The sequence below is a fragment of the Plecotus auritus genome (genome assembly GCF_963455305.1).
Source record: "Plecotus auritus genome assembly, chromosome: 2".
Taxonomy (NCBI): Eukaryota; Metazoa; Chordata; class Mammalia; order Chiroptera; family Vespertilionidae; genus Plecotus; species Plecotus auritus.
Window position 1 is genome coordinate 17,315,837 of NC_137771.1, and position 61,761 is coordinate 17,377,597.

The 61,761-nt window shown below is 46.2% G+C and overlaps 1 protein-coding gene across 3 annotated transcripts; it reads left to right on the top strand.

Annotated features, from left to right (window-relative positions):
- The first annotated feature begins 1,004 nt into the window (after positions 1–1,004).
- WDTC1 (WD and tetratricopeptide repeats 1) lies at positions 1,005–54,677 on the top strand. Of its 3 annotated transcripts, XM_080657395.1 has the most exons (18): positions 1,005–1,302; positions 19,207–19,354; positions 21,946–22,029; positions 33,668–33,714; positions 34,157–34,268; positions 37,798–37,985; positions 40,746–40,928; positions 41,761–41,855; positions 42,231–42,346; positions 43,610–43,685; positions 44,308–44,416; positions 45,198–45,371; positions 48,423–48,658; positions 50,176–50,353; positions 51,270–51,462; positions 52,696–52,872; positions 53,587–53,648; positions 54,303–54,677. In XM_080657395.1, the coding sequence occupies exons 2-17, from the start codon at positions 19,307–19,309 to the stop codon at positions 53,605–53,607; spliced, it is 2,037 nt and encodes a 678-aa protein (XP_080513521.1). In that variant the 5' UTR covers positions 1,005–1,302; positions 19,207–19,306; the 3' UTR covers positions 53,608–53,648; positions 54,303–54,677. The 3 variants fall into 3 exon arrangements, 2 of the variants coding, with proteins under 2 accessions (XP_080513521.1, XP_080513520.1); XR_013960001.1 differs by lacking the exons at positions 53,587–53,648; positions 54,303–54,677 and having other exon boundaries at positions 1,081–1,302; positions 51,328–51,462; positions 52,696–52,834; XM_080657394.1 differs by lacking the exons at positions 53,587–53,648; positions 54,303–54,677 and having other exon boundaries at positions 1,081–1,302; positions 52,696–53,036.
- The last annotated feature ends 7,084 nt before the right edge of the window (positions 54,678–61,761 follow it).

Here is a 61,761-nt window from a genome sequence, read left to right on the forward strand (position 1 = left end):
TTATCCACAAAATGGCACCCCATGGGTGAGTGAGTAACAAGCTTCCATTCTCAGATGACACTGCCTTTTCTGACTTGAGGCTCCTTATGGGTGGGGCCTGGTCTCTGCCTTTAGAAGTTAAGCAGAATGCCCTCCTTGTCACCTTGGGAACTTCCTTAGAAAAGGAGAGAAAAAGGGCTCAAACTGCATCTCTTCATCAAAGGTGGGAACAGCAGTGCCTCCACCTGTCTCAAATGTATCTTATCTCTCGCATCAGCCTGAGGGTTCCCAAAGCGTGTGTGTGTGTGTGTGTGTGTGTGTGTGTGTGTGTGTGTGTGTGCTGGCTCCCCTCCAGGCCACTCCGTGTAGAACGGATTCGCTTTTATTCTCTTCCTTCAGACCCTGGAGACAGAGTGAGGAATGTCAACCTCCCAGAGCTGGAGGGAATATGCTGAGCCTGGCTCTGGGGAACCCTGAGGCCCTTGCCTGGGGGTCCCGCAAATCTGGGACTCTGAGGAAGTCAGGATGAGGCTCTTAGATTGTGTCGGGCTCTGGGGAACAAAGGGTTAGTGCGAGGTTTCTCCCAGAAGCGACGGGAGGGAGCGTTTTACGTGGATGTAGGGTGGGAGGTGCGTCTGCGTAACTAATGGCAACTGGGTGGGGTGGGTGGGGTGGGTGGGCCCAGGGGTGGGTGGGCCCACCCAGCAGCAGCTCTACGACAGAGGGAAAACTACGACTCCCAGGATGCTCCAGGGCTTAGTCCAGCTTTCCCGCCCGCCCACTGGCTGCCGGTCCGGCGAGCGGCAATGTGGATTGGTCGCGACCGTGCGGGGCTCCCCCACTAGCAGGTTAGTGGGCGCCGCCGGCAGCAGACGTTGACCGGGCGCGAGTGGAGGGGGAGCCCGGCTCGCCATTCTGGGAACGGCCGGGCGCTCTCTCCGTAGCGTAGCGGCCGGCTGTGAGGCGCCGGGCGGGGGCGGAGACTGCGTGGCGCAGGCGCGGTGCTGGGCTTCTCCTGGGTCCCCAGACAGCTGGAGGAGATAAACAGAGCAGGAGGAGGGAGGGGAGTGCGTGTGAGAGCGCGCGAGGGAGTGTGAGTGTGTGTGAGCGCGGGTGTGAGACGGTGCGCAGGGGCGGGCGGAGGCGCTGTCCGGCCCTGGCCAGGCGCCGGGCGGAGAGCATGGGAAGGGGCTAGAGCTGCCTGGGCCCACCAGCCCTCTCCCCGGGATCCGCGCCCCCCCTCCCGGGAGAGGGGCCGGGCCCCCCGACCGACATGGGCTCCTGAAGTTGCGCCGCCGCCGGTCCTGGGAAGAGGCCTGACAGGTACGGGGAGCCGCCGCTCCCTGCCCTCCGCGGGCGCAGAGGCGAGGACTGGCTCCGCAGCCCGGCACACGGGCCGCTCGCTCTGGGCCGGCCCCAGCGCTGCCGGCCCGGGGGCCTGAGCTCGCCCACCTCGGGGCTCCTGGGTGTCCCGAGAAGGGTTCAGGCCTCGCTGGGGCGGAGGGCAGAGTGGGCCGGGGGCGGGGTGGGCACGGAGGGCTGGCCGGGACATCGGGGGAAGGCTCTGGGAGTCCGGAGAGGCTCTGCCGTGGGAGAGGTGGAAGGCGTCCCATCACGGGACTTTTTGCGGAGTTTTTGTTTGACAACTGATCTGGCGCGGATTCTCAGGGAGGACGGGGCAGGTGGAAGTGCCGAGAGGGCAACATTTACCTGATCTATTCTCTTAGTTTCTTTCCTTTCTTTTCTTTCTGTTTCTCTCTCTCTCTCTCTCTCTCTCTCTCTCTCTCTCTCTCTCTCTCTCTCCCTCCCTCTCTCTCCTCTCTCTCCTCTCTCTCTCTCTCCCTCTCTCCCCCCCCCCCCCTCTCTCTCTCTCGTCGTGTGTTCGTGTCCAGGCTTCTGGCAGCCGCAGATGTCTTCAGTGACCCATCCTGGCACCGAACTGAACTCTGCCAAGGTTTTCCCACCAGGCGACTCTCTCGCCGGTACAAAGGGCCTTTACTTGGGACCGGACGGGCTATTCAGTGGTCACTTTTTTAAGTAAATAGGAAGTGTGGGGTAGAAGAGAGACTGTGAATCTGCAGGGTCCAATTCTTGTTACTGAAAACTGCAGTGGGACGCCCCTTTGCCAGCCAGGTTGCACTTGCTTAGTGCCTTCCTCTCCTCTGCGGGTGTACTAAGGGTCTCTAAAATGAGGTATGGGGACTTAGGATTAATGTCTGGCAGCCTCATTTGACTATTTCACCCCAAGTCCTTTTCTTCTGTGACTTTCTTTGGCTTCCTGAGGTAGTGGTGGAGCAACTTTAAAGTTTTCCCCTGCGTGTAGAAGCCTGGCAGGTTGGCTGTAGCTTCCTCATTCTTCCCAGGGATGGGGTAGATGATCAGGGTCAAGTGACAGTGAAGAGTTTCCTTTTAGCAAAGCCTGAAACAGATTTGAGAAGAAAACTATTCTGAGGGCATGTCTTGACTTAGAGACATTATGAAATCCCCACATAGGGCACAGGTATTCCCAGTGGCCTGCACTAAGCTTTTCTGTACCTTATAATCCTGAGTGGTCAGTCTCTGTTCACTAGGTGAAGGAACTACTTAAGGCTATTTCTGGTTTGCGTTCTGGCTTATTCTTCCTTGCAATTTTTATGTATTTATTTATTTATTTTACTCCTCACCTAAGCATGTTTTTCCTTGATTCTAGAGAGAGAGGGAGGGAGAGAGAGAAAGGAGAGAAACATTGATTAATTGCCTCCTGTATGCGCCCTGACCCAGGATGGAACCTGCAACCTGGGTATGTGCCCTGACTGGGAATCAAACCTGCGATTCTCCAGTGCACAGATCTATACTCTAACCAGTGGTCGGCAAACTCATTAGTCAACAGAGCCAAATATCACAGTACAACGATTGACATTTCTTTTGAGAGCCAAATTTTTTAAACTTAAACTTCTTCTAATGCCACTTCTTCAAAATAGACTCGCCCAGGCCGTGGTATTTTGTGGAAGAGCCACACTCAAGGGGCCGCAGTTTGCCGACCACGGCTCTAACCCAACCGAGCCACACCAGCCAGGGCTGTAATTTCTATATTTTTTAAGGGATTGAATTGAATCTTGGCTGTTGTTAGATCCTCTATAAGAGACTAAGGAGTAACTGTTAAGGTTCCTTTGGCTGAGTCTGAGACTAACAATGGATTTCTTCATTACAGATTATGGTATTTCATTGGCAGGCAGGAATTACCTTCTCTGCCATAGTTTGTGATCATGCTGCTTTAATAATTCTGGGGTCCTGCTATCCTTCCTTCTTTTGACCTATTTGGAGGCACTTATGTTCAAGTCACATCTCAATTTGTAGTAGCAGTTCTTTGGGTCAGCACTGCAGGATAATTGAACAACAATTCATATTTCTGCCTGGGACTCCTTCCCTTGGGATTACTAACAGAAAGAAAATATATGTAGATTATGGTGATGGTATTAACATTTACAGTTTGCCAGTTTTGAGTTTTAGAGTTATCACACAGCTGACAATTTTTCTAGCGGGAAGAAAGTCAGTATTGACTCCTAGGACATCCTGTGTAGTGTATTTTCACACACCTGAACTTCAGGATCTTAAAGGATATAACTAAAGGTCCCCACTAAACATGTGTGGATCTGGAGGGACCAACTATTGGGAAGATGCAGAACTGTTGCTCCTTTCTGAATTAGGAAATGTGGCCCACATGTGGCCCCTTGGTTTCAGAGAGGAAGTAATAGACAGCATGTAATATGGTGATATTACCTTTTCTTTTGGTTTAATGATACGTCCTGTTTTTATCTTTTTTCATCCTCACCTTTCCAGATTCTCCACTGCATCTTTGGGCTGCCATTGCAGATGGTCCACATAACTCCTAGGCTGTGCTTTCTTCTCAGACAGCTCTTCAGAAACCCATCAGAAACCAGTCCCTTGGTGTTATGTTTAATTCTGACTAATTTACTTTGAGAGATATATACTAATTGACATGCATCCTAAAAAGTGACTGCTATTGTTTGGGTCTATCCTAAGTAGTGTTATTACTTTAATTTAATCTTCATGACTGCCCTGTGAGGTGAAAATAATTTTCTGTATTATACATATGAAGATACAGGTTCAGCCCTAGCCAGTTTGACTCAGTGGATAGAGCACCGGCTTGTGGACTAAAGGGTTCCTGGTTTGATTCCAGTCAAGGGAACGTACCTTGGTTGCAGGGTCCTCCCTGGCCCAGGGCCTGGTCAGGGCTGGTGCAGGAGGCATTGATATTTCTCTGTCTTTCCCTCTCTCTTTCACTCTCTCTAAAAATCAATGGAAAAATATCTTTGGGTGAGTACTAACAACAAAAAACAAAACAAAAAAAGATAGAGCTTCAGAGATGTTAAATAACTTGCTTTAAGGTCACACAGCTAGTAAGGGAAAGGCTCCAAATTCAAACCCAGATCTGTCACTTCTAGGACTGTGACACATGAGGAAGAGCTGAAAGGACCAAAGCTAGGAGTCTGGGAAACATGATACCTGCCTTCAGATACTTGAAGATCTGTCACGTGGAAAGGGAACTGACTTTCTCTGTGTGATTCTGGAAGGCAGAACTAGGATCAAAGGGTGGAAATTCCAAGAGGGTAGACAGCTTGATAGAAGAGAATTTGGCTTTCCAAAAACAAAATGGGCTGCCTTATGAGGGAGGGAGTTACCCACTATTAGAGGTATTCAAGGAGAGGTTTTGCCACTTCTTATCACGGATATAATAGAGAAGTTCATATGTATGTAGGTAATTCGATTAAGTGATCTTTTAGTACTCTCAATTCTATTATGTGAAAATTATGTCAAAGTCCCGTCCTTTTGATCTGTGAAAAACGAATACTTTGTGCCAGGCACTTGCTAGACACTTTTCCTATAATATCTCATTTAATCATCAGAAATCCCCTAGGACAGCTTAATCACAAGGAACAACAACAGCCTGTAATTATTGGAATCGAGAGTCTAGGTCAGTGGTCAGCAAACTCATTAGTCAACAGAGCGGCAAACCACGGCTCGCGAGCTGCATGTGGCTCGCAAGCCGCAGTTTGCCGACCACTGCCCTAGGAGATAGGTATTATTGTTATCCCCACTTTACAAATGAGGAAACTGAGATTCCAGAAAGTTAAAAATATATATACTGGAGGTTACATAGCAAATAGTAGTAGGCTGGTTTTGTGTGGGGTTTTTTTGTGTGTGTTTTTTTTAAACAGGGCTGATATTTGAGCCTATGTCTGCACTTTCTTAGATGTGTGACCTAGGGTAAATCATATGTCCTCTCTGAGCTAGATTTCTTTGTGAAATGAGACTTGTGACAGCACCCACTTTACAATGGGTTAATGAGGACTAAATGATGTAATATATGCTTTTCACTAGACCTCACTGGTTGCCCTCAAGAGTCTAGTCTTGGGAGTAAAGGGATATTTTGGTTTCTTCAGGGTGAATTCAGACCTGACTGAAACCCTGAGAACTCTGGGGTTCATTCTTTGTGTTATTAGTAATAGCTGCCAACTCCTCAAAGGGCTTTGTGGCATTAGTGACTAATACCTTAAAAACTTGAGGCCTGAATAAGAGGATTCAGCCCTAGCCGATTTGGCTCAGTGGACAGAGGTTCGGCCTGCGGACTGAAGGGTCCCGGGTTCGATTCTGGTCAAGGGCACATGCCTGGGTTGCGGGCTCAGTCCCCAGTAGGCAGCCAATCAGTGATTCTCTCTCATCATTTATGTTTCTATCTCTCTCTCCCTTCCTCTCTGAAATCAATAAAAAATATATTTTAAAAAAAGAGAATTCAATAAACAGGTTGGAATATAGGAGTTAGTGCAGAAAAATTCTCACCCTTCTCTAGAGTCAGAATCAGGGATCACTGTTTGCCTTTTTATATTTAAAGTCTTACTTTAGGATGTACAAGATCACAATTGTTAGAGCTGTGATAGAGCTAGATGCCAAGAATAATAACCTTTAATCTCCCTGTAGCCATCTGGGGAGGTATTAAACCCATTTCTTGGAGTTTGGGAGCACAGAACAGGATCAGACCTATATAGAGGCTCTTTGGAGGCAGTGTTAGGATCAGGACCTTGGTAGAATTTTGTCCTTGTTTATAACCTCCAGATTCTATTTTCAGATAGCATAAAACTGTGCTTATCCCAGAACCTTTTATTTTAAAAAAATATTTTCTTGATTTCAGACAGGAAGGGAGAGGGAGAGAGAGAGAGAAACATCAATGATGAGAGAGAATCACTGATAGGCTGCCTCCTGCATGCCCCCTACTGAGGATCTAGCAACCTGGGCATGTGCCCTTGACTGGAATCAATCCTGGGATCCTTCAGTCCGCAGGCTGACTCTCTGTCCATTGAGCCAAACCAGCTAGGGCTATCCCAGAACCTTTCAGAGAGTCTTTCTCAAGAATGGGAGTCGGGCATTTCTGGTCAGGTAACTTCATAAGTTGAGGCCTGTTTGGGTGCTGATGACTTACCTGTACCCTCTTGAGTCAGACATCTGTATGTAACACAGCTAAAACTGAAATAGAAGGAAGCATTTCCAAATTGATTGGCTTAATGTCCCTTGACCTTTCTGCTAGGAGTAAAGTTAGAGGGTGAAACTTCAAAGCCTTCCTTATGAGATACTTTGAGTCATGGCAGGATAAAGATGCAAGCCGAAGGCAAAATCCAAGACTGGATGCTCGTAAAAACAGTGAGAGAGTACAGTATTATCAAAATATGCTCCCTTTTCTCTTTCTGTTCTCTTCCACTATCATAAGGTAATTGTGGCCTAGAAGGCAGGTAAATTAGCTGTGATCACTGAAAAGCAAACTTCTGAAAACATCAAGGAAATTAATTTCACAAAGCTCACATGGCAAAACAGAACCTGTTCAGGCAGAGAAGACATCAAGGTTAGTTTTCATCCAGAGTCTCCCACAAAATGAAAGATTTCTTAGGATGGACTTACACATAAAAAGCTTCTGTCAGCCCCATATGAACACCTCATTTGAGCCTGGAGCCTCAAAGATGGCAAAGAACTTTTCCAAAGATGCTTAGCAGATAGGCCAGTCCTACCGAGCACACCTTTTTTAGATGCTGTCCTTGTGCCAACTTAGTCCATGACCCTGAAATGCACTCTTTTTTTTTCTTTATTTAAATTCTTTATTGTTTAAAGTATTACATATGTCTCCTTTTTCCCCCATTGACCTTTCATTGGCCGTTCCCACTCCCCAGCACATGCCCTCACCCCCCTACTGTCTGTGTCCATTGATTATGCTTATATGCATGCATACAAGTCCTTTGGTTTATCTCTTACTCCCCCCTCCCCTGCTTTCCCTCTGAGTTTGGATGGTCTCTTTGATGCTTCTATGTCTGGATCTATTTTTGTTCATCAGTTTATGTTGTTCATTATATTCCACAAATGAGTGAGATCATGTGTTATTTATCTTTTTTCCGACTGGCTTATTTCACTTAGCATAATGCTCTCCAGATCCATCCATGCTGTTGCAAATGGTAAGAGTTCCTTTTTTACAGAAGCATAGTATTCCATTGTGCAGACGTATCACCATTTTTTAATCCACCCATCTGCTGATGGGCATTTAGGCTATTGAAAGTTGTGCTGCTATGAACATAGGGGTGCATATATCCTTTCTGATTGATGTTTATTTGAAATGCACTCTTTATTGTGTTTGAGACCAGCAGAGTCAAGGTGATTGTGATTCCTTAGCTTAACCCTAACAAATGGTAGGAGGAAAAATTTCTTTTACGCAAGACTACTTGGACATGGCCTGATTACAGATGGTAATAGTAACTACTTTTTAATGGCCAACTGTATGGGTCCTGCAATTAACTTATCTAGTTTGACTCTCCATTTAATGACTCTAACTTTGGGCAAATTACCTTCTCTATGGATCAGATCCTTCATCTGTAAAATGAGGATAATAATAGTACCTGTCACATAGGGTTGTTCTGAGTAGTAGTCAGATAACACTTGTAAAATGCTTAGACTGTTCAATAAATATTTACCAGGCTCAGTGGCAGGTATTTTACATGTATGGCTCTTTCATTTCTTAACACTCTGCAAAGGTAGGCATTACTATCTCTGTTTTACAGATTAGGAAACCCAGATATAGAAATGCTGTCACACAGAAAGTAGGTAGCAGAACTGGGATTGGAACCTTAGGTGTCCCAGACTCCACAGCCCAACTCATTTTATTTTGCTAGTTCCAGTGAGCTTTAGGCATTGGAAGTGCATTTATCTTTCTTTACCATAGGAATGCTCAAATAGAAAACCACCACAAATAGAGTGAAAGGAAAGGTGCGTACATCTTTTGCATAATTCAGAATGTTGAAAAGGGGTCAGTTGTCACTCCTGCTTAGGGCAATTCCCTGCAGTGGGAGGCAGCATGCCCAGAGGAAAGATGGGAGTTCAAGCTCTACTCTACTGCTACGTAGCAGTGTGTCCTTAGAATCAGGATAGTAGCATTGAAAGGGGTTTTGTAGCTCATCTCCTAGGACCTAGTCTATCTCCCATTTTACAGATGGGAAATGGGCTAGCAAAGTGAAATGCCTCACTGAGGGTCATACTGCCTGTTAGAGGCAGGGCCTGGCCTGGAGCACAGACTGTAGATCCCAGTCCAGTACTTCTTCCTCAGTACCACATAACATTGTGCTTCAGTTCTCCCTAGTTAAATGGGGATGATAATAGCTTCTTCACAGGATTGTTGTAGAGTTCAAATTAAAAGCATGAACAAAAGTACTCTGTTAGGTATAAAACACTGTTTGTATGTAAGGTAGTCGTGCTGTTATTCAGTAAGTATTTATTGGTACCCATTAAGCCCATATCACTTACTGGAGACCTAAAAGGATCAATAGATGAATCAGATGAAGAGCTGGCCCTCAGGATGCTTTTAGTTTTTAAAAAAGAAGTCAAGAGGAGGCTTTCTTTCCTTCCTACTTACTTTCTTTTTTTTGCATGGAATTACATCTCTGTGTTGCTAAAGTCCCATTTCACTTAATTCAGTCCTGGAAGATGTGCAGCTGGGAATTTAGTAGAGCTAGAAACAAAGCCAGCATCCAAAATCTCCATGCCAGCCCGACCAGAGTGGGTCTTTTATATATATTGAAAATAAAAAGTCTCCGTTCCATGGTGGAGCTGGGTCAGGTTTAGCATTAGGCTAGTTGCAGTCCATTGTGTTGGGTCCACAGGCATGAGGGATTGCTCAGTTGCAGGCTTGATCCCTGTCCCTGGTCGGGACATGTGCGGGAGGTAACCGATTGATATGTCCCTTTCACATTGATGTTTCTCTTAAAGGAAGCTTTCTTAAACAATTTTTTACTTCACGGAAATAATACTGTCACTCACACTTAGTAAATTATCCAGTTGTGTCATGTAATCCTCACAACAGCACTAACATAGGTACTATTATCTTCATGTAACAGGTGAAGAAATAGCCAGTGTTTCTGGAACACTTGCCACATGTCAGGTATTGTACTGTTTTACAATGTATCATCTCAATGTTTCCAATGCTCCTATGAGATAGATCTTAGCACATATACCTACATGGCAGGTTAAAAAAAAAAAAAAAAAACAAGAAAAAAACAACCCAGGAGCTTAAAGTGAAATAGTTTTGCCCAAGATCATACAACCTAGTGTGTAGTAGAGCCAGATTCAAACTCAAGTTTCTTTCAGTACAAAGCTAGTTCCAACAGCTATTTTTTTCCTATCTAATAAAAGAGTAATATGCAAATTGACCATCACTCCAACACACAAGATGGCTGCCCCCATGTGGGCACAAGATGGCCGCCACAAGATGGCCAGCAGGGGAGGGCAGTTGGGAGGGACCAGGCCTGCAAGGGAGGGCAGTTGGGGGCGATTAAGCCTGCAGGGGAGGGCAGTTAGGGGTGATCAGGCCAGCAGAGGAGGAAAGTTGGGGGCAACTGGGCCTGCAGGGAAGGGCAGTTGCGGGGGACCCAGGCCTGCAGGGGAGAGCAGTTGGGGGTGACCAGGCTGGCAGAGGAGGGAAGTTGGGGGCAAACAGGCTGGCAGGGGAGCAGTTAGGCATCAATCAGGCTGGCAGGGGAGTGGTTAGGGGGTGATCAGGCTGGCAGGCAGAAGTGGTTAGGGGCAATCAGGAAGGCAGGCAGGCAAGCAGTTGGGAGCCAGCAGTCCTGGATTGTGAGAGGGGTCCAGATTGGAGAGGGTGCAGGCTGGGCTGAGGGACACACACCCCCGTGCATAAATTTTGTGCACCGGGTCTCTAGTATTATTATAAAAGCAGCAAATGTTTACAATACTTGGAAAATACAGAGGAACAGAGAGAAAAAGACACCTGTTGTCCTACCAGAGAGCTAACATTTTGGTGCATATCCTGGTCAGGGTGTATGCAGGAGGCAACCAATCGATGTGTTTCTCTCACATTGATATTTCTGTCTTTCCCTTTCTCTTCCACTCTCTCTAAAGATCAATGGAAAAATATCCTCAGGTGAGGATTTAAAAAAAAAAAAGAAAATTGAAACTCAGAAGGGTTAAGTATTTTGTCTCAGAATGTACTGATTGACACAATGAGAAGGCTGGAATTCAGTAAGTATTTTAAGTCTGTTTCTCTTTCTGCCACATTATCCAGAGCCCAAACAAGGACATGGCACATGTGAAATAGGTGGTTCCTGATGTGTGTTTGGGATATTAGCATTCAATCCCTGGTTCCAGATGAGTACTTCCTCCAGGTGTACTTTGTTCTAAGGCTGGTTGACCTTAGGCTATGTTACTGGTACCCTTTGCATTATGAAGTAGATTAATTCCTCCAAATTGAATTGTTAATTGAATTTCATTTATTTTTGTTGTTAATCCTCACCTGAGGATATTTTTCCCACTGATTTTCATTTATTTTTTTTAATATTTTTTATTGATTTCAGAGAAGAAAGGAGAGAGAGAGAGAGAGAGAGAGAGAAACATCAATGATGAGAATCATTGATTGGCTGCCTCCTTGCACACCCCTCTCGGGATCGAGCCCACCACCCGGGCATGTGCCCTGACCGGGAATTGAACTGTGACCTCCTGGTTTATAGGTCGATGCTCAACCACTGAGCCACCCCAGCCAGGCTCCATTGATTTTTAGAAAAACTGGAAGGGAGGGACAGGGAGGAGAAGAAAGAGAGAAACATCAATTGGTTGCCTCCCCCAACTGGGGCCAGGGATCGAACCTGCAACCCACGTACATACCCTTGACTGGGAATTGAACCTGAGATCTTTCAGTGTGTGCCCAACACTCTAACCACTGAGCAAAACAGGCCAGCATGAATTTTATTTCTTATTAGCTCCCTTTATAATAGCAGAGATATGTCCATGGAAGACAGTTTCATAATAAGTTAAATAAGTTAAAAGCTCTTCCTCTTCCTCTAGCTAGAGTACAAAGGTTTAAGAATGGCATCTGCTATAATTTAGGCCAGTGGTCGGCAAACTCATTAGTCAACAGAGTGGCAAACCGCGGTTCACGAGCCACATGTGGCTCACGAGCTGCGGTTTGCCGACCACTGATTTAGGCTATTGCAGACCAGCTCTAGTTGATACTCAGTGAAAAGGAAAAAGAAGGAAGCCAGTTGCTAGGAGTGGGGAATATGAAAAATATAAAAATACCTTAAGGCACAGAGGAAAACATATGACATAATATTATAAAGAAAATATGAGCTGCGATGCAGATGTTACACCTCCCAAAAAGTATTCTATTCCTGGAGCTCTAAAATGTCTTGCATATCACCAGTTAACCCCATTCCTTCCACAAACTTTTAACTTAGGCTTAAGTTAAAAGCCCGCAACCGGGGCATGTGCCCTTGACTGGAATCGAACCCGGGACCCTTCAGTCCACAGGGCAATTCTCTATCCACCAAGCCAAACTGGCTAGGGCTAGAGAAACAAATTAGCCCTCAATCTTATAAGAGCTTTAAGTATTTAAATAAGAGTATGTTCAGTTAATGTGCTTTCCTTAGAATGAAGACTACATATGAAAAGTTGCTTGTGATCTGTTAAAGTTCTCATTATTCATTAGTAATTTCCAAATTTTTTCTTGCTCTACTGTCAGATGTTTAGTTTGTTTCCCCCTGGTCATTCTTGTACTTCCTTCTAAGATGTATGAGTAAAAAGCATAAGCAAGATTTAATGTCATTCCATGTTTTCCTTTTGAATTTACTTTCTAGTTATTAATGTTGGTCATTCAGTTAAATTAGCCTTTTTCAGTCCCTCTGTGGAGCTCTGATTACAATAGCCTTGGTACCATTGATATTCAATTAATAACAACCGTATTGTGTGCTCTTGAAAACAAGGGTCTGTGTTTGTCTTGTTTTTTTGCCGTATTTTCAAAGTCTAGCACAGTACTTGGTATAGTGGGCATTGACAATTTTAATTCTTAATGTCACTTATTTCAGTCTTTTTGCCTCTTAGCAGCATGAACGTTATGTACTTCGCTGGGCTAGAGAATGAAATCCCCTTGTAGTCCTTTTTAGTGTTTAATCATATATATACACGTGTGTGTGTGTGTGTGTACACACACACACACACACATACACACACACACACTAGTGGCCTGGTGCACGGATTTGTGTACATTGAAAGGAAATTCATTAGAAGAAATATTTTAATACTGCTATTTGCCCTTTCTCTATAATAGAAGTGTCAACCAAATTCACAATCAACAATGACAGATTGAAACACACACGTGTGATTGGCGCCAGCCAGAGTTTTATAGGTATCGCATATGCACTAGTCAATGTTTATTTTTAAATTGCCAGTGCGCGTCATATGTACCAGTTGACCGACCAGATGTACAGTCGGTCACTTAGCCTTTTATATATGTACTAGTGACCCGGTGCATGGATTTGTGCACATTGAAAAGAAATTAATTAGAAGGTGGCTGGTGGGGCGGGATTGGGCAAGATAGGTGGGACATGCCCTGGAGCCAACCTCCCGTGGTCCCTCCCCAGCGTCTGCAGAGTGAGTGGGGTCCCTTGGCCTGGCCTGCGGGATTGGACCCAAACCAGCTCTCCAACATCCCCTGAGGGGTCCCGGAGTACAAGGGGGAACTCTGCAAAGTTGCTGTTGTACAGGGTGTGGAACGCAAATGTAAATGTGCAGTAAACCAGATTCAGGGCCAACAGTGCCCCAGCAACAACATAACCCACAGCTGAAGGTGGAATCACATGGCCCCACGAGGAATTAGGCTCCCTCCTCTCTGGTTTTGGGGTGCATCACCCTAGAACCGCCACTGCCAAGTCACTGCAGCTCAGCAGCTCCTACATTGAGCGTCTGCCTCCTGGTGGTCAGTGCGCATCATAGTGACCGGTCAGATGGTCGGATACTTAGTATATTAGCCATATATAGATAGATAGATAGATGTATATATATATGTGTGTGTGTATACATATAAAACTTTGTTCGATTCCAAATCATTCATTCAGATCATTCCATATCTATGAGTTAGTTCTTTACTCTGTAGAATTGACTGTTTCAGAGCCCTCCTTAAAATAATGCTTTTAAAATTTGACCATGATTAAATCTTCTCATATTCAGATAACCATTTATTGATCTGATTATTTATATTTGAGATACTTTTTTATTGTTTTTAAATATTTTTATTGATTTCAGAGGGCAAGGTAGAGGGAAAGAGATAGAAACATCAATAATGAGAGAGAATCATTGATCATTTGCCTCCTGCAGGCCACCTACTGGGCTTGCAACCCCAGCATGTGCCCTGACTGGAATTGAAATGTGACCTCCGGTTCATAGGTCGATGCTCAACCACTGAACCATGCTGGCTGGGCTATTTGGACTGAAGTATGGCGCTAGTTATGTTTCTTGGTAGATTTGAGGGTATTTCCTCCTAATGTTAATCTTCTAAATAAACCCTGCTTAGAAGTATTTCCACTTGTGCCTATCTGCCTGTAAGCATTTGTGGAAAGGCACTGAATTCCTGTTTCCTTGAGAGGGGAGGGCTGTGACCCAGAATGAGCTATCTGCTGGTATGCTATCATTTCATCTCATGATGGGAACAGAAATACCAACTGAGTTATTAAATTTGATGTTTGGTGTTTGAAACCTCTGTATACTAGTTTGATAGTGTTTTAAAATTCCAATTTCCATTTTACTATTTACCTACATTATAGTGATTTTTTGCTTGTCTGGTTTCTCTGCTTTTTCCTTTTAGTATTTCCAAGCCGCACACCAATCTTAACTAAAGCCCCTTGTCTTTGACTCTCTGCTGTGTTAATATAGGTACTATGTCTTTTATCTCAGTACTGCCCCATGTCTAACACAGTGCTTGATACTTGGTAAATTCTCAGTATATGTTTTAAGAAAATTAGTGAATGAGTATTGACAATTTAGTTGGCTCTTTTGGTGAATTCTCATAGTGATCATTACTCTAGGAAATTAATAGTATGCATAATAGTATGCAGCTCCAGTTTATTAGCTATGTAGCATTGTGAAAATTGTTTCATGTCTATTATTCTATTTCATCATCTGTAAAATGATAGTAGTAGCATCTACCATACAGTGAAAGCTTTTTTTTTGAGCCAGTCTTCCTCTATGGCCGTAGCACTAGTTCTGTCTCCTCAGAAGGGTCCTCCCCTAGTTCTTTGTGACTTCTTGTCATTCATGTTTCAGGTTAAATGTCATCTTCTCAGAGAGCCTCTCTGCACTGGGCATGATTTGTGGTTGTAAGCCACAGAAACCAACTCTGACAGATTATTGAAAGGATATTAGGGAAACTTACAAAATGTCATGGAAGGCCACAAAGCCAGGCTTGAAGAATGGGCTAGAACAAGGGAAACTGGGTAGCAGCCAAGACCCACAGCCAAAATCATTCACAGAACCAGTCCATGAGGTCACTTCCACCCCTTATATAGCTAATATCACTACCTCCAGTTGATTGGACCTTCATGGCCATTGTAGCTGCCCCTTGCTGCCAGCGTGGACTCTCCGTGTCCTCTGACTCTTTGATACCAAATCCCAGTTAAGGTCTGGGGCTGATGTGCCAGGTTGGCAAAACCAAGGTTGTGTTCACAAACTCTAATTTCAAGGGAGCCTCAGGAAGAGAATCTTAGTCTCCACCATTTTTACTTCATAGTGGGAGAGAGCTCTGCCTCTAACCAGACTCTTTAGATGGGGAATTAGCAAAATACTAGAGGCCCGGTGCACAAAATTCATGCACGGGGGAGGGGGGGGGTGTCCCTCAGCCCAGCCTGCACCCTCTCCAATCTGAGATCCCTCTCACAATCCAGGACTGCTGACTCCCAACTGCTCTCCTGCCTGCCTTCCTGATTGCCCCTAACTGCTTCTGCCTGCCAGCCTGATCACCCCCTAACCACTCCCCTGCAAGCCTGATTGATGTCTAACTGTTCCCCTGCCAGCCTGTTTTCCCCTAACTGCCCTCCCCTGCAGGCCTGGTCACTCCTAACTGCCCTCCCCTGCAGGCTTGATCGCCCCCAACTGCCCTCCCTTGCAGGCCTGGTCCCTCCCAAGTGCCCTCCCTTGCTGGCCTGATCGCCCACAACTGCCCTCCCTTGCAGGCCTGGTCGCTCCCAACTGCCCTCCCCTGCTGGCCATCTTGTGGTGGCCATCTTGTGTCCACATGGGGGCAGGATCTTTGACCACATGGGGGAAGCCATCTTGTGTGTTGGAGTGATGGTCAATCTGCATATTACTCTTTTATTAGATAGGATAGAGGCCTGGTGCATGGGTGGGGGCCAGCTGGTTTGCCCTGAAGGGTGTCCTGGATCAGGGTGGGGGTTCCCTTGGGGCCTGTGATGGTTTGCAGGCTGGCCACGCCCCCTGGCGACCCAAGCAGAGGCCCTGGTATCTGGGGTTTATTTATCTTCTACAATTGAAACTTTGTAGCCTGGAGCGGAGCCAAGCCTTCTGCTTGCTCCGTGGCAGCAGCCATTTCTGTTGGGATTTATGTATCTTCTATAATTGAAACTTTGTATCCTTAAGTGGAGGCCTGGGCCAGCCAGGCTGTTTGGAAAGCTTGGCTTCCTCCATCACCGGAGGCAGCCCAGCCTCCTGCTCTTTCCAGCTCCGTGGCTGCTGCCATTTCTGTTTGGTTTTATGTATCTTCTATCATTGAAACTTTGTAGCCTTGAGTGGAGGCCTAGGCCGGCAAGGGCAGGCGGAAAGCTTGGCTTCCTCCATTGCTGGGGAAACCCAAGCCTCCCTCCTGCTCTCTGTGGCTGTAGCCATCTTGTTTGGGTTTATTTGCATATTTGCTCCTGATTGGCTGGTGGGTGTGGCTTTGTGGGTGTAGCAGAGTGATGATTAATTTGCATATTACTCTTTTATTATATAGGATAGGAAGGGGTTCAAATGCTGAACAGCCAGAAAACACACATGTGTACCTCATCATCTTTGACTTCAAGTCTAAAAGTAGCCCATCAATCTCTCATATCAACTTGTGGTGTTGTTTTTTCCATCATAGCACTTTTTAAAAAAATATATTTTATTGATTTTTTTTACAGAGAGGAAGGGAGAGGGATAGAGAGTTAGAAACATTGATGAGAGAGAAACATCGATCAGCTGCCTCCTGCACACTCCCCACTGGTATGTGTCAGCAACCAAGGTACATGCCCTTGACCGGAATTGAACCTGGGACCCTTGAGTCTGCAGGCCGATGACGCTCTATCCACTGAGCCAAACTGGTTAGGGCCCATCATAGCACTTTTCACTACTGGATATATTCTTATTTTATTTGTATTATTATATATCCCCTCCTCCTAGAATGCAAGTACCATGAGAGTAAGGAAGTTGCCTGTTTTAGTCACTGCTGTATTCCCTGGGGCTGGAATAGTAGCTGGCATATAACAGAAGCTTCTGTTGACTAATGAGTTTGCCAACCACTGGGATAGGGGCTTAATCACAAGGAACAACAGCCTGTAATTATTGGAATCGAGAGTCTAGGTCAGTGGTCGGCAAACTCATTAGTCAACAGAGCGGCAAACTGCGGCTTGCGAGCCACATGTGGCTCACGAGCCGCAGTTTGCCGACCACTGCTTTAGACCAAGTGACATGATTTCTTCAGCAAAATGACAGAAAAAATGAAGAAGAGGAAGAATTGTCATGGATTAAAAAGGATTTAAGAGACAACAACACTCAGTGTGTGAATATTATTTGAGTCCTAATTCAATCACAGTGACAGTAAAAAGACATTTTTGAGCAAGTGGAGAAATATGAACATGGACTGGATATTTAATGTTACTGAGGAATTATTAATATTTTTAGATGTGATAATGGTATTATGCTTACTTTTATAAAATTGTCCTTGTTTCTCAGAGATATACACTGAACTATGGTTGAAATAATATGTTTGAGAATTACTTTAGGGGAAACTTGGATGGAGTATAGGTAAATCCTGATCAGCTAGATGTTCGTAATTACCAAAGCTGGTGATGGGCATTTGGTAAGTCATTATACTTGTTACTAATGACCCAGTGCACAAATTTGTGTACATTGAAAGGAAATTAATTAGAAGAAATATTTTAATATCACTATTCGCCCTTTCTCTATAATGGAAGTGTCAACCAAATTCATGATCAACAATGACAGATGGAAACACATGTGTGATTGGTGCCAGCGAGAGCTTTATATGTGTCACGCATGCATGAGTCAACTTAGCCTTTTCTTGATATAGAATAAACTTGCTTAATTAGACCTGCTTTCTGATTTAGCTAAACTTTTTCCAGCCCAGTGAAGCACCCCAACTTCTCTTTCAGGTAATTATCAGCAACACAGCAATAAATATCAACACGAAGCAGATTATTATTATAGATCACACAGGGAGAACAAGAGGTAAAATACTGAACTGCAGCAGTGTTTGACTATATTCTGCAGAGTGAGAAAACCTGAAGTCATTTTCAAGGTCCACCATTTCTTCTTTTCAGTCAGGTCAAGTTTCTAAGCTTTCTAAATCTCCGTTTTCCAGCTAATGAAAAGAAAATAGGATTCCATCGAGTCTCCCATCTACCTACTTCAGGACTTCTGTGAGGACCAAATGAGATGAGGCATGGGAAAACGCTTCACAGACATTTGATTAAAGTGTGAAATGTTTCTACCTGGCTATAAAGCAAGTCCTGTTCCTGGGCTGAAGAAACTCCAAGGAGGCTAGTCACTAGGGAGAGGAAGGCGGGCGTTGCTACGTGACGTCATTGCCCGGATGGACACAGCATATTAGCCTTTTATATATATGATTCTAGTTTTTTTATGCTTGAAATTTTCCATAAGAAAAAGTTTACAAGAGAGATGATAATAAAAAAAGATAACTGATAGTATTATTTATTGAAAGAGCATCATGTTATTATGTAAACATTTGATGTGATGTAAGCATTTTTCTTTCACAGGTAGCATTTCTAATGATGCATAATATAATATAGTTGTACATTATTTAACCCCTCTATCATTAGAAACTTGTAAAAGCAAATTTTTTTGTTTGATTTTACAAAATCTGTGATGAATATGCTTGGGTATAGAACTTTCTTGGGGGAGGGTTATGGAACTTTTAGATTTAAAAAAAAAAAAAAAAAAAGTTTCAGCCCAGCCAGTGTTGCTAGGTGGTTGAGCATCGACTCATGACCCAAGATTGGATTCATGGTCAGGACACATGCTCAGGTTGCAGGCAGACCCTCAGTAAGGGGAGTGCAGGAGGGAGCCAATCGATGTTTCTCTCACTTTGATGTTTCTTCTATCTCTCTATTCCTCTCCCTTCCTCTCTGTAAAATAAACAAAAACAAAATAAAAATGGAAAAGGATGACACTTTAAAAAAAGTTACAGACTGGTTGCCACAGATACATTCTGAGCAAGTGAAACGACATCTTTCTTGCTGTGTACCTTGGTCTTATTTTCAGGATATGCTTCCATCTTCCTTTACACTCATATCCAACCCCCCATTTTCTGGTGAAGTATACATGACTTATTCGGTGTTTGTTCCAGTACTTTCTGTGGCTGTGAGTCATTGTCTCCCCCTCCCCTATGCCACTTGTCCTCCAAAGCAGCGGTTGCCAACTGGTGGTCCGTGGACCACTGGTGGTCCATGAGGCCCAAAAGGTTGGTGACCAATGCTCCAGAGGATCCTCAGCACTGTGCCATAAATCACAGGCAATAGCCAGTTCACTGGGTAGGCTGGGGGGCTGTTTTAGGGGTGAAATTGGGACTCTGAAGCTACCTTATTCCATGCCCCAAGGTTTGATGATTTTTTTCCTCCACAGGTAATTAAATGTATGTCCTGCGGACCTGGGCTTTGCTGGAATGCTCAAGGGTTCTGAAGATCTTTCTCTAGCTTCCTTCTGTTGAATCCATTAAGAGAAGATGGCAAAAGTCAACATAACTAGAGACCTCATTAATAGGCAGATCAAGGTAAGCCACCCAAACCCCTAAACCAGAGCATGAGGTCCTTTCTTTCCCACAGGTTCAGTTTTTAGCCAAAGAAACTGAGGGTTAGAGTTGGTGACTTGCCTAAAGTCACATAGCTAATTAGTGACAGACTCTGGACTAGAACCAATAAAATTCATGAAGACTCCCCTGTCCACGTGCTTATACCTGGGCCTTTGAGATTAATGGAGATAAATGAGAGAGGAGAACCATCAGTATGGTGTGCATGTGTGTGCACATTCATGTGTGTGTATGTGTGTTTGTGCGTGCTTGAGCACATGCATATGTATGTGGGGGGGGGGTTACAGCAAGAGTAAATGTAGCTTCTTTGTGCTGCTCCAGTTGCTAATTTTAAAAAATATATTTTTATTGATTTCAGAGAGGAAGATAGAGGGAGAATCATTGATTGGCTGCCTCCTGCGCGCCCCCCACTGGGGATCGAGCCGGCAGCCCGGGCACGTGCCCTTGACCAGAATCGAACATGGGACCCTTCAGTCCGCAGGCCAATGCTCTATCAACTGAGCCAAACCAGCCAGGGCTCCAGCTGCTAAATTGAACATATAAGAACCTGGGAGAGTCTTAGTCCCAGTTCAGCTTAGACTCTTTCTTCTCTTCGAGGATCTCCTGTACCAAACAAAGCCTGCACCTATCCTTTGCAGGATGTACATAGAAGACACTCCAGTACTATGAGATGAGTGGATGACTGGGGAGTCAAGTTCATTTAGAGAGGTAGCCCAGGGAAACCCTTAGTAAAAGAGAATAGGGGCCAAAACCGGTTTGGCTCAGTGGATAGAGCGTCGGCCTGCGGACTGAGGGGTCTCGGGTTCGATTCCGGTCAAGGGCATGTACCTTGGTTGTGGGCACAACTCCAGTGGGAGGTGTGCAGGAGGCAGCTGATCGATGTTTCTCTCTCATCGATGTTTCTGACTCTCTATCCCTCTCCCTTCCTCTCTGTAAAAAAATCAATAAAATATATTTTAAAAAAAAAAAAAAAGAGAGTTTGTCTACTTTAAAAAAAAAAAAAAAGAGAGAGAATAGGGGTTTAATGCACACCAAGACATGATGTGCTTCTCTAGTAAGAACCCTAAGCTGGACCTGGCCAGCAGGGCTCAGTGGTTGAGCATTGACCTATGAACCTGGAAGTCACGGTTTGATTCCCAGTCAGGGTACATGCCCAGATTGCAGGGCTCAATCCCCAGGAGGGGGCAGTGCAGAAGGCAGCTGATCAATGATTCTCTCTCATTAATGTTTCTATCTCTTTCTTTCTCTCCCGTCCTCTCTGAAATCAATAAAAATATCTTCTATAGCCCTAACCGGTTTGGCTCAGTGGATAGAGCGTCAGCCTGTGGACTGAAGGGTCCCAGGTTCGATTCTGGTCAAGGGCATGTACCTTGGTTGCGGACACATCCCCAGTAGGGGGTGTGCAGGAGGCAGCTGATCGATGTTTCTAACTCTATATCCTTCTCCCTTCCTCTCTGTAAAAAATCAATAAAATATATTAAAAATATATATATATCTTCTATATATATATAAAAGGCCAATATGCAAAGTGTCCCCTTGGTAGTTCGACCGGAAGACCGGGAGTTTGATCAATCACTATGATGTGTGCGGCGCAGAACAAAGGAAGGCCCTGGCCGGCAGCCAGCAGCAAGGCCCCGGCCAGCAGCCGGAAGGGCCCAATCGGCCCTGATCGCTGGCCAGGCCTGCGGACCCTACCTGTGCATGAATTTCAAGCACCAGGCCTCGTGTGTGTGTGTGTGTGTGTGTGTGTGTGTGTGTGTGTGTGTGTAAAAGAACCCTAAGCTGGGGTCAGGAGCTAAATCTCACCACCACTCTAATTAGCTACCTTAGAAGACTTTAGTCATTTTACCTCTTTGTGCCTCACTTTCTGTTGTTAAATGATAATAACATCTGTCTGCCTGCAGGCTGATCTTGAGAATGAAATCCAAAAGAACATGAGAATGTTCTTTGAAAATGTCAATGCTAAAAAAATTTTTTTAATTAAAAATCTTTTAAAATATAAGGGGCATGTAGCATAAACTGTGGTCACCATTTAGAAGGATCGAGTGTATGCCTCTGTGGGAGCCATGTACTTTGTGCACGTTAGTCTCTGTTTCATATAGTATTTTCCTCTGCATCCCTGAATCTTTTTGGAATTTTGTCCATTTGTGGGGGCTTTTATGATTTCATTAGACTGGTGGCCCTCAATGGCAAGGACCGTTTCCTAGAGGCACAGAAACATAGAGTTGGAGGGACCATGCAAGTTTTTCCTTCACATATCTCACACCGTATGTGTCCTAAAGTTGATGACCGCCTACTCCATCCTAATACAGAGACATTTCCTATTTGTTCTTTCCAATTTTTTTCCTTTTGTAATCCAACAAGCGCAATTTAATACTTATATACTCTGTTCTATTCTCTAATCCCTGCCCAACTTCAGTGCAAGCTCCCACAAGCTGATTTCTTGTTATCTTTTTAACACCTGTAGTTCCCAGCACAAGTGCTGGATATAGTAGGCACATAATAAATCATGTTGAATTAAATCAATGAAGCTATGTTTTGTTTCTGTCCCCCAGGAGCGGGGTGCCCTGAGCTTTGAGCGGCACTACCATGTCACTGACTCCTTTATCAGACGGCTGGGCCTGGAAGCAGAGCTGCAGGTAAGAAATCCAGTTTGCTTCCCTAGATGCAGATGGCTGGCTCTCCTTTACCTGCAGAGAATCCTTTCAGCATTATTCAAGTCATAAACAAGTTTTTCTGTGCAGATCATACCTAAAGGTTACCTTTGCTTATCAGCAGTATATTAGGTAGGTAAATCTGAATCAAGATTTGTTATTTACATGGTCACGCAGAAATGATTTTTGGGTCATATTTTTTGCTTTGTGCTTGAAAAGATTTTTGCATTGCATGCCACTGTTTTTACTTTTGGCTTAGAACAATAATGATTCTTACCTTTATACAGGAATTTAGAGTTTCCAAAGTGTTTTCATACACACACACGCACACACACACGTGCTTTCTCAAAGAAATGCTGTGGGAAAGTAGTTAGGGAATAGGTATTCAAAAAAAGGGGTTTAGAAAGACCAAGCACCTTGTCTATTGTTATCCTGTCCAGGCCATGGATAGCCAGGCTTTCAGTCCAGAAATTCCACTTTTTCATTGTCTGAAAGATACTCCATAATGTTAGTTGCATTCCTTTTCTTCCTCAGGATCATGTTTTGAATCCAACTTGTAACTGTCCTAACCAACTTAGTATTATCTGCAGGTTTAGTAAGAATTCTCTTTGATTCCTTCAGATTAGTCTTTGTAAGTGATCATGTTGGTCCTAGAAAAATACTAGAAAGAATTTATTGAATGTTAACAGTGTTATCTCAAGGTAGTGAGATTACAGATCAGGGGTGGGGAACGTCTGGCCCTCAGGCCATATAAGGCCCACAAAATCATTGGTCTGGCCCTGCCAAGGCAGTAGGGGTGAGTTAATTAAATGTTTGACCAAATATAGCAGGCTAATTTTTTTAAAATATATTTTTATTGATTCCAGAGAGGAAGAGAGAGGGAGAGATAGAAACATCAGTGATGAGAGTGAATTATTGATTGGCTGCCTCCTGCACGCCCCCTACTGGGGATCAAGCCCACAACCCCGGAATGCACCCTTGACTGGAATAGAACCTGGGACCCTTCAGTCCCTTCATTCTGCAGGCCGATGCTCTATCCACTGAGCCAAACCAGCTAGGGCAGCAGGCTAATTTTTAAGTTGATAATTTTGTATGACCCCCATCCCTTGAATGACATTATAAATATTCAAATGGCCCTTGGCCGAAAAAAGATTCCCCACTCCTACTATCAATTATTGTGATTGCTTTCTTTTAATTATAAACTTTTATCCATTACAAAATATAACTATTAATAGTAATATGGAAAATATAAGTAAAAATTACTTTTTAGTCCTCCCTCCATAATACAATTACTATTAGTATTTCATATACTTTGTTTTATCTCCTGTATAGTTTTATATAATTGTAATCCTACTTTACATTGAATTTTTTAAAAATATATTTTTATTGATTTTTAGGGAGAGGGGGAGAGAAAGAGAAACATCAATGTGAGAATACAGTATCAATCAGCTGCCTCTTGCACTCACCCCATCAGGGATGGAGCCCATGATCCAGGCATGTGCCCTGCCTGGGAATCGAACCAGCAACTTTTTGGTGTGTGGGATGATGCCCAGCCAACTGAGCCACACCAGCTAGGTCTGCACTAAACTTTTTTTAAGTTAACATATAGTAATTCTTTTCTCCATGTTACCAAGTAGTTTTCATAACTTTTACTTAATATTTTTTCTGATTATAGAAGTAATAAACATCATAGAAGAAAATATGGAATAGACAGAAAAATGTAGAGAAGAAAAAAATCACTTTAATTCCATCGTGTAGAGATAAACTTTGTTAATGTTTGGTGTACTGTCTTTGTTATGAAGCAGAATACTTGTTAAGAGATGGACATTGGAGCTTCATCCATTTATTTTCAAGACCTATCTTCTCCACAGCTATATAGCATTGTGCAAGTTACCCCTAGTTTCCTGATGGGTAAAACAGAATTATTGTGATGATTAAATTAGAAGGTTAGTGTGAAGCACTTAACACAGTGCCTGGATCTTGGCATGCTAATTCAATAAAATAATAATTATGATTCTTTTTTTTTTTTTTTAAATATACTTTATTGATATCTTACAGAGAGGAAGGGAGAGGGATAGAGAGCTAGAAACATCGATCAGCTGCCTCCTGCACACCTCCCACTGGGGATGTGCCCGCAACCCAGGTACATGCCCTTGACCGGAATCGAACCCGGGACCCTTGAGTCCGCAGGCTGACGCTCTATCCACTGAGCCAAACCGGTTTCGGCAATAATTATGATTCTTAAATCTTCCTGTTTTTTCCATGCTTTTATGTAACTTTTTTCCTACAAATGGATCTTGTATCATTTACACAGCTTGATATAAACCCTTTTATTCTTTCACTAGAGGCCCGGTGCACGAAATTCATGCACGGGGTGGGGGGTGTCCCTGCACCCTCCAATATGGGACCCCTCGAGGGATGTCCGGCTGCCCGTTTAGGCCTGATCCCAGTAGGATCGGGCCTAAACGGGCAGCCGGACATCCCTCTCACAATCCAGGACTGCTGGCTCCCAACCGCTTGCCTGCCTGCCTTCCTGATTGCCCCTAACCGTTTCTGCCTTCCAGCCTGATCACTCCCTAACCACTCCCCTGCCAGCTTGATTGATGCCTAACTGCTCCCCTGCCAGCCTGGTTGCCCCTAACTGCCCTCCCCTGCAGGCCTGGTCACCCCTAACTGCCCTCCCCTGCAGACCTGGTCCCCCCCCAACTGCTCTCCCCTGCAGGCCTGGGTCCCCCCCCAACTGCCCTTCCCTGCAGGCCCGGTCGCCCCTAACTTCCCTCCTCTGCTGGCCTGGTCACCCCTAACTGTCCTCCCCTGCAGGCTTGATCGCCCCCAGCTGCCCTTCCTTGCAGGCCTGGTCCCTCCCAACTGCCCTCCCCTGCTGGCCTGATCGCTCACAACTGCCCTCCCCTGCTGGCCTGATCCCTCCCAACTGCCCTACCCTGCTGGCCATCTTGTGGCAGCCATCTTGTGTCCACATGGGGGCAGCCATCTTTGACCACATGGGGGCAGCCATCTTGTGTGTTGGAGTGATGGTCAATTTGCATACTACTCTTTTATTAGATAGGATATTACTGTTTTCCCATATCTCTAAAAATTATTTGAAAACATGATTTTTGATGTATTTTATTATTTATCCTTTTTTGAAAAAAGTTTCCATGTTTCCTTTAGAACAGAGCTCAGAGTACATTCCTGTAGTGCAGTTGGAGGTGGGGCATTACCTTCAAGGGGACATTTGGCAATGCCCAGAAACAGTTTTGGTTATCAAAACTAGAAGGGTACTGCTGGCATACAGTAGGTAGAAGTTCAGGATGCTGTAAACATCCTACAATATACAGGACAACAAAGAAAGTGCCACAAAGAATTATGCAGCCCCACCCAGCCAGGCCGGTGTTTGGGGCATGCAGGAGACAGCTGGTCAATAATTCTCATCATTGATGTTTCTCTCTCTCTCTCTCCCTCTCCCTTCCTCTCTGAAATAAATAAAAACAAATTTTTTTAAAAAAAGAATTATACAGCCCCAAATGCCAATAATGTTGAGGTTGAGAAACCTGTGATGGTTGATGCTGAATTGACAGTGACCCCCTAGCTGGCTTGGCTTCTCCTTTTAGCTGTGCCTCTGTCCAACCCATATTATCTTTACCATCTCTTCCTGGTTTGATAACTTTGTCCAGAATAGACTTGGAAACTTCTGTGACTAAAAAACAGGATCCCATCTATTGTTTTCCAAGGTCTGCAACTCAAAAACAATTATGTTAAGGTGAACTGTTTCAATTTGCACTTGCCTAAAGGCCACCTTGCCCAGGACTTGTAGTAGAAGCACATAGTATGAAGGAATGTACACAGGTTTAGATATTAAAAAGACCCAGTTTAAATCCCAACTTTGCCTCTTATGAGACTTAGAGAATTGAGAAAAGATGGAAAGAAGAAGACTGAGAGAAGAAATAAGTTAGAGAATCAGGGGTTGTAAGTTTGGAAGCCAGTTGGATAGCTTTGTGGAGATATAGGGTAGGCAGTACTAATTGGGAGATAGCTCTGGATTGTAGGGAGAAATCTGGAGACTTCATTTGTCCATGGAGCATTAGAGAATAGGGTCCAAGGCCTAGCTCTCAGGCACTCCAGCTTTCAGAAGTTAATTACAAGCTAAGGAGATAAAAAAAGGTAACTAGAAAGAGTATGTAATCAGTGAGGTAGAAAGGGAAGAAAAGCCAAAACCGGTTTGGCTCAGTGGATAGAGCGTCAGACTGCGGACTGAAAGGTCCCAGGTTCGATTCTGGTCAAGGGCATGTACCTTGGTTGCGGGCACGTCCCCAGTAGGAGGTGTGCAGGAGGTAGCTGATCGATGTTTCTCTCTCATCGATGTTTCTAACTCTCTATCCCTCTCCCTTCCTCTCTGTAAAAAATCAATAAAATATATTAAAAAAAAAAAAAGGGGAAGAAAACATGGAGAGTGTAAGGCCAAGTAATGAAAGTATTTCAAGAAAGGAGTGTGCAGTTGTACTCAGTGCTTCTGAAGTTTGAGTAAGATGGGGATAAAACAATGACTGTGGTCTTGACTAGAGCAGGTTTGTTTTTTTTATATTTTTATTGATTTCAGAGAGGAGAGAGGGTAGAGAGAGAGAAAGAAACATCAATGATAAGAGAGAATCATTGATCAGCTGCCTCCTGCATGCCCCCTACTGGGGATCAAGCTTGCAACCTGGGCATGTGGCCTTACTGGAAATCGAACCTTGACCTCCTGGTTCACAGGTCAGCGCTCAACCACTGAGCCATGCTGGCCAGGCTAGAGCAGTTTTATTGGAGTGGTGGGAATAGATGCTAGATTGGAGGGTTGAGGAGTGAATTGGAAGTGAACAAACAGCAACAAGTGTAGACAACTATCTTTTTTTTCTTTTTCTTATTTTAGAGAGTAATGGAAATTTGTTTTTGTTTATTTATGACAAACTTTTTCCCTAGATAAAAGGAATAATCCTATCTAATAAAAGAGCAATATGCAAATTGACCGTACCTCTGCTACACCCACAAGCCATGCCCACCAGCCAATCAGGAGCGAGTATGCAAATTAACCCAACCAAGATGGCTGCGGCCACAGAGAGAGCAGGAGGCTTGGGTTGCCCCCGGCAATGGAGGAAGTCAAGCTTTCCGCCTGCCCTGGTGGGCCCAGGCCTCCGCTCAAGGCTACAAAGTGTCAATTATAGAAGATAAATAAATCCCAGATACCAGGGCCTCCGCTTGGGTTGCTGGGAGGGCGTGGCCGGCCTGCAAACCACCAAAGGCCCCTTGCCCAGGCTGCCCCATGCCCCAAGGGAACCCCCACCCTGATCCAGGACACCCTTCAGGGCAAACCAGCTGGCCCCCACCAGTGCCACAGGTCTCTATGCTATCTAATAAAAGAGTAATATGCAAATTGACCATCACACTCCAACATACAAGATGGCTGCCCCCATGTGGACACAAGATGGCTGCCACAAGATGGTTGGGAGGGACCAGGTCTGCAAGGGAGGGCAGTTGTGGGCGATCAGGCCAGCAGGGGAGGGCAGTTGGGAGGGACCAGGCCTGCAAGGGAGGGCAGTTGGGGGCAATCAAGCCTGCAGGGGAGGGCAGTTAGGGGTGACCAGGCCGGCAGAGGAGGACAGATGGGGGCGACCGGGCCTGCAGGGAAGGGCAGTTGGGGGGGACCCAGGCCTACAGGGCAGAGCAGTTGGGAGGGGGGAACCCAGGTCTGCAGGGGAGGGCAGTTAGGGGTGACCAGGCCTGCAGTGGAGGGCAGTTAGGGGTGAGCAGGCCTGCAGGGGAGGGCAGTTAGGGGTGACCAGGCCTGCAGGGGAGGGAAGTTAGGGGCAAACAGGCTGGCAGGGGAGTGGTTAGGGGGTGATAAGGCTGGCAGGCAGAAGTGGTTAGGGGCAATCAGGAAGGCAGGCAGGCGAGCAGTTGGGAGCCAGCAGCCCTGGATTGTGAGAGGGATGTCCGACTGCCCAGGTAGGATTGGGCCTAAACGGGTAGTCGGACACCCTCAAGGGGTCCCAGATTGGAGAGGGTGCAGGCTGGGCTGAGAGACATACCTTCCCGCCCCCCTCACCCCCACCCATGCACGAATTTCGTGCACCGGGCCTCTAGTAGAATATAAGCAGTAAAAAGAGTAATCTTTAAAAGTTACATTTTCTTGCCCCTCTACATCTACTTTTTACCTTTCTTCAGCTCACTGCCTGGACAGCTGACTTGCACAGGAATATTAATGTTTCCTCTTGTCCTCTGTCTTTTGGTTTGCTTTAACCAATGGGGAGTCATTTCAGGAGATTGGAGGAAGAAAGACATCTTCTTTATCCCCTTGCTTCCGCCCTTCAAAGTCATTTTGTTTTGTTTTTGTTTTGTTTCTCCTCCCTCCCCTCAGCTTTATTGAGTTATATAGACAACTTTGAACAACTTTGTTTACAAAAGGAAGCAGAGAAATGGGGCAGTAGGTGAAGGGGTCAATGGGATCCCCTAAAGAAAGGATTTGTAAGAATGGGAAGAAATGCTAAAGCATATTTGTATGTTGATGAGAGGAAGGGATTGCTGATAAAAGAGAAGGACAGAATAACTGAAGGACCAAAGTCCTGGGGAAGGCTGATGGGTATGGGATTCAGAATTTAAGTAGGGGGGCTTGGCCTTTTTTTTCCCCCAATATATTTTTATTGATTTCAGAGAGGAAGGGAGAGGGAGAGAGAAAGAGAAACAGCAATGATGACAGAATCATCAATGACTGTCCCTTGCATGCTTCCCACTGGGGATCAAGCCTGCAATCCAGGCATGTGCCCCGACCAGGAATCGAGCTGTGACCTCCTGGTTCATAGGTCAACGATCAACCATGGAGCAACACTGGCCGGGCTTAACTTTGTGCTAAAAGTAAAAACTCTACAAAAAGGTCCAGAGCAGGATTACTCATACCCTTTCTATACCCTTCATCATATACCTTCCACCCCCTAGTGGTAACCAACTTCATTAGTTTCCACTTATCCATTCTGTGCTTGTGTTTGTGTTTGCAAAAATATGCAGATACACATATATAAATTCTTATTTTCAATTTTGTTACACCAAAATTGACAAAAATTATATTAAAATAGCCTTTAAACATATGGAAAAGATATTCAATTTCATTCACAAGAGAAATGTAACTTAAAACTATGTTGAGATGCCATTTTTCATCTGTCAGAATGGTGAAATATTCAAAAGCTTAACCACACAGTGTGTAGAGAGTTGTGGAGAAACAGGCACTCTCATGCATTGCTACTGGAAAGGCAAAATGATGCAACTCTCATGGACGGAAACTTGGCAATATCTAACAAGACCACATAAACATTTACTCTTTGGCCAACACTGCCTCTTCTGGGTTTTTACCCTGAAGGTACACATCTCCATCAGTAATAAAATACATGTGCACAAGGTTATTCATTATGGTATTGCTATAATTGCAAACTATTAGAAACAACTCTTAAGAATCCATACATGGTAAATTCGTTGAATAAATCTTGGTTCATCTACATAATAAAGTGCTATGCAGCAATGAAAAAGAATTCTAATTGATATGAGTGAGTTCCAAGATATATTAGTAAGTAAAAAAAAAGAGTATATACGTATATCTATCATGCCTCAATGATTCTGTATCCTCAACAAGTCCTCCAAGTCCAGTCAATCCCTCTCTTCTCTCCTTACAAGCTACTTCATGTCTTTACTTCCTTCCCTATCTCCTAAGAATCAATGACTCATTACTACAATCATTCTCTTGCAACATTAATCTGACGAAACCCCAACCACAGATGATCTTTTAGCTTTCTTATATCTTTAACTTTCCCTTTCTCTATTGATTCCCCTTGGGATTAAATATGCTCAAGCTTCTCTAATATAAGGAAGTCTTTCTTTGATGCCACAGCCACATCTAGCTATAGCCTTCTGTTTCTCTTCCCCTTCATAGCCAGACTGAAAGAGTAGTCTATACTCAGTATTTTTACATCCTCACTTCCCAGTACTGTCATGTGCTGCTTAACGACAGGGATACATTCTGAGAAATGCACTGTTAGGTGATTTTGTCATTGTGCAACATCTTGAGTGTGCTTACACAAACCTAGATGGTACAGCTTACTACACACCTAGGCTATCTGGTATATAATATATGTGGCTCATCATTGACTGAAAATATCGAATGTGGCACATGATGAATTTCTCAACCTACTTCTGTTTATCTAACCACACACAACAAAAGTGGCTCTTGCCAGGGTTACCACTGTAGCTTTCTTGCCCTAAATCAATGGACACTTCTTAGTCCTTATCTAGCTTGATCCGACAGTATTTGGTAGTACTGGACACTTCCTCAACAAAACTTTCGTCGTCTGGGTTCTGAGGCATCACCCTCTGTTTTCCTTCCTACTCCTCTAGTGTCTTTCTTGATGCCCTTTCATACTCCTTGTCCATCAGGCCCTTATGTTGGTCTTCTTTGTGGCTCTATCCTAGAGGCTTTGTTCCCACTCTGGTGTGAGGAAAGGAATCTTACTTTACAAATGAAGAGAATAAAACTGAGCATTTCCAAGGTCACATGAATGGTAAAAGATTAATATTTATATCAGGCCTGTCTGGCTCCATAGTTCATATTCTTTTGACTCCAACCATGTGTCTACTCCAGCCGTGGGCAAACTACGGCCCACGGGCCGGATCCGGCTGTTCTATCCGGTTCTCTTGCTCTCCCCTCCGCTCCTTTACTTTGAATTTATATTAGTTCACACAAACACTCCATCCATCCTTTTGTTCCGGCCCTCCGGTCCAGTTTAAGAACCCATTGTGGCCCTCGAGTCAAAAAGTTTGCCCACCCCTGGTCTACTCTTTTAAAGGACTTAACAAATACTTCTTGGCTTGGTGGATTTATTCTCTTGTCTTGTTTTCTTAATATTTTCTTTAAACAAGTTGCAAACATTATATATATCACCTTCACAATCTGGCTTGATTGCTTTTGTTTTAATATAATTTGAATGTAAATTCTCTAGAAACAAGTCATATCAAACCATGGTAATGGGATATACTTTAGATACAGTGGTCAGAGAAAGCCACTCCGATGAAGTGATGTTTGAAATGAAATTTGAATATTGAGAAGGAGCAAGTAACAAAGATCAGAAGGAAAAGCATGGCCCTAGCCGGTTTTGCTCAGTGGATAGAGCATAGGCCCATGGAGTGAAGGGTCCCGTATTCGATTCTCATCAAGGGCACGGACCTCAGTTGCAGGCTTGATCTCAACCCTGGTGTGTGGGCAGCAACCAATCTATGTGTATCTCTCATATCAATGTTTCTCTCTCTTTGTCTCTCCCCCTCCCTCCTACTCTCTCTTAAAATCAATGGAAAAATACCCTCGGTGAGTTTCATCTGTGTTGCACATATCTAGTTTGTTCCTTTTTATTGATGAGTAGTGATACACTGTATGGATGTACTACATCTTGTTTATACATTCTCCAGTTGATGACCATTTGGGCTATTTCTAGTTTGGGGCTCTTAAAAATAAATCGTCTATGGATATTCTTAAACCAGTTTTTGTATGGATAAATGTTTTCATTTTTTCTCAAGTAAATGCCTACAAATGGCATTACTGGGTCATAGGGTAGATACAAGCTTAACTTTATCTGAAACTACCAAACAGTTCTCTAAGGTGATGATAGAAATGAGTTGTTCAAGGGTCAGCTGGGAAGATGTGGCCCCCAAGTACAAGTAATTTACAGCCTGGTGAAAAAAAATGAGAGGGCTCAAGACAGAAATGATTCTGACCTAGAAAGCATGACCAAAGCTATGGGTAGGGTTGCAACCAAGTGCCACAGGAAAGTGAGAGGCCTCAGGTCAGCAAGTGCTCTGACAAGTGTGGACTGAGTAAACGTGTCTGCAATGTTTGTAAGTGCAGAACCTGGAAAGAAGTGAGGCTCAACCCAGATGAGAATCTGTATAGAGCAAAAGGTAAAAGGAAAGGAGAAGGCAGAGGAAAGGCCTTTTCTGACTGATAGGCGTTGAATTTGATTTGTTCATATCTCTTCATTCTTCCCGTTAGTCCCACTGACTCATTTGTTCATTTATTCAACGGATATGTGCCAAGGACTTTAACTGGCCTTGGAAATGCAATGAACACAATACACAGAGCCTGCTTCTCAGGGCTCAGTCTGGTGAAGCAAACAACCATGTCAACACAGAGCCATAATACAGTGTGACAGTAGGAGCCCACAGGAAGGGTATGCCTCCCTCCCAAATTCACAAGACAGGAAAGGCATCTTGAAGGAAGTACCTATAAAGTGAAATCTGAAGAATGAGTTGGAGTTTATTAGTTAGGATGCTGTGGACCACAAGTAACAACCCAACTCAAATGGCTTTAAACCATTATGAATTGATTGGCTTACTTAAGTGGAAGTCCAGGAGTAGAGTATGCATCTGGCTCCATTTTTCTATGATTCCCTGGGCTGGGCTTTCCTCCTTCAGTTTCACTCTGGCTGGCTTTCCTTGTGGTGGCAATTCCAGGTGTCACATCAGTACTCCCATCATCGAGAGGAAGAAGGCATCTCTTTCATAGACTCACTCCTGAGAATGAGAAAACTCCTTTCCCAGAAGCTCCCAGCAACTGTCCCCCTTGCATCTGATTGCAGTCACAGGGTCATTTCTGAGCCAATTCCTATGCCCAAGTGAATGCCACCTCCAATTTGGCTTAGGCGTAAGTTTCTGAACCTATCACTGGAAAGAACAATGGATTTACCCTTCCCGAAACACATGGTCTAACTTGGACAGGGAGATGATTAGATGAAAATCTAGGTACTATTAGGAATGAAGGAGGATGAGGGAACAGAAAGAACAGTATGTAGGAATGCCTAGCGATTTGTTTTATCCTTCTCCCATGTAAGACTTGTTTCTGCCGCTTCATACCTTCCGCTTTTCATGGATTCTGTTTCCTTGTAATTCTAGCTTTGCCATGATTTCTCTCTGTGCATGCTTTCAACTTCAGCATCTATTAACTGCCTCACTCTCAGTGTTTCTTAATTCAAATCTCCAAGCTCAAGAAACTAGCCCAATGTACCTTACTATACCAGGCCCCCCCAACTGGAAGTAAACTCAGAAGAGCAGGGACTGTGATTTGTATACTGATATACCCCCAGCATCTGAACAGTACCTGGTATGCAGTGAGTGCTCAATAAATTAAATATATGCCAAATGAATGAAAGATCATCCTTGGGTCAGATGCTTCTCTGGGCAAATTGTCTGTGGTCGAGGGCTATCCCTCGAAGGGACTGTTGACATGTTCCTTCTAGTGGTAGGAGCAGAAATTCGTTTGGATCTCACTTCTGTTATTGTTATCTGAACTTCAGTTTAATTTTCTGCAAAATGGGACCAATGAAACCTGCCCTTTATGACTCAGGGGTATTCAGTGTCAACTAAAATCATGACAATGAAAGTACTTTATATATTGTAAGATGCCAGGCAGTGTAATTCAATTCTGGTCACTCACACACACCTGGAAAACATTGATGATGGAAAGATTAGTTTACCTGTTCAGTTCTACTTTTTGGTGTTGAGTTCCCCAGGAGAACCTCTAACTGGCTCTCTTCTTATCCCTTTCTATTTGCTTACCCAGGGTCACTCAGGATGTGTCAACTGTCTGGAGTGGAATGAGAAAGGAGAGTAAGTATGAGCTAGAGCACAGAGTGGGGAAGGGGGGTGCTAAAGAAAGGGAGTGGGGCAGCTGGGAGATCCTCTCCCTAGGTCTAAGGAAAAGAATGGACCCAGGTGAAAAGAGACTGCTGCTCTCTGCTACGTAGTTTAGTTTAGTCCATCGCTATCAATACACAGGTAAACAATGAAGCCCAGATAAGATGGAAGGTTGGATGGCCATCCAAACAGTTTTTTTTTTAATAAGCCAATACAAAGTTTAAGGAATAATGGCAAATTCTCAGGACAAATAGAAGAGAATCAACCAATGTTTACAAAGATAGCTTTAAAATCTGTGACATATATTATTATTTAAGTTCTTTGTGGCCTAACACCTTATCACCTGGGAATGTGGGATAGGGGAAAATTGCCCACAAACTTGAGGAGAGATCAGAACCCCTCACTTTGCTTGCAGCTTGCTGGCTTCTGGTTCCGATGACCAGCACACGATTGTATGGGACCCGCTGCACCACAAGAAGCTGCTCTCCATGCACACGGGACACACTGCAAATATCTTCTCTGTCAAGGTGAGCAGGATATGCCACAGAGCAAGTGAACAAGGTGACTGAGCTATGCACATGGTTGTGTTTGCATGTGTGTTTCCCAGGTACCCCTTGGGGTCACATATACCTTTGATCTGAGCATCTGATGGTGATTCCTGAAACCCCATCTCTTTTCCATATTCTGCTTCCTCTCTTGGAGCCAAGAGACCAGCTCTAAATGAATTTATATTTACGTGAGTGCTGATGGTGGGAGATACGGTTCTGAACATGAATTTAGATAGCAGGAAGACCTGTGTGACTCCCTTATCTGCCTTTTGGAAGCTATGTGGAGTAGGCAAATCACCTGACCTCTCTGAGCCTGTTTGCTCATCTGTAAAAAGGTAGTAGCTAAGGAAAAATCCCTCAGATTCATGAATAAATGAGTGAATAAATAGTTTAATTTTAATAAATAATTGATGTTACCTGGCACAGGTGCTTTTAACTGTTCCAGCTTTCATAGGAAATGGGTCTGTGGGCTTTGTGATGGAGAGGAGAGGTGGGAAAGGGCCTTACAAGTGCCCTCAGACCTCTGGAGACCTATTATGTGGAAGTGGCATGAACCTTGTCCCTTTTGGTCCTAGATAACAGACCTAGGACAACAGCTATAAGTCCACAGAAGCAAAGGCATGCCTGATGAAGGAAAGAATTGTCTAATGCTTAGAGAAATTTGAAAAAGGTAGAATGGGCCCTGAGGATGTAGCTAATGTACTAGCACTGAGGTATTCTGCTTGCTGGGAACTTTATCTGCCAGGTTTAATGTTGGAGGAAAGACCTTTAAGAACCTTTCCAGCTCTGAAATTCTGTCATGGGTGTATGTGAGAGTGAGGCTGTCCTTTCCTAGTTAATATCAAGAAGAATTACAACATACCTGAAGAAGGCAAATTCAAGAGCGCAAAACCTACTTATTTCCCTAAACCCTGCCTCTTTTCCAAGCTGTGATTCTCCTCTCTGGCCCAGGGACAAATCCTAGATAAATTTCTGCTATTTTAGAGACAGAACAATGCTGATTCACCTCTTTCATGGCAAACAGAGACTGCTTTCTGCCCCTGAAAAGTTTTAGGACCACTTTGAGTCTGTGAGGTCAGACCTGGGGAAAGGACCTAAGTTTTGCATCATAGAGCACAAAATGTTAAGTTCAGAGACCAGAATTTGACAATGGCCTTGATACTCACTAATAGTATGACTCTGAGCAAGGCAGTTATATTCACAGACCTTCAGCCTCCTCTTCTGTTAAAAAAAAAAGTGTGGAAAAGGATTCTTCTCTCTTTTGTTAGTAAAACACTAGATATACTTACAGGAGTGGGCAAAAGTGATTTTATAGTTGTTCGTATGGAAACAGTACAATAATTAATAAATAATAATACAAGAATAAACTTCGTATACTCACAACTGTAAACCTATTTTTGCCCACCCCTGTATTTAACTCAAGACTTCCCCCTGGTGGCTGCTGCAGTGACAAGTGTGGCAGCGGTCACAAGTTCTTCCCAAGGGTTCTGTTATTTCTTTTGTGCATGGAGTATGTGCTGTCTCGACAGGATTAAAGACTACTAGTTGTCCTCTAGCTGGTTTGGCTCAGTGGATAGAGCATCGGCTTGCGGACTGAAGGGTTCCAGGTTTGATTCCAGTCAAGGGCACATGCCTAGGTTTTGGGCTCAATCCCCAGCTGGGGATGTGCCAGAGGCAGCCGATCAGTGCTTCTCTCTCATCGTTGATGTTTCTATCTCTTTCTCTCCTGTCCTCTCTGAGATCAATAAAAATATATATTTTTAAAAACTACTAGTCCCTAAAAATAATTAAATTCCATCTATTTCATCTAGCTCTTATCCTAGTGAGTCATTAGAGTAGTATGTGTGGGAAAAGAGAATTGTTGCTTTTGCATGAACATTTAAGTCAAGTGGGTTTAGTTGTTTAAATGCAGAGTGTTGCGCCCACCCCCCCCCCCACACCTTTCGAGAAACTTCAATTCAGAAAAAAAGATAATCCAATCTTTTGAACTCAAGAAAGAAAAGAACTCAACACCACATCCAAATGTTTCTTTCCTCAACACCGTTGATAGAACAGCATACTTTAAAAAAATTATTATTCAGACCTGGCCAGTGTGGCTCAATTGGTTAGAGTGTCGTCCCATACACCGAAAGGTCTCAAGGTTCAATTCCAGGTCAGGGCACATACCTAGGTTGTGGGTTTAATCCCTAGTCAGGGCGCACATGGGAGGCAACCGACCCATATTTCTCTTTCATGTTGATGTTTCTCTCTCTCTCCCCCCCTCCAAAATCAATAAGTATATCTTCAGGTGAGGATTGTTTTAGAAATTACTGTTATACAAATTATGTAGCTATTTTGTTCTTATCATTATGTCTAGTATTGTTTTCAAGCTCATCAGAATGGTGGGGGTTCTCTTTTTCTCTCTCTCTCTCTTTTTTTAAGAGAGCAGAAGGGGGAGAGAGAAACATCAATCAGTTGCCACCCTATCAGGGATCAAAGCCACAACCTGGGTATGTGCCCTGACCAGGAATTGAACCCACTACCTTTTGGTGTACGGGATGATGCTCCAACCACCCGAGCCACACTGGCCAGGGCCCACACTGAGATGTATCCTCCTGGTGCTCAGCCTGGTATTTGAGCCGTTTCCAGCATTTGTCATTATAATGAGTTCCGTTCTGAGCATTTCTGCGTAGGTCTCTTTTTCCTTTTGGAGTCATTTCTCAGAACTAGAAATTTTGGAACAAAAGATAGAAATAGTTTTTATCTTCGCTACCTATTGCCAGATTGTTCTCCAGAAATACTAGAACCAATTTTAAACACGCACTTCCTTAAAACACTGAAAGTCCTTTTCATTTTAAGACTAATTTGTTACTTAACCCCCAGGCTATTCAATAGCTGTCATGAGGCTGTATGGCGTATGGGAGTCAGACAGTTTTTAATGGGGTTATTTTATCTTAACTATCAATAAGATAAAGTACCTGCCCTGTTGTCTAGCACCGTGGTCGGCAAACTGCGGCTCGCGAGCCACATGCGGCTCTTCGGCCCCTTGAATGTGGCTCTTCCACAAAATACCACGGCCTGGGCGAGTCTATTTTGAAGAAGTGGCGTTAGAAGAAGTTTAAGTTTAAAAAATTGGGCTCTCAAAAGAAATTTCAGTCATTGTACTGTTGATATTTGGCTCTGTTGACAAATGAGTTTGCCGACCACTGGTCTAGCACATGGTGGTAACAGCTATGATTATCATGGACTCAGCTCTTACCTGTGGAAGAATCAGGAAAATGTTTCCTTAGGTAGTCTAGTCAGGACTAGGACGACTCTGGCAAAGTAAAGGTGCAGCCCCGATTTTGACCTTTAGGCCTGAGGACTGATGTTCGAGGTCCAAAGTTTTCCTGGTGGGTTGTCTTGGATGGGCTCATTTTCTTACCTGATACGGAAAGACAAAGAGGGCACTAACATGCAGGCCAGTCTCCTCCTATGGCCAGCCCGACCTCCACCACCTGCAATCTCTTCTTCAATCTCTCCGGAGCAGTTCCTGCCTCACGCTGGGGACCGCATCTTGATCACGGGGGCAGCCGACTCCAAGGTGCATGTCCACGACCTGACAGTAAAGGAGACGATCCACATGTTTGGAGACCACACAAACCGGGTGAAGCGCATCGCCACGGCACCCATGTGGCCCAACACATTCTGGAGTGCTGCTGAGGATGGGCTGATCCGGTAAGGGCCTGAGGCGTTGATGGGGCCTGTGCCGCTCTCTGCCTCTTGGCTCCTCCCTCCCTCCTGTCCATACCACTTCCTTCCACCAGCCTGACTCCTTCCCTCCAGCAGAGTTCCAGCCTCATTAGTCTGCCCAGAGCTGTCTGTGGACAAACTCAGCTGGGAACATTTGCTTCCCCTACTCTCACCTTCCCACTCTCTTCCCTCTCCTGCACTATATCCGGGCCTGCCGGCCTCCCACCACCTCAGATGCAGTGTCTGCCTCCTCTGGGCTTTCACACTGCCGTTCCCTCTAGCTGGTTCTCTCTGTACTCAGCTCTTTCCGTGTCTGACTCTTTCTTACCCTAAGGAGATCTGCTTAAGAGTCACCTTCTCAGAAGCACCTTCTCTGACCACCCTAAAGTTAGACCCCTCCCCCATTATTCTTTGTCTCAGCGCCCTATTGTTGCCTCTGTTACTCTAGGCATCATCTGTAGTTATTTTATTTACTTGTTGGTTTACCTTTTTTTGTCTGTGTCCCTCACTGAATGGTAAACTCTCAGAGCAGCTCCATGTCTGTCTTGTCTTGGGTTGTGTTCCTAGAGCCCAGCACAGTGCCTGGCACATAGACACATTTGATACATTTCTCTTGAATAGTTGCTCAGTGGGCATTTGCCTGTAAGGGGGAGAGTCATCCAGAAATGACAAAGTGGACTGTCCCCTTTACCAGAGGCCAGTATTGTCACACCTTTGCCTCTACTTCCCTTCATCCTAAATTGGTCTCATTGTCCTTCTTTAACTCCTCTCTTCAGATATGACCTTAGAACTTTTTCCTTATCTCCCCAACCTGCCTTAACTGCCTCCCTTAAAACTCTGTAGGACCTTGTGCCTTCTCCCCTGTTACAAAGAAGAGGTAGCTAAATCGTGTATAAACTGTAACACACAAATTAGAAGCAGGGCACTGAAGTCACACAGACCTAGGGTCAAGTCCTGCCTCTGTCACTCAGTGTTTGACTGGGGCAAGTCACTTCACCACTGAACCTCAGTTTCCTCATCTATAAAATGGGAATCATCATAATATCTCCCTTGTTGGCCTGAGCATTGAAATTGAGATAGTGCCAGTAAAACCTTAGCATAGTTTAGTAAGTCTTCACTTAATGTCATTTATAGGTTCTGTGACTTTAAGTGAAATGACATATAAGGAAACCAATTTTACCATAGCCTCATTGATATAAACAAGAGTTAAGTTCCCAAGAATCTTATCAACATATAATGAAACAACATTGAAGGACAAAAAAACAAAACAAAACGATATTTGAGGACCTGCTGTACTTAAGACAGAAAGCACTTGTTTAATAGTGAATACAATTCTACATTGCACTTGCTGACCTTGACTGACCAGGCTGTGTCAGAACAGCAGGTAGAAGCTGAGCATCAAGGATCTTGTGTAGGAGAGCCTCAGCACTTCGGCGTAGGCACAGTCAGGGAAGGTGTCCTAGTTAGAAGGTAAACATAAACTGGCCTTCCAGAATAGAAGGGATTTGGATGGGCAAGGTAAAGCAGAGTGGTTCCCATCTTGAGCAGAGTGTGGCAGGGGTAAACGTGGCATGTACAGGATAGAGAGTACGGTAGTGTAATTGACCCATGTTTAGAAAACCGAGGAACAAGATTGGAGAGGGATGTGAAATCAGATCTTGAAAAGTTTGGAAAAAGCAAACTAGCCGAAACCGGTTTGGCTCAGTGGATAGAGCGTTGGCCTGCGGACTGAAAGGTCCCAGGTTCGATTCCGGTCAAGGGCACGTACCTTGGTTGCGGGCACGTCCCCAGTGGGGGGTGTGCAGGAGGCAGCTGATCGATGTTTCTCTCTCATCGATGTTTCTAGCTCTCTATCCCTCTCCTCTCTCTTCCTCTCTGTAAAAAATTAATAAAATATATTTAAAAAAAAAAAAAAGCAAACTAAAAGTACATCCATGCTGAAAATATTGAGGAATCACTGCAGTTTTGAGTGGAGAGTTAGCTTAGAAAGATAAGGCAAACAGTGACGAGGTCATTGCACGTGCCTGGGTAGTAGCAGCAAAACAGCTCCCCAGGTTGCAATGATGGGTGTGTGTTGCTGCCAGGTGGATGTTTGGCATGACCTTTGCCACCTACCTGGATGAGACTCTTGGGCTTCTGTTGGCACTTGGCGTTTCTAGGTAGCTCTTAGATGATCTCCAGATTCTCTTTTTTGTCACCTCCATACTTCTTTTGTTTCCTACGAGATTTAGTACAACAAGAATTAGAATTAAGGAGAGAGCAGTCTTAGGAAGCTATCCCAGCTCTACATTTACTAGCAGTGCTGTCCCAGGCAGGTTATTTAACTGCTTTGAACCTCAGTGTTCTAATGGTACCAAGGGATGGTGTGAGGATTTAATTAGGTAATGCATGTGCAACACCTAGGGACAATACTGGACACAAAGCAATTTCTCACTAAGTGTTAGTAATCAGTAGTAATAGTATTTAGCAATAATACTGACATGTTTTTGGGTTTTTTTTTTTTTTTTAAGGTACAGTAGTGTTTACCTTGAGTTATGTTAGAATAAAACACTGTGTGAGAAGACTGCTAGAGGGCCTGGCACACAATGGGCACTCAAGAAATGAGAGTGATTTTTGACATTCTTATTATTTACAAACTGGTCCAGAGCCCCACCCACTCACCTTGCATAACAAGGCCTTGGCTGCTTCTCTGCCTTCAACACAGGGACCCAGACCTCAGTCCCCTAACTCTGTCCTCTCTCACAGACAGTATGACCTTCGGGAGAACAGCAAACACTCGGAAGTGCTGATTGACCTGACAGAGTACTGTGGCCAGCTGGTGGAGGCCAAGTGCCTCACTGTCAACCCCCAGGACAACAACTGTCTGGCAGTAGGGGCCAGTGGGCCCTTCGTGAGGCTCTACGACATTCGCATGATCCATAACCACAGGTATGAACAGCTCAGCCTCCTGTGGGCAAGTCCCTGGGAACCTGCTGCCCCTTTCCCTCATTGCCATGCCCTCTTCTTTTGGAGGTGGGTTTTTTAATTTTTGTGATTAAAAAAATAATTTTTTTCCTTTTTATTGATTTTATTGAGGTGAAGCTGGCTAACAGAATTATACAGGTTAATTTGTGTAATTTTTTAAAAAAACTTTAATTCATGCTTGTTTTGGAAATATGAAAAGTATAATTTAAAAATTACCCATAATCCACCACCTGAAAGAAATCACTATATATAATACTTGCTGCATGTTCTTTTACTATGAGTGTTTATATAGTTATAATCTTGTACGTGCATTGCTTTTATGTACATGTAAGTTTATTTTGTTCTTTTTTTTTTTTTTTTTTTCAAAAACAAAAATAGGATATACTAGAACCTCCACAGAAGTCCCAGACCTGAGAGGCTTTGCCAGCCTGGGTTTTATGGACTCTTGGGAGAGGTGCAGGAACGTGTGGCCTGCTTTACTTTTATTCACGGGTTTGGGCGACTTCTGTTGCTCCTCACATGCTACATGACTTGGATTAGGCCTTGAGCTCTAGCTTCCTCATCTGTAAAATGAAGATAATGGGGTGGTCATGAGGACCCAGACAGTTGGCAGGATCTATTTGTTAAGCACTGTAATGTATGTGTCCACAGCCATCTAGTTGGTGGACATAAAGAAGAAAGGTACTTTCTGTTTCTCTCAGGGATACAGACTTGGGTTTTCCTCTAGGGAATGTGGTCTGATCTAGCCAGGGGTAGTGCTAGGCATTGTAACCTATATGGTTTGCCTTTCCACCAGAAAGAGCATGAAGCAGAGCCCTTCTGCAGGTGTGCACACTTTCTGTGACCGGCAGAAGCCCCTTCCGGATGGTGCAGCCCAGTATTATGTAGCAGGTAGGTCTCTGGGTGCTGACTCACTCTGGGGCAGTGCAGGGAGGTAGTGTGGCACAGTGGTCAAGAGCAAGAGTTTGAGAGTTCGACATACTTGGGCTATAATTCTGACTGCCATTAACCAGCCATCAAGTGACCTTTGGCAAATTACTGACCCTTGATGGATCTTAATTTCTTTTCTATAAAATGGGGTTGTAATGACCAAGTAATATAAAGCACATAAAGTAGCCCAGCCCATATGGTAAGGGCTCAACACTGGTTGCTGTTTTTATGATGAAGATGATTGCTATCATCATATGGCTGATTTCACACAACTCTCTGACCCCTTTTTGGGGTCCTGGGAGCCTCATACTAGAATGACTGGACTGTTCCCTGCAGGTCATCTGCCAGTGAAGCTGCCTGACTACAACAACCGTCTGAGAGTGCTGGTTGCCACCTATGTGACCTTTAGCCCCAGTGGCACCGAGCTGCTGGTCAACATGGGAGGGGAGCAGGTATGTACGACTGACCAAGTTGGCTCTGCCCCGCCCTCCCCCACCCCATACCCAGCAGCCAGGGCTGTGTACCTCACGTCCATGATGCAGACAAGAAGCCTTACTGTAAATGCCATTCTAGTGAAATGTGGGAATGACATAGTATCATTGGAATTCCCAGACAGGTGCCCTAAGTTTTAGAACTGACAGACCTATCTTCAAATGCTGACCTTCTGTTTTCTAGCTGTGTACAGTGACTTAGAACAAGTCTCTTTTTTTTTCTGAGCCTTGGTTTCCTCATCTGCTGTTTTCCCAGGAGGAGATCTTGGGGTTCAGGCATGCAGCCAGGCTCTGGTTTAGGGCCAGCTTTGGGAAGTGTTCTTTGATAATGGCAGGTTGCTAAAGCTTTTGTTTGCATGTTCTCAGTCAGAATATTTATTAAGCCTTGCATAAATTCATTTATTTTACAAATATTGAACACATACTCTGGGACTAGCATTATCAAAAATATGAGGGAGACAAATGCAAAATATAATGCATCTCAGGCTAACAGGGGAGACACAGCAAGTGAAACAATTGATGACATTACAAGGTAAGGTATGATTTTGTACAAAAGAAATGGAATGGAGAAGAGGTGAGTGCCTGAGTTCAGAATAGAACTCTGGCTTCAGATTGCTGAGCCATCATCTGGCCTAAAGGTAGCATAAGGATGAGTGGAGAGGAAGTCTAGCAGAGTGGTTAAGAGCTTGGTTTTGGGTCCTGGCTGTGTCACATGCTGCTTTCATGGCCCTGGATAAAGTAAATTCTGAGTGTACATTTCTTCATATATAAAGGGGATGATAATAATAGTACCTCTTCCTGGGAGGGTTTTAGGATGAAATCAGATATCATATAAAACAACTAAAGTTACTGGAGCAAAGTAGGAAGTCAATAAATGTTAAGTAATAATAGACAATATTTACTGAGGGAAGTAACTAGCAGTGTTATTTTAGGTAAATTGCTTCTCTTTTCAGGCTTCAGTTTTCCCATCTGTAAAATGAGACATTTTACTTTGTGACCTCCGAGGACCTTTTCAACTTAAGCATGTGATTCTAACTAATGACAGTATTTGCAGCAGGAACTAGGAAGATTCTCCTGACTGAGGGTTGCTCCATAGAAACCCCTTCCGGCCTGGCTCAATGGTTCCCTGCTCAACACTCACTGTGTTCCTAAGGTACACCCAGGCTTTGCTCAGCCACATGCTTGCCTCACAGCCTCCATTTCTTCTTGACCCCTCCCCTCTAGGTCTATTTGTTTGACCTGACATACAAGCAGCGGCCATACACGTTCCTCTTGCCTAGAAAATGCCACTCCTCAGGGGGTAAGTTCTCCCTTGTGGTGTCGTTTAGAGTACCTGCTGGGGAGCTTGAGTGTGTGCCACCTCTGCTAAGAAACCTGCCCCTTACCTTGGGCTGTGGCTTTGATCCTCCAAAAGGAGTAGATTTTCTGAAATACACTACCTGTACAGTAAAAAAGAAGATAACAATAGGTCGCAGAAATCTGTCAAAGGGATTTGTGCCACAGCCCTTTTCACTTCCCTCTGCAAAAACAAGTTCTTCCTATGGTTGGCTCTTGAGGACCTGATATAGTTGTCCTTCCCTTATTGTCCTAGATCAGTCTCCTCATTGATTTCTTATTGGAGTCTAAAGTTGATTTAGACAAGTCGGCACCCTCAACTCCTACTCCCATCCCCAACTCCAGCTAAGGGCAATACCAAGTTGAAGCTGTGTTCCTCTTCAGCCAGCAGAGGGCGCACATGGTTTTCTTTATGCCCTTGCCTGCCACTCTGCAAAAAACTTGCTTTCTGGGAATAGATCTTACTCTGGGAGGATGGCCTCACAATGGAACCAACAGACCCTGTGATGGAAGCTGGAGGGCTGCCAAGGAGATATGAGGACCTCTTCCTGAGTTGTTGCTATTCCTTTCTCCCCATCCCCTGCCAGAAGTTCAGAATGGCAAGATGTCCACCAATGGTGTGTCCAACGGCGTGTCCAACGGCCTGCACCTTCACAGCAATGGCTTCCGGCTGCCAGAGAGTAGGGGATATGTGAGGTGAGGCCAGCTCACTTGTCCAATCCTCCCAGCCTCAATTACATCTATAGACTAAAGGGAGGAGTATATCTTATAACCCTTCCTCCTGACTCCCACCCAGGCACATACCCCAGAGCCAGAGGACTGGGGCACATAATTTTCTGGAGGGTGATTAATGTTCCCAATGCCACTCCTACCTGGTAGGACTCCAGTCATGCTCAGACCGAACTCTGGTCTCTTGAACCAGAAGCTGTAGTCAGGACCCAGAAGCTAAGTGCCTCTTATCACTGAGCTCCTTCCCAAAGGGCCCCACACAGATGGGCCTCTCCTATTATATTTTTCTCCATCCCAGAGCATCTTCTGACCTCTGTTCTCTGTCAGGTCCTGTGCTGGGCTTTGGATACAGAGGTTTTCAAGTCCTCTAGCCCTTGAGAGAAACAGAATTCTTTCTAGAGAGATCCATGGGAGGGACTTGGGTGATCACAAGGTTCGGCTCAGTATAGAGGCAGGTGGGGTCAGCTACTATCATGCCCAAGAGTTTGGTTAAAAATTGCCTTAAACCTATCTAGGACAGCTTCATTTATGTTTCAATTGTTTGTTTACTGGCTCAGAGTATCTGGAATTGTACCCATTACCTGTCACAGTAACTCAGGCCAAGGATAGGAGTGGTCCCCTCTTCTAGATGATAGTGCAGATCCCAAAGGCCAAGAAAGCCTGGGTGACCCTCAGACACGGCTACAGACTTCCTGAGGGTCTCTCTGATCTCCTTTGGCTGGCCTGACGTGGCTCTGCATCCCCTTAGCCCCCAGGTAGAGCTGCCCCCATACCTGGAGCGTGTGAAACAGCAAGCCAATGAGGCTTTTGCCTGCCAGCAGTGGACTCAGGCCATTCAGCTTTACAGCAAGGCTGTGCAGAGGGCCCCTCACAATGCCATGCTCTACGGGAACCGAGCTGCTGCCTACATGAAGCGCAAGTGGTGAGTGGGTCTGGGCCAGGGCGAGGGATAAAGGCAATGGGCCTGATAGAGCCCTGGGTGGTGGTAGTAACATCCCGCAGCCTCTTAAGGCTTCTTGGTCCCAGGCCTCTCCTCCCCTCCTCTAGGCTGTGGGTGGGCAGACACCCGACCCATTAGTCAGGATGTCTCAAGCACCAGGGAAGCTCACAGTTAAGTGGAATATGCACACAAGTAGCTTCAACGTGGTGCTTTGTTATTAAGTGCTATGGTCACTGGGAAGTAGGAATTGGAGAATGGTTAATCCCAACTGTTGGAGAATTGGGCCTGGAGCTGGACTTTGAAGGAGCAGCTGAATCTTGCTAGATGGACATGAGGTGTTTGGTGAATTCAGTTAATATTTGTCTAAAATGATTCTGCCGCTCCTTGACCTTGGGGAGTGCTTTCCTGGCTCTTAAACCCTGTGGACCAAGCACAAACAGGGTCCCAGGTATCTGAAGCTGGCTGTGGGTCTTGCTGGGTTGTAGTGGCCAGTGGTAAAGGAGTAGGTCCATATCTTAAAGAACCCTTTATCTTTGGGGATCCTCAGGGCCCCCAGCCCTTTCTGCCTGCAGCACCAGCAGGCAAGCAGACAGGCAGACCCCATCCCCCAGCCAGGGCCAGGACTAGAGATGGATAGAGCTGGGCCCACAGCCATTTCTGCTCCGTCTGGCATCCGTCGGCTCTGCCCAGACAGACAGGCCAGCTGGTGTGCCATCGTCTGGCTGCAACTAGGCAGGCCAGAGAGGGAAGCTTAAGAAACCCACCCAAGTCAGCAGGATGGTGGGTGGGGGTTTGGGAAGGTGCTACCCCACAGGCCTTAGCTGAGGCATCAGGAGCTTGCCAGGGCTCAGATGGCAGCCAAATCCAGGAGATGACTGTTAGAGGGCCATCCTGAGGTGTTTCACCTCACTGTCCCAGCAGTTGGGTGGGTCCTCATCCAGACTCTAGCCTGAGAGCTGTTTCACTCCTGCTAAGAGAGGCTGATAAATTCCCAACCCATGGGTGCCCTCGACATGTTCTCTGAGCTCTTACTATGCACTAGGTACTAGGGACACAAAGTTGCCACTCTTAAGTTCTTGTGCCCCGGAGCACCCAGCCTCTGGACAGGGGACAAAGACAGGGACATGGTCTGTCATCAAAGAGGCAGGAAGCAGTAGGTCTTTTGGAATGGTCTGACCATTCAAAAAAAAGGTTGGGTCGCTTTAGTTCGGCATCAATCAGGAAAGCATCAGGAAGATGTGGTGCTGAATGGGCTTTAAGTGTGGGCAGGCTTAGACAAGGAGATGAAAAGGAGGAGGGGACTGTGGGGGAAGGACATTCCCAGGGAGATGAAATGGTATGAACAAAGGCTTGGGGGTGGGGGACTGACTGAAGAGCTTATTTGCAGAACAACAAATCCATTTGGCTGGAGCAGAGGGTTCGGGAAGGGACTGGCAGGAGATGAGTCTGTGAGGTAGCCTGGGGCCGGCCTAGGAAGGACTTGGAATGCAGGGCAGTGGCTGTGTTTTGGCCTCGATTCAGTGGATGATGGGCAGCTACTGAAGAGTTTTGAGCAGAAGAGGGATGTGCTGAGGGCTGTCCTTTCAGGGAGATTGATCTGGCAGTTCGTCTGGATGGGTGAGCCCTGGGGCCAGGCTGCGCTCTCCTCATTGTCTCTCACATGCCTGCCAGTGACCCCTAGAATGTCACGTTCTGTCCAGGCCAGGCTCCCCAGGGCTGCCATCTGCTCCTGGATGCAGTGGGAGCTGTCGCCCTCTGGCTCCTGGCTGGTCTCTGGCTGGCTCTCCCCAGGAGCTCTGAGGGGCACCTTGCAGGTGGTAATTGGTTTCTAAACAGGCCGGCTCCCTCATCGCAGCCACTGGTTCTGACACTGGCCACACCATGGAAGCACTCCATCTGCTTCCTGCCCCATACTGGCTGAGCTGCTTGTTCTAGGTCTGAGCATGGCTGCTGCAAGGGATGGATGCTCCCCTGAGTGCTGTAGGAGAGAAGGGTCAGGAGGACGTTTCCATGTAGGGCCTGCTTTGGCCCTGTGCACGAGGCTTGTGAGCTGTGCCTCGGTGGAGGAGCCACCAGCTCTGGTCTGGGAGCGCTGGTTGGCATAGTTGGGTCTTAAGCCCAGAAGGGAATAAAATAGCTCCCAAAGGAGAAGTGGCTCCTGTGATCCGTCTGGCTCTCCAGATGAGAGGTGGGAACTGTCTATGGGTGCTGGGGAGTGTGTATCTTATATTCTGGCACAGGGTGGGAGGAGGGGCTTCTCCTTTGACCCCGTCCCTCTTACTCCTCCACAAAGAAACATTTCCATTTCCCTTCACCCATGCTTCAAGAGGTTGGAGAAGTGAGTGGGGACGATTTATAGCTCCTGGTGTTCTTGCTGCCACCCCCACAACCACCACCACCACCACCACCACCATCAGTTTCCAGAAAGCTGACTCTGCCAGTCTGTCAGGCCCCATCCTCCAGCCCCAGGAGGTAGAGGCCACAGCTGCTGTGGATCAGTCAGCCAGGACAGAGGGGGGTCTGGCCAAGGGCTTATTGCCTGCTGGTCAGACCCTAAGTCTCCCGCCTGGCACTTCTGGCTTCCCCAGACCACAGAAGTGTCCTTGAGGGCTCCCTGCCTTGGACATGCTTTGAAGGCCAGTCAGGGAGATTTGAGGAGGTGCATGGAGGAAGAGGAAAGGAGGGCTTGGGGAGTCTGAGATGGGCAAGATGCCAGGCCTTCTGCTGCAGAGCTGCGGGTGCCTGGGGTGAACGGGTACGCAGGAGCATGCTATGTCCAGCAGAGGGCAGCCTGACACTGGGTTTTGCCATACACTCATCTCCCACCCCACCCCCAAGACTTCAGGGTTCCTAGCTTGCCTCCTTAACATACTTAGTCTCCTGGGCTGAGCCAAGACTCTCTTCATCCCCAAGTACCCTTGCTCTGAGATCTGTCAGAGATGGGCTGGGGTGGCCACAGAAAGTGGGGACTGAGTGAGGATGATTCTTTGCTTGCCATGTGGCCCCACCTCCAAGCCACACTCTCTTATCCAGGGATGGTGACCACTACGATGCCCTGAGAGACTGCCTCAAGGCCATCTCCCTAAATCCATGCCATCTGAAGGCACACTTCCGCCTGGCCCGCTGCCTCTTTGAGCTCAAGTACGTGGCTGAGGCCCTGGAGTGCCTGGATGACTTCAAAGGGAAGTTCCCGGAGCAGGCCCACAGCAGCGCTTGTGATGCATTGGGCCGTGACATTACAGCCGCCCTCTTCTCCAAAAACGATAGTGGTGAGTGGGCACTGAGGAGGGGCTGCCGTTACTCTTCCTATTTGAGGTGCTACATGACATTCTGGAGAGGACCTGGTTCTGGGGTTAGAGAGGCCTGGGTTCAGATGCTGATTCAGAAGCCATGTGACCTTGAGACACTCACTTGGTTTCTTTGAGACTCAATTTCCTCATCTGAAAATGAGGAAGGATAGCACTTCCCATTCTATGAGGACTAGCAATGCCTACCTGGTGTAGTGCCTGGGACTTGGATAAGAGTAGGCCGAGCCCAGTCAGGACGTGTGGGTTGCAGGGCATTCTCACCCCTCACAGACAGGGCCTTGGGCATCTGAGTGAGGGGCAGCTGCCGGGGTTGTGCTTGTTCCCGTTGGCACACTTGCAACAGAGACAGCAGCAGAGGGCAGTGGAAATGCCTTGGATGCAGGGTGTGGAGCCTCGGGTTCCAATCTCAGCTCTGCCATGTGGTGACCATGTGACCTTGGGCAGAGTACAGCCTCTGAACCTGCTGCCTTACATGCACAGAGAGCATTTGAAGCCCTGCTCAGCTCACCCCATTAGCTGTGGAGTGCAGGCTGGGTGATTGTAGTATGGTCTATAAACATGAAAGGTGAGCTCACTGGAGGCAGACATGGACTCCTACCTCTCCCCTTTACAATTTATTAATCATGCACGCCAGTGATCCGTTTGTTTGAAGTTATCAAGCATTTACCATGTGCCAGGCACTGTGCTGTGTCCTGGGAATACAGCTGTGAACAAGTCAGATGGGATTTCTGCATCCATGGAGTTTACAGCCTAGTGATGGGACCAAGGGATGAAGGAGAAACGAAGAGTGGGATGAGTGCCATGGGGACCTGATATGGTATAGGCATATGGGGGAGGGCTTGACGGCAGTCTGGGGTTCTTGGAGAAACATTTAAGCTGAGATCTCAAGGGTGAAAAGGAAGAGTTAACTAGATACAAAGTGTAGCTATGGGAGATGAATAGTTCTGGCATAGGGACCAGCACATGCAAAGGCCCCGAAGCAGGCAGGAACAAGGCACTTTTAAGGCACTGAGAAAATTGGTGTGATTTTACCCAAGGCCCTTAATCTAAGCATCAGTGCCTCAGTTGGGATCCATGATAACTTGTCTTCTAGAAAGGAAGGGCTTGGACCTCACTGCCTTCAGAACTATGGATCTGTTTAGAAAAATCAACCCTTCGAACTTTCTTGGTAGTGCTTCACCCACCCCTCCCTGCCTCTCACCTCCACAGAAACAGACCTTGCACCTGTGCATCCTTGGGGCTTCCAGACATTATTCAGGGACCTGAGCCAAGGCTCTCCTGGCATCAGAGGTCTCATTTTTAATATCCTCAAGGACTGGGTCCAAAGAAGCTTCTCTCCCACGATCGTTCCCAGTTTTCTAGGGCAGGGGTAGAGGGCGGTAGCCTACACTGCAAGTACTTGGGCTGAAAACAGGGGGGAAGATGGGAGAGGAGAGAGAGGGACTGGACTCTCACCTTTCCTTGTTCTCTGCCCCCAGAGGAGAAGAAGGGAGCTGGTGGTGGCGGTGGCCCAGTCCGCCTCCGCAGCACGAGCCGCAAGGACTCCATCTCAGAAGATGAGATGGTGCTGCGGGAACGAAGCTACGACTACCAGTTCCGCTATTGTGGCCACTGCAACACCACCACGGATATCAAGGAGGCCAATTTCTTTGGCAGGTCTGAGGCCTTGTAGAGGAGCAGGGCACAGCCTGATTGGGCAGGAGGAGGTTGGGGGCGTGAGGGCATACTTTGTCTAGAAAATTCTCAAGTCCCAAAGTAAATTCTCAAGTCCCAGTTCTGCCTCTGTACCCTGGGGCAAATGGCTTCACCTCTGTGGGCCTCAGTTTCTTTACATGTAAAATAAAACCCTAACCCCCACTCATGAAGCCACAGTGAGGACTAACGAGGTAATTCGTAAGCGCATCCAATGCAGTACCTGCTCTGTTCCTCCATCTCCCACCCCCTCCTCCCTCTGCCTCCATGTGTGGAGCTTGGTTTCTTTATCTGGGTGCTTGGAGCCTCCTCCTGCTGGAGGTATGAGGCAAGGACCCTCAGAGGCTGGCAGTCTTGGCACACCTATCATGGTCAGAACAGTGCCTCAGGTACTGAGGGACAGCTGTGTCCCACACACCATCACCCCACCCCTCCTTTGTAGATGTTGCACTTTGGTAGGTAAAACACATGAACGTGGATCGAGAACCTCTCCACCGAGATCCCCCTAACTGTCCACAGTGTGTAAAACGTGGGGTCTCCGTCCAGGAAGGCGACCACTGAAGGAAGGAAGGCTTAGGGTGTTCCCAGAGACGCGACCCGATCCTGGCACCCAAGGAGCTTAGGATGTAGTTTGGGGATAGTAACTTGGAGGGACCCAGGCATTCCCTGGCTCTGAGTTAAGAGAACACTTAAACAGAGACTGGAGCCCTGCAGCGTGGAGAGGACTACCATGTGCTGAGTCAAGTGAAGACCCTGGAGTTTGGGGGCTGAGCAGATACAGAATTCCCTAGTCCCCCTTGCCCTAAGCCACACAGCCTCTCCTTGAGGCTGTAGGGCAGTACCCCACCTGACCTCCCTGCCCTTTGCCACCCCCCGCCAGCAACGCTCAGTACATCGTCAGTGGCTCTGACGATGGCTCCTTCTTCATCTGGGAAAAGGAGACCACCAACCTAGTCCGCGTGCTCCAGGGGGACGAGTCCATTGTCAACTGCCTGCAGCCGCACCCCAGCTACTGCTTCCTGGCCACCAGCGGCATCGACCCTGTTGTACGGCTGTGGAATCCCCGGCCAGAGGTGAGGGTGTAGACAAGGTGGCCGAAGCCAGACAGTGTGGAGGGTAGGGATGGACCCTGTGCAGGGCCTCCGGCTGAGCCTGTGAGGGTTGGGAAGGGAAATGGGTCCCACGGAAGGTGAGTGAGCTCTCACTTGAGGGCTCAGGGTTATGAAGGTGGGAGCCGTTGAGTTCTGACAGTTCCAAATACCATGGGCAGTCCCAGGGCCAAGAGCTGCCTTTGAGGGCCATATCTGTGAGCAAGCTGTGAAGATGTCTCACAGGGCGCAGTAACCAAGGGCAGGGCAGGGAGGGAGCCAGACCAGCTCCAGCACCGGTCATGAGAAGGGGACCCCAGGCTCCCAGGTACCCTGCCCCTCATATAACACGGTGGTGTGTCCCCCAGAAGCTGTGCGGAGGCCTATCCCTCAGTCACATGGAAGTGTTCAGGCTTTGGCGTCTGGCACACCTAAGTCTGAATCCTGGTCCCTTCACTCACTGCCTAAGGGACTTAACCATCTCTGACCCAGGTTTTTGTCATCGCCACACTGGAATGGGAGTGACAGCGACACCTCAAAAGGTTGCGTAGGAGGACAGTGTGGCCCCTTCCACTCCCAGGGCGGGTCGCCAGGTGGGCCAGCCTGAGGCTTCCAGGGCCCTCTGTCCCACCACCTCCCTCTTCCCAGCTGGCAAAACAGAAGGCAGGTGGTGTCTAATTCCAAAGTCAATTTTCTTCGAATTTTAAAGAGAGCCTACAGGGCCCTCCCTTGAGAAAGGAAAAGAAAGATAAAGGAAGGGCTGTTGGGAGTGGCAACAGCAAAGAATGGGGAGTTGTGTCTGTACCCCCTCCCTAGGTACCCAGTATGTGTCCTCCCTCACATATGCCCATGCATGGTCCCCTATGTACATGTCCTGATGTGGTGTGTACCAATCATTTTCTGGTGCAGACCACCCCATGTATACACTGATGTGTGTATTCCCCCCAGTATCTATCCCAGCATGTGGAGCCCTTACATATATCTCAGGGTGTTGTGTCCCTTCCCATGTGGGTATCCCTCACATATGTCTTGGTGGGTGTCCCATGCATATTCCAGTGTGTATGTTCCTTCTATCCATGTACACATATGGACAAACCGATATAAACCCACAGACAGCTGGTGTGCACATCCTCCTCCATATGTATAGCTCAGTCTGCGTGTATGTCCCCTACACACATATGTGCCTCTCCCATACATCCTCGTGTCCCTCCCCCACAGAGTGAAGACCTCACAGGCAGAGTTGTGGAGGACATGGAGGGCGCTTCCCAGGCCAACCAGCGGCGCATGAACGCAGACCCGTTGGAAGTGATGCTGCTCAACATGGGCTACCGGATCACAGGCCTGAGCAGTGGGGGTGCTGGGGCCTCTGACGATGAGGACAGCTCCGAGGGTCAGGTGCAGTGCCGGCCCAGCTAGACCCTCAGCCCTGGTCCCCAGCCCCTGCTACTGGCTGGACCCTCCACCCTGGGCAGGAGGGCAGGGGGTTCTGTTTTGGTTTGTCTTCCCCCCACCCCATTTTTTCATTTCCCCTGTTTTGTTTGTTTGGCATTGGGGGTGGGGGTTGCTACAGTTTGCTGGCTTTCAGACTTTGGGGCAGATTGCCCTTGACTGACCCCAGCCCTGAGCAAAAGAGCAGGAGGGGAAGCCCCTCCCTTTGCCCCCCACCGCCCCTCCCAGGTCCCTGGAGGGCTCTGGCCTGCCTCAGGGGTGGAGGCCAGGCTGAAGCTGTCTTCAAGGGCTGCCCTCCCTTCTGTTGGCAGCAGGAAGGGGATTGGAATTCCCAGGCCATAAGGGCTAGCCTTGACCTGTTGCCACTCTTGCTCCCTGACTGGCAAGGCCAGCTCCCTCCTCCGTGGTCTTCAGGGAAGGCTCTGAAAAAGGACGGGGTCCCACCCTCCCTCCAGAGCCACTGTGTCAGGGTGGAAGCGGAAGGAAGGATGGGAGCCCTGGACCTGGTGAGGGCAAGGCCAGGCCACTGTGCCTGCTCTCACTGGCCACCTCTGGGTACTCGGCCTTTCCTGAGGACCTTGGTGGGGGAGAGGGGGCACCACACTGTACCCTGCCCACCCATGCCAGCCCTTCCACACTACGGCTACTCTCCTTTCTCAGGCGCTCCTGGCCTCACTGTGACCTTTCTGCCAGAGCTCCCAGCCAGGCCTACTCTTGCTGAGGTGGGGCTCCCTGCTAAGGGCCCTTCTTGCCCTTTCTCCCCTTCCTCTCACCCCACATGCAGAGCCGCCACAAAGACCAAAGAAGTGATGGCTTTTCTCTGTCCCCTGCTGCTCTGGGGGGAGGAGGATGAATCTCCTGAGCCACTCAGATGGGAAAGTCCCTAACTCAGTCCCCTCCCTCCTCAGCAGCCCCAAGCTTTACACTGGATGCAGCGGTCACCCCACCACTCACCAAGCCCCCCTCTCTCTGCCTCCTTGGCTCTCAGCTCAGGAGCTGCTCCTAGTAGTTGGTTCATCCTTCCTCCCCTCTCCCTCCTCCCTCCCCTCAGTGCTTACTTGGCTCCAGCCCTCCAGCTGCAGCCTCTGGGGAGAAGCAGCCCCCCTTCTTTTTCTTCCTCCCTCCGCCCCTGTCTCTGCCAGGTGCCTCCTCTCAGTCAGGCTTCAGAGCAGCCCTGGAGACAGGAGGGCCATGTTAAAAGCTTTTTCACAGTTTTAAGAAGACAGGGGGGTGAGGATAGTGGTGGGGGGTCTGGCACTATCTCGTCATTGCTTTAATCCCAGCAACACAGGTGGCAGCTTCTCTCCCCCCTCCCACCCAGTCCCTCTTTCCACCCCTCTCTTCTCCTTGGTAATGAAGTCTATTTATTGGTGAAGGAAACAGCTGCTGCTCCTCCTGCTGCTGGGACTTGCTCCCCTGTCTCTTCTTCATGACCTTTCTCCAGCCAAGGAGGGGAGAGCCAGGAGTATTGGGGCTGGGCCCTGGGCCCACAGACCAGCAGGGGCCCCTTTGCTTTCCTGTGTTTGAGCTGCCCACCATTTCCTCTCGCCCTGCTTTCCACCCTCCCTCCCTCCCTCCCTCCCTCCCTCCCTCCCTCCCCACTGTGCCCTGCCTGTCTAGCCCTGGCCCTGCAGTGTGGAGAGACACATAAGCCTTACTGTTCTCTGGGGGCAGGAGCCGAGCCTTTTTGTTGCTCCGCTCCCAGGAGAGTGAGGGTGACGCAATTGATTAAAACTGTTTTGTTCTAGGTATGGCTGGTTGCATTTGTGTGGTGCAAATGGGTACTGGGACCAAAGTGAGGGTACGTGGTCCCTCACCTCTGTAGCTCTGACTTTGAGTAACCACACCTGTACCAGGCAGAATGAGGCCTGCCTTGGGAGCGTGGCTGTGGGAGTAGCCACCCAGCCTAGCAGGGCTCAGTCCAGAGCCCGGCGCTCACTGGTGGCTGGCTGTGATTTGCAATAATCAGCTCTCACTCTCCGGGCTGTTTTCTCATCCGTAAAATAAGGAGGTTAGGGTCTTAGTGGTTTTTCAAACTTTTAAATTAGAACCCAAACAAGAAATAGACATTTTACATTACGACCTAAGATACCTATGCTTATTTGTATGTATACAATTAACGTAAGTTTTATACAATAATACCCTTGCTACATGCAATGTGTTCTATTTACCATTCTATTTTATTAATGAGAAAAAATGCTGGTTATAACCCACTAAATTTATTTCACAGCCTGCAGGGTTTTTTTATGTGTCCTGGATTGGAGGATTTCTTAGACCAGGGGTTCCCAAACTTTCTCAACTCACACTTATCCCCACCACTTTAAAAAATTAGTGTCTCAGTAATTTTTTTCATAAAGCCCCTAACCCAAAAGAAATACCTCACAGTTTGATTTATTAAGTAGTTGAATCAATAAGTCTTACCAAGCCAGTTGTCATTTTAAAAATACTATAAATGAAACAATATTTTTATTTATTTCTTAAATAACTACAATAATTAGTGGAATCCGTGTGCTTGTTGGGCACTGGAAAACATGTCAAACTCTCTCATCAGATTGGAAACCACCACCCTCCTTTCCTGTTGCACACTGACTTTTGCTTTTTATCATAGCAACCACTAGAAACGCAGGTTCTCAAAGAGGACATTAAAAGAATGTAGCACAGCCTAATGATGAAACTGAACTACCTTGAACTAGTAGTTCTCTCCATAGCCAACAGATGTTGACAATCTCAAATTTTAAACATTCTACTGTGCCCCCTGTGAATTTAATGTGGCGCCCTAAGGTGCCTTGATGCACAGTTTGGGAACTGTGCCTCAGTACTGCAGGAGCAATAGTTTCACTACTGAAATTTTATTATTTTTTCTGTTTGCTCATTTGAAAACCAGGCTGGGGCCAGCGGGGTATGCTCAGCTTCGTACAGGAGACTGACAGGAAAGAGGTCCTGCCAGAAGCAAGTGCTATGGGCTGGTGTCATTCCTCTGTGTTCCCAAGTTGACGTCTGCAGAAGCTTTTTCAAAACATTTGCTGACCAGGCAAGGGAAAGACAATGTTCCAGGCCAAGAGAGAGTGTAGTGCAAAGTCCCAGAATCCCTGACGGAGCCTGAGTAATTCAGTTCAGCTGCACTGTAGAGGGAGGGGAGGCCCATGGATGAAGGAGCGGTCAAATTGTGGAGGGCTCCCTGGGCTTGGTGAGCGACTGTAGGCTTCATCCTGTAAGCAAGGAGGAGCCAATGGAATATTTCACTAGGGGTTCCCTTTCATTTGGAGTTACTACTCTTTTTTAAAAAAAAAAAAAATATATATATATATATATATATATGTATGTATGTATATGTATATATACTTTATTTTAGAGCAGTTTTAGGCATGAAGAAAATTGAGCAGATAGTACAGAGTCCCAGATACCTCCTTTCTCCCTGGCTAAGTTTCCCCTATTGTTAACATCTTGCCTTAGTATGGTATATTTGTTACAATTAATGAACCAATATTGATACATTATTATTAACTAAAGTCTATAGTTTAGAATAGAGTTCACCCTTTGTATTGTTCAGTTATGTCGGTTTTGACAAATGCATGATATGGTGTATCCACCATTACACTGGCATACAGAATCATTCACTGTGCTCCACCTTTTCAGCCCTCATCAGCTGCCCTTCAATAAAAAAGAAGTACTTAGGAGAAAGTAATTTGCAAAATACATCAGATAAAGGACTTACATCCATAATATACCAAAAAAACTCTTAACAATGTGAAAACAACCCAATTTAAAAAGTGGGCAAAAGATCTGAATAAAAATCTTACCAAAGAGGACATGCAAGTGACTAATAAACATGAAAAGATGCTCAACATTAGGTCATTATAAATTAAATCAGTGAAATACTACTACACACCTTTAGGACGGCTAGAATAAAAAAAAAAAAAAAAAAAAAAAACTGACAAGACCAAAGGATGTGGAGCAACAGGAACTCGCGCTCGTTGGTGTGAAAGCAAAATGGTACAGCCACTTTGAAAGATAGTTTGGCAGTTTCTTACAAAGGAATGTAGCCTTGCCATAGGATCCAGCAATTGCTCTCCTTAGTATGTACCTAAATGAATTGAAAACTTGGGTCCATGCAAAAACATGAATGTTTATAGCAGCTTTAGTCATAATTGACAAATTCTGGAAGCAACCAATAAGTCCTTCAAAATAATGGATAAACTGTGGTACGGCCATACAATGGAATATTATTCAGTGACAAAAGAAATGAGCTCTAGCCAGAGACATGGAGGAACTTTAAATGTTGCTCAGTGAAAAAGGCCCGTCTGAAAGCCACACTGTGTGATTCCAACTATATGACATTCTGGAAAAGGCAAAACTAGAGACAGTAAAAAGACCATGGCGGTCCATTTTTTATGTGCTTCCGCATGTGTGACATCCAAAGCTCTCACCAGCCCTGCTGATACTGATAGAGAGCCTGGGGCAAAGATAAACCTGCACAGTGAGTGCACAGCAAAACAGACAGAAGTGGGGTCCCTGTGTCTGTGGTGGGCAGGTGTAGCCCCAGAGGGCGGCTGCCGGTCTTTGTGCTAAGGAGCATGCTGAAATGTGATTGCAGAACTTAAAAAGCAGTAAGAGATCATCTAGCTCAGAGGTTCTTAGTTCTGCCTATACACTAGAGGCACCCAAGATACCTTCCAAAACGACCAATGCCCCACCCCAGGGATTCTATTTTAATTGGTCGGAGGTGGGTCTCAGGCATCCACCCATTATTTTAAGTCTGAGATTCATTCTCAGTACCAACAGAGCTAAGAACCCCTGATCTGGCCCTGCCCTACATTGTACCAATAGGGACAATGAATTCCAAAGAGGGGCAGGAAAAGGATGGGCTGCCTAAGGACCCCAGTGAGTTAGAAGCAAATCCAGGACTGGATCCCTCTCTCTCATTCCTGGCCCAATGCTTTAGAAGTCACTTTCTTATTTAATGTCATGTACCTTTGAGCTCCTCTTATGTGCCTGGCACTGGCTTACTGAAAATGCACACAACAAACTAGCCCCTGCCCTCCCAGAGGCGTCACAGTATCTGGAAGACGTGGAATAGCAAATGTGGAGGTTGTGCAAGATCCCTGCATGTATTTCATTGGGAACTGTGAATCCTCCCCATTCATCTGCCATCCAGTGCCCTGCTGTGTGCCAGGCTCTGTCTGGCAGGGAAGGAAGGCATACTGATGGACATGATGGCAGGTATGAGGCACTCTTGTTTGGATCAAAAGTAGGTTCTGGCCCGACCTGTGTGGCTCAGTGGTTGAGCATCGACCTATATGACCCAGGAGGTCAAGGTTCAATTCCTGGTCAGGGCACATGCCCAGGTTTCGGGCTCAATCCCCAGGGGGTGTGCAGGAGGCAGCTGATCAGTGATTCTCTCCATTGATGTTTCTATCCCTCTCTCTCCCTCTGAAATCAATAAAAATATGTATTTAAAAAAACAGGTTCTGGTCCTAATGAAGCCATAGTTTGCACCTAATTATAGTAATTTACAGAATCTCAGGCTAGCCTCATCCACTCATTAATGTCCCTAAAAGAGGTCACCAGCAGAGACAGCCCAGGTTTGAGACTCAGAACGCCAATCCTAATACATACTTAGACTCAGGAAAGTTCCTGAGCCTCCCCCAACTCATCTTCTTCATCGGTAAGATGGGTGTTACGATACTGCTGTAGTTACTTCATCGCATTGTAAGGAAGCTCCAGCTCATACTGAGGTTATGCACATCAAAGTGCTTTTTAAGTGGTTAAGAGTCCTACAAAGATAATGTGTGGTCTTTTAAAAAATATATGTATTTTTATTGATTTTTAGAGAGAGGAAGGGAAAGGGAGAGATAGAAACATCGATGAGAGAGAAGCATCACATTGATCGGCTACCTCCTGCATGCCCCCCATCGAGGACCAAGCCTGGAACCCAGGCATGTGCGCTGGCCAGGAATCAAAGCAATGACCTTTTGGTGCATGGGACAACGCTCAATCCACTAAGCCACATCCGCCGGGCTTAACTGCTGTAATAACTAACACTGATGTTTATTTGGGGCCAGGAACTGTTCAGGTGTAGCCTATCAAACCTTACAGGAACCCTAAAAGATGTGAGTCACCATTTCCCATTTTAGAGATGAGGAAGCTGATGCCCTGACAGGTTCAGTTACTTTCCTAAAGTCTGACAACCACGGACAGAGGTTCAAACACTGGGCTTGCTGTCCACATGTTTAACCACAGTGCCTTACTGACCACCTGGGAGTAGGAGACTTTGATTCTGATCCTAGCTGTGCTTTCTACAATCTTGGGTATGTTTGTCCATCTATAAAATGGGATGGAAAAGAAAGTCACAAACTCTGATATCTAACGCATCAGAAGGTCTGTTCTCAAAGGATCCTCTCCTCACCATGGAAAGGTTTGGAGCGGTCCTGGGAGACAGTCTAGGGTTTCATGGGGAGAACCCCAGTCTCCAGGAACCAGAGAAGGTAATGAATGGAACAGAAGCAGAAAGGCTGCAGGAGAGAGGACACTGCGCTCCCACACACCACACACTGCAGAATGCCCAGCAGCTCCTCCAGCCTCCTCCATGACCGGCCCTGGTTCAGCCCTGCTTCCCTGGGTTATTGATTGAGGCGGTTCTTCCCCAGAGCCTTAAAGGGGACCATCTATGGCCAACAAATAGCTCCAGTGACACTCCCTAAGCACTTCCTATCTGCCGGATGCTGTGCTGAATACAGGAACCAATAGATCCAATCAGTTCCCTTCTCAAGAAGTTCGCAGTCTCTTGGGGGAGACAGGCATGTAAACAGCTAATGCAGGTACACATGAATATTCAATAGGTGGAAACAGCCTCCGTGCTCTGGGAGCAAAGAGGAAGCATTTGCTAGAAACCTTGAAAGCGGTGTAGGAGAACAGGGGAAGGGCATTGTGCTGAAGGAACAGTGTGAGCAAAGACAAGAGGTATGCAGTGCCTCTGACTGGCAGACATCCCAGTGCATTAATGCCAAGCAAGTCCCAAGGGAGACAGAGATGAGGGTGGAAAAGAAGGGGCCAGATCATGGGGGCCTAGAATAACAGGGTGAGGAGTGAGATGCCTGAGGGAGGTGTTATGTGAGCCCCGGGGACTTGTACATGGGGCCAAGAGAGAACGTGCCCTGAGTTCACCCTTCAAACAAGCAACATCTTACCCTCCAAGCTTTCCCAGCTTGACAGCTCCAGCTCTGCCCTCGTTCCTCCCCCAGCCTGCCCTATAAGTGGATCCAGATGGTCATTCCTATTTTAGGTCGTATGTGTTGGGGGAGGGGTAGCTGTGAGCCCTATCAATCCTTTCCTGAGCTCTGTTACAGGAGCTTCTTCCAGGACCCCGCTGTGATCCTGGGCCTGGAAGGAAGTGTTAGTCTTTGATGGAGATTTCCCATCTGTCTGTGGGTGATAGGGGTGGCAGCCACAGAGGAGGAGCGGGCACAAGCCAGGAAGGTTTTCACAGTGGGTGAGAGAAACAAGGTAATGTGTATGTGTGAGAGGGGGCCTTGTGGATGGGCTTTGGTGGGGAACAAGCCTGGGGTAGGTGCCCCAGAGGAGTCAGAGGAGCTAGACCTCCGGGTACCTGGCCCTCCTCCTGTGCCTGCCTAAGACATGCAGCTACATAGGCCAAGGGAAGGATGGTGCAGGTCATAGGGAAGGGAGCTAGGGCTCTCTGGTCGGAACCTACTCCAGAGCACTGTACCAATTAACCTCCATGGGTCCCTTAAAAAAGCCTGAGGCACTGAGAGGTAGCAGGTGATACTCGAGGTTCCTGTCCTTAGACTGTCTGTAGACACCAATGAAATATTTGCCATTCGTTCAATTTAGCAAGTATTTATTAAGCAAATGCTATGTGCTAGAGTTGGGTTTACAGAAGTGAACAGGGAGTTTCTGCCCTCAAGGAGTTTCCAGCTTAGTGGGGGAGTCCAGTAGTACACAGCTACAAATGTGCTGTGAAGAAAAGAATAGGGTGTCTCAAGGGAGAGTGCCAGGGGCTGTCTAATTTAGATTGGGTGGTCAGGGAAGGTCTCTCTGAGAAAGCCACATTTAATCTCAGAGGAATGGAAGCTAGCCAGTTTAAGTGTTAGAGGACAAGGGGGATTTCAGAGAACAGTGTGTGCCAAGTTCCTGGGCATGAAAGAGCATGAGAGGAATGAAAAAAGGCCAAGATGATTATAGTACAGTGAACAAGAAAAGGGCATGTGCAAACGCAGGGCCTTGTAAACCATGGTAAGGTATTTTTGTTTATTTGAAGTGCTATGGGAAGACACAAGGTTGTCGATTAGTACTTGTGTTACTACTACCCAATTTGTGGCAGGCCCTGAGAAAGACTTTTAGGTTGTTTATTCATCTATACACACAATAAAGGACTAGAATTACGAGTTGACAATGATAGTAGAGGAATGTCTAAGGCATAGCCTTCCTCAGAGCCTGTGATTTAGAGGATTAGATAGCTATAATGATTGAATTAAGATGTAATGTGATTTATTCATTCAACAAATACATACTGCACACCTGATCTATTTCAAACCCTGTGCTAGATGCCCTTCAAGGATCACACACCACACATGGGTCACAGGAGAAGCACAAAGAGTTTTGAGTGGGTTAGTCATTTTCATCTGTGATATCTATGAGGTCTTTAAAAACATCCAATCAATCAATAAATCAATAAACATATTTGGCATCTGTACTGCACAAGGAACTATGCTAGCTACTGAAATCAAGGACCTTAGAGTTCCGTAACAGACATATCCCTCAGAATGCATTAAAATATTAGGTGTTCAGCTGGTGTGGCTCAATGGTTGAGCATCG

Coding starts and splice junctions, on each gene's coding strand:
- WDTC1 (XM_080657395.1), top strand. CDS start 19,307: ATGGCAAAAGTCAACATAACTAGAGACCTCATTAATAGGCAGATCAAG. Junction 37,986..40,745: donor GCTGAGGATGGGCTGATCCG/GTAAGGGCCTGA, acceptor CCTCTCTCACAG/ACAGTATGACCTTCGGGAGA. Junction 52,873..53,586: donor AGGACAGCTCCGAGGGTCAG/GTGCAGTGCCGG, acceptor CTCCTTTCTCAG/GCGCTCCTGGCCTCACTGTG.